This window comes from Metopolophium dirhodum, chromosome 1, assembly GCF_019925205.1.
Source record: "Metopolophium dirhodum isolate CAU chromosome 1, ASM1992520v1, whole genome shotgun sequence".
In the NCBI taxonomy this organism is placed as follows: domain Eukaryota; kingdom Metazoa; phylum Arthropoda; class Insecta; order Hemiptera; family Aphididae; genus Metopolophium; species Metopolophium dirhodum.
In genome coordinates this window covers 23,581,583-23,653,671 of record NC_083560.1, presented here as the reverse complement: position 1 = coordinate 23,653,671, position 72,089 = coordinate 23,581,583, and the positions used below count along the sequence as shown (strand labels likewise).

Sequence of the window (72,089 nt, the reverse complement as noted above, 5' to 3'; positions counted from 1 at the left end):
GTCAAATCCTTGTTTGTGTTTTTAAAATGTCATTCTTCAAATATTGATTAAATTACAACATGCAAATGTATTTGGGTTATTTACTCGTTCATAGATAACTAACTGCCTAACTTATACCATCTAAATAATCTGAAAATATATTTCATTTAGGTACTTAATGTAATAATGTACATTTCAGGGGATTGGAAAATCATTTGGACCAAAAAATTATGATGCTAACTGGTAATTTATATTATTATTTTTTGTCTGGAAAATATGTATGAAGTTATCCTTGCCTGTATATACATATTGCACACTAAGGCTTGGATGTCAGCACACTTTGTTTTCTCTCTTTGACCCACGCACAACATAGCAAATTGTATGTTCACATTACTGATTACAATAATAATAATAATTACTAAAATTAGAGAAAAGTGACCTCTTAGAAAATTAAATGTCATGAGTATTTCAAAATTGTAAATTGTTTGAAATACTTATAACTCGCTTACATCCATTTAAATAAGTATTTAAAAATGAAAATTGTAAGAAGTCAACATTTTATAGTTTGAACTTCAGTTGTACTTAACAATTTGAAGTATATTTTGAAAAGAAAATAGCATTATCCTACATTTGACAATAGTAAAAGTTTTTGTTGGTTAAAGTATATTTCATCGACTTATCATTTAATAGTTAATGGCACACAAATTTTTTATAATTTTTAAAACATCAATATTATACTTGAACAAACTAATGCACAATTCTTATTTTAATACTCTAAAATAATATTTAATATTATATTAAATGTATAGTCAGGCAGGAGCTAATAACAATACATTTCATAAATAAATAATTGTGAAAAAAAATATTTTCTATTTATGTTTAATTTTTTTACCGATTTTTGTTTTTGTATTACTATTTGTGGTTCTTATTTCGATGTATTTATTTACTTGAAAAAGTTTGAGTATTTAAATAATTTTCAAAATATATGGATATATTGTTGATAAAAATTTAGTGTATGATCAGTGTAAGAATTAACACATCACATTTGTAGGAATTGATGTATGTAGTTTTTTACTTTATCCTCTCGTGTAGGAACTTACTATTCCCCTCCATTATATTGGCGTATGGGTCATGGGCCATAATAATTGATAATAATTATACAGGGTGTATCTTATGTCATTGTATGTGGGGTTTTTTTTAACAATTATGGAACAATGATATGAACTTTTGTTAAAACGAAAAGACGTTTCTTTATTTTTAACAGGTCATTTTTTTATAACAATTTCAAAATTTTTAAACACCTAGGCGTACCAATAGCAAAATTAACTTCATTTTTTCAAATGGTAACTAATATATTTTTTAATGGATTCTGGTAAAGATTTTTTTTCTGAAAATGTTGTTAGTCATATCATCAATTTTGGTTTGCTAGTTTATTAACTATGGTCCTCTAAATTTATTAAAATATGCATTTATACTTTTATTTGAAATAATTGGAATAGGTTTAATTTACTAAAACTAAATATTTTTTTCTTATAACTACCTTTATATACACTTAAGTAGTTAAATTGGTTTGTTATCATGTGTTTCAATAGTTTAAATATTAGAATATGAGAGGTACATTTCCCCAGCCCCTTAATTTCGAAATTTTATTTTATTTTTTTCATTTGTTTGTAGCCTGTTTGTATTTGTTTGTAATCTAATTTTTTCGTTTGTAGAGATTTAGTTTTTTTTAAACCAAATTTTTTTTTTGGGGGGGGGAGGTGCTGGGGGAAATGCCCTAATTTGGAATTTTTATCAAATTTAGATTTTTTTATTCAACTAGGCTTTTATTCTATTTAGATTTTTTATTAAAAATGTTTTTAATAAAGATTACAACCTTTATCGAATTAATATTAATAATGAAAGAGAAATTTATTTTATTAATTCCATAAAAAGTTTTAAATAAAAGTCTTTATAAATATAAAACTTAAATTGGATAAAAAAGGCAATTTAATAAACAGCCTTGTTTCAATTTACATCCAAATAACAAAAGTGGATAGAACAAATATATTATACCTGAATGAAAATTTTAATTCCGAAAAAAACGAAATTAATCTAATAAATCTATTGCGGAAAATCGAAGAAGTCGATTTAGGTAACTATTTTTCAAATTCCAGGTTTGGAAAGATACCTCCCCGTCAGCAAAACTTGTTCAAACATTTACAGAGTACACTCTATACGTAGTAGAGACTTCAGAAAAAGAAGATTTTAATCTATTACCAGCACAAAAGAAATTTGAGTTTATAATTTCCCAGCGAACATTAGCGTGGATAAATTTACTAAATAAACCGGAAATAATGGGTTTCTTAGATTTTTATAATATACATAATGACATTTCATTGACAATTAGTAATTTAAGGAATCTTGTAAAATCAGCATTAAAAAGTTTTAGGAACAACGAAGACACTGAGGATAGCTCAAATGAAACAGACTTAACTTTTAAAGAGGATAATTTAATTATATCGGGTGAACAGATCAACACGAATAATAATATTGAAAAAGGTTCAAAAAAAACGTTAAAAAATAAATACATTATAAAAATGGCGTTTAACTATAACCCTCAGGAAAACAAAACGAGGATATAGATAAATTCATAAAAAAATTTGAACTGATAGTTGTCTTGAACGAATGGGAAGACAAAAACAAAGTAATTATTCTACAACTATATCTTTAAGACTCAGCAGATGATTTTTTTGAACAACTAAAATCAAAAAACGAAAATATAACATGGAACAAAGTCAAAAGTGAATTAATAACAGAATTTACATTAGTAAGAAATAAACACTTGCTAATGACAAAATTGTAAAATCTGAAACTAGCAAAAGGAGAAGCATATAAAGAATTTATAATTAAAATAGTAGGAATATGTTATAAAATAAACAAGAATATGACCAAAGAAGAAATATGTGAAAACATTTTAAAAGGAGTACCCTAAGAAACTTTTCAGTTAATAAGGGTAGCAGATAATACATTGATCGCAAGCATTAAAAAACCTCTAGATTTGGTATGTCGTACGTATGTAAGACATAGACGACAAATGTATGGATAGCACCCTCTTAATTGTAATATATTTTAGTATATTAAATATAACAGTAATAATTTGCTGAAAATCTTGAATTTTATTTTTTATTATGTTAAAATATAAAATATAGGTATAATAATATTTTATAAAATTTAAAAATGTTTGTTCTTCCTTCATCTTTTACTACTTTCCAAGAGTTATTGTCGCTATCATCAAATAATTTTAGCTGATTCTAGTTATTCTAATATTTAATACAAAAGTTATAACTAATTTAAGATTACAACTAGGAGATACCTACATAAATAGTTATATACTACAACGTTTAAATTTAATCTATTTTTAATTTTGTGTTCATCTTACATACTAATTCAAAATATAATATGTTGTGAAATCTGTCAGCAATTAATTGTTAAATTAGAAAAATAATTGATATCCAAAAGAAAGTTTCACAATATCATTTACAATTTATTATTCAATATTTTATAACTTAAAAAATAAATATATAAGCAAAAGTTTTTATATGTATGCATTTACTAGTAAAAAAAAAAATTATAATAATCTTGTATTTTAATATGTTGTGTCATATTATATTATAGACAACAAAAAAAGATTCAAGATTAAATACTACACAAATCTTATAAACAAATGTTATTATTAATATTTAAATGTTTGAACTTAAATCTATTTATTTATCTTATTGAATAGGTACTTAAAAATTTAAAAAGTATGTTTAATCGGTAAGCAATTAAATACAAGTAAAATAATTGTTATTATTTACATCTAACCGTTTTAAACCCTGTTTACTAACATTTTACTGTTTGATGTAGTTTTAATATCTAAAACCTTTTTATAATGCAATTCCTCTTCAATCTCAGATGCAATCATACATTTTATTCTTCCATTCTCATTTTCAGGCAACATTTCACTGGATTTTTCACCATCCATTAATGCAGAATGTGATCCTTTTTGAAAATTTTTTACTAAAATTTTGAAAGTAGATTTTTTATTATCTTTATTATTGGATATAATTGTACATTGGGACCCATTATTACCAGACGATTTGATTTCATTTTTAGATACAATCGTATATTTTATCTTACCATTTTCACTATCAGACTCAATATCATAGACTTTTTCACAATTCAATAACATTTCACAATCTGATTCTTTTTCAAAATTGGATACAATTTTGTAAGTAGATAAATTTTTATTAATAAATTGCTTTTCATTATCAAATATAATTATACATGTAGATCCCTGATTACCTAAAGGTTTAATTTCATCATCAGATATATTTTTATATTTTATTGTTCCTTTTTCACTCCAAGATGCGGTTTTATATATGGATCTCTCATTAAGAGATGGATCAATTTCATATATTGCCTTTCTATTTTCACTCTCAGACAGAATCTTAACCATTTCACCATCCAATAATATTTGACTATCTGATCCTTTTTGAACATTAATTTTGTAGGTAGAAAATACTTTATTATTGAATTTCTTGTCATTATCGGATATAATTATACATGTGGATCCCTGATTACTCGAAGGTTTAATTTCATAATCATATATAATTTTATATTTTATTGTTCCTTTCTCACTCCAAGATGCAGTTTCAAAGACTTTATCACCATCCAATAATATTTCATGATCTAATCCTTTTTGAACATTGGATACAATTTTGAAGGTAGATAATTTTTTATTAAACTCTTCAGTAACAGATATATTTATATTGGATTTTCCATCACTATCTGAATCAGATTTAGCATCAAGCACCATTTCAAAATTTGAGTCTTTCACACTATCTAAATTAGTTGTATATTTTTCTAATATATTTTGGTCATTCAATATAATTTTACCATCTATGGATTTTTCACTATCAGATACAAATTTACAATCCATTTTCATATCTTCTTTTTGACTATCTGTTAATATTTCTTCACTGCTAACTTCAGAAAATTTTCCAGAATCTGATGTATCAGAATTAGAACTATATTTATTTTTACAATTGTAAGTCATATTCGAACTACTTTGTGGATTTATACATGAATGATCAGTATTTTTATTCTTGTAGGATTTGGCACTATCATCATCTGTTGAATTTTTTTCATAGAAAATATTATTTTCATTCAGTTTTTGTTTCTTCACATCTTTATTAGAAATTGTATGGCATATAAGATTGCTTTGTTTTCTTTTTATCGAAACAGGGTTAACTATCGCATTAGGTGGTTCTACTTCTGCAATAAATGAATTCATACTATTGTCAGTCTCATTTAAATAAACATGTTTATGAATTGTATTTATTTTGTTCATACATTGATTACCTTCATTTAGATTCATACTATCTTGGGCAACACTACATATTATTATAGGATGAGAATTTATCTTGCTTTGATTATTTTCTATTCCATTGTGTTCACTAATACCTTGACAAGAACCAATAATCTCTGATTCGTTTTCATCAATTTCTACATTGTCAACTTGATATACATTTTGAAGTGATTTATCATATGTCTTAAAATATTTTTCAAGTTTAAAATAATCAAATCCTTCACCTTTTAATTGTAATTTAGGTGTATACGGATTTTGTTGAGCTACATTAGATAATGCAGTGCTTGTTATTGATTTTGTATCATTTTTATTAATTTCTTCTTCATAATTATAATATGCAGTTATCAAAGGATCAGAAAACTTAACTTTTGTCGAACGTACACGTTCATTTTCTTTCTTAGTACTGGGAAAAACAATGGGAGATGCTATATATGTTGATCCTTTACATATTATATTGTACAAGTTCGTCTGCGATTTTCCATATAATTTTAAACAAATTACTTTGCTGAAATTTTATTACGTTTAATATAATGATAAAAAAGAATTAATTTCTATAAAAAAGGCTTACTTTTTAAGGATATATTTCTGTAAACGTGGCAAGTCGATAGTTGGGAAACCAGGAATTGTTTTAGAAATGTGTCCTTTACAAGTTACACATATGAACATACCTGGTTTCAGTATTAAAGGAAGATGATTTTCAATCAATATTAAATTCCATATTTCGTACATTGACCAGTCATCAGTGTTAAATGATGCATTTAGTTTGTCACCACAGATTTGACATGTTAACATTACCAAGATCTAAATAAATAACAATTATACTAAACTATGTTCAAGAACAATATTTAATAAGTAGTTATTAATACATTTTAAGTATATTTACCATATCTCTATGAACTTTACAAAGACGAAAGGGAAATTTCAAAAAGTCTGTAGTTTGTTTTGTAGATTGAACAAAAATTAACTAAAATAATAACAAATAATTATTAGTCTTTTAATTTGTTGTACAATACATTAATATTATTGACTTACATGACAATACTCAAATGTTAAAAATAAGTTTTTAATATTTTCACACTCATTTACAGTCATTTTCTGACAATAATATCGAGAGCATAAATGTATTGAACATCTCCTAGCTTGATTTTGATTTTTTGAAACCTTTTTTTTCGTATAGCGTTCTAACAATCTATACTTTTTTTCTGAATATGTTTCTTCTTTTCTATTATTAGATTTAATGGATTTGTAAGTTTTTTCAAGATCTTTCCAGCATAAATCACAAAGGCATGAATCATCACATAATGAGGGCTCAACTAAAATCATTCAATTATCAAATATTTAAAATTATAATTGTACAAACATAATATGTCTTCCACTAATTTATGGATCCATACCATTTTAAGGGAAGAGTCAGACAGACACTTGATTACAATACAAAATTGGTCATTAGATTCATATATTTAATATTGAAAATTTAGTCATTATACAAAAAGTTTTTTGATTTATTAACATTTAAACTATAAATTATAGTTAAAATTAGTTAAGTGGCAAGCCCATCTCAACAATTTCTGATATACTTTTAATTATGTAACCTTCTGCCAGGTTGCATGAATAATCACTAAACATTTGATTAATCAATAGTGAGCTAATGGTCCCTTAAACATGATTTAGTGGCCTGCGATTGGTAAAATAAACTAGATTAAACCATTAAATGACTAAATTTTTCATGCAGCCCGATATTAATCATTTAACATTTAAATATTCAAGGACTTAAAAATACTTAAATTTGCATGCATAAATGAGCTAAAATATAATAAAATACGAAAGTATAAATTTAATAAGTGATTTAATATTAGTATTATGGAACATAAGACAGTTATTTATTGAGTTATTGAAATATATTTAATGGTTCTTTAAAATGTTTGGAATTGCTTTTGTCTATTTGTCAACTAACATCTATACTATTAATAGTAAATATTATGAAAATAACCGATAGCATCCCTCCTCCTCACTAAATTGCGCCTAAGAGCCGCTGTTGTCTGTAATTACAAAAAATGTATATATAATTGTATCATAACTGTTAAGAAAAATGTATAGTGGAAAATGAAACAGACATTGTATGTATTCAGGAAAACTATTTTTAGATCAAAAATTGTGAAATTATGAGCTACATATAATTATTATATATATAATTTTAAATATCCTAAACTCTTACTTTTTAAAAATTCATTTTTTTTATCAATACTTCGTATCCAATGTATATGTAAAGGACTTTCAAGTACACTAAAAATGTTATTACACTTAAAACAGCATTCAAGGCAAATATGTGGTCCTGATTTTGGTGATAATATTTTCCTGAAAATACCAAAACAACATACTATTTTAAGAATCAAAAGATTATCACAACTATAGTTATTTTGCAAATATAATCTGTAACTTCCAACACATTAATTATGAGACAACAATTAAATTTTAAGGTACTCACATGATTGGCAATGTTGATGACGGAGGACTTGTATGCATATTTACAATTTTACCTAGATAAAAATATAAATACTCATGTATAAACTGCTATAATAAATAATAAAAATACAAATAATACTGTTGATTAATTAAGTATTTACTAACTTTTTAAATTATAAGCAAAGCAATGAATGTATTTATTTTACAAATACATTTATTTTTTTAAAACAAAAATACTATTTATAGACTACAAAAATTATTTCATGTTAAATATTTAGGTCTTCAATATTTTCTGTTATCAAATAGGATCTAATTTGTAATTTGTTGAGATTTTAGAGATATTCAAGATATTGAAAATTCGAAACTCAATTTTTGTTGTATTTATATTATAATCCCAAATATTCAAACAACAATAATAATAATTTTAGTAGAGTGTTTCACACCATACAGACACTGGGGAACTCTAAAGACATTTTGAGCCATCCTAAAAAAAACAATTAAAGTGACAAAATAGGTTGCATAAATTTCTGTAACAGTCCACAAACTACCTTCATTAACAGTATATTGTGGTGCAATGCTTTAAAAAATGTAATGATTAATCTAGAACTTGAAAAAGCTGACGTGCGTCGAAGACGAACAAGTGAAAACATTATTCTCATATTTCATCTTGTTGTTGTTTTTTTTCTTTTATTAACAATATACTTACAATCTATACCGGCAGAATCTTCTGAATTATTTGATTCATCATGATAAAGTGAATATTTTTCTGTTTTGATATAATTTAAAAAATCATCAAACTCATTTAATATATTATAAGAATTTGTTGTTGCATAGGATACATTTTGCTGAAAATGGTTATTTAATAATTCTTCCGAGCTGGCTTGAGTTGTATTACTAATATGCTTATTATCCATTTTTTTTTTATTATTATTCCTTATTTTCGTCTTTAAAAAGAATTTAAATTACTTAAGGAAGGTAATTTATCTATAAAACAAAAATACTCATTAAAATTATGTTTGAAGATTATTTGGTACAAATATAAAATTATAATTAATACAACACATATTTTAATTTTGTATTCTTTGAAATATATTAATATATATGTCATAAAATTGTAGTGGCCCTTATTACTAATTTAATCATTATAATTAATGAATATATTTAAAGTAGCTAGTCAGTACAAGCATGGGGGATGCTCACTATTTTAGGTTAAATAACAAAAATATTTTGGTCAAATTAAAAGAAAATAATATAATTTATAACTTATAAAATAATAAAATATTTTATTTTCTGTTTTAACAAGATATAACTTGTTTTTTTTCTCTGTTTTTAATTAAATTTGATTTGGTTATTCCCGACGATTGTAAAAACTAGGTATTGCAAATTATAAATTTTTACCTATTGAATGCTACCAACTACATTCACTTTCCCAACAGAAAAGATACTGTTGTGGAAAATCACAGTATTATTTTGATTATTATTATTGTGTAAACAGAAACAAAAAAATAATTAAAAAAAACACACACCATTGTGTCTTTGCTCCATTCAGAATCTAAAATTGTGTTTACACTTTTTTTAGATTTTCGTTATTACATGAAATACTTATAATTAATCTCGTTTTAAATTTTAAAACTTAAGTCATAAAAATTGAATATTTGATGCATTTTTAATTGCAAAATAATCATAAAAAGGAAAATCATAACTATGCATTTTTAATATTTTTGAACTGCTGTTATAACAACTTTAGAAGAACCTTGTATAAAATGTTCAAGTCTTAGAACCCAATAAAAAATTGTTTTAAAAAATGTTTTAACATAAATTATTGAAAAAATATCTCGCCCCTGTAATGGCTATTTAATTGACATTAATTATGGAAAAAACAAAAAAAAATTCTAAAATGTCTATAAATGGCTCAAACAGAGTCGAAATTTTTGGAGTGGTAAAATATAAACTTGATGAAAATTGCATGTATCCATGGTTTAATCGTTTTTGAATTACAAGAAAATAAGAAAATAGTTCAATGAAAAATTGACAATTTACGGGTTATCCAATAAATATTAACTTCAAACACTCATAAACAATTAATGTGATTTACAGGATTTAACAAATTTTTGCTTTGTTAAAGGTAAAAAAACTTTTCTCATCTTGTATTAAATTTTACAAATTCTACAAATGAAAAGAAAATTTTTATGAATTTCCAACTGAAAATGCATTGTGAATTAATTATTATTTTTAATTACACTCATAACAACTTATGAAGAACCTTGTATTAAAAAGAGTGCAATAAATTACTCTAATTAAAGTAATTTATTTTACTATTAGTAATATAGTAGTTAGAATTAAATTTTTGCCGAAAACATAGCAATTGAAAATGTCATTGTATGTATATTGGATAAAATATAATAATAATAATATATACTAATGGAAATCCATACACATAAATTAAGATTAAAATGTATTGTTTTATGTATGGTTGATTAATGAAAATTATTATTTATGTTTAATTATTAACTATAGTATTCTTAAATATCCACTCGGTACACTTATTTTATGCATTATATAAATGTAAGTATGTTACAATATTTTTATAATCAAGTTTTACAGGCTAAATATTGTAATACGTATGTAACAGTAAATTTAATTAAATAAGTCATATCTTGGAAGATAATATTTTATTTACATGCAAATAATCATCTTCACTTATAATGTTATAAATACTAATATTTATTTTTTTTGTTATTAGGTACCTAATATGTAAAAATTTAAATTTATCTATTTTATTATTTCGAAAATAACGTTTTATATTTATGTTTATTTGTATCTAGATATTTTTTTTGTTATCTGAGCTCAACTGTCAACACTGTAAATGGTAAATATTATCGTAATTAAAAAGTGCAGTAATATGCATTATACTAAAAGTATGTGAAAAATAAATAAATTATGTAAATCAACAGGAGGCAATTCGTGGCTATGAATATGATATGAATTTGATTTGTGAAAAGATACCATTTTTAGATTTATTTACAGTTTAAAAGTGTAAACTTACTTGTGAAATGGCACAGCGCTTTCTTGAATTTCAATTCTCGAGGCAAAAAAAAAATATTATACTTAGTCCAACAAGTCAGATTGCAATGGCGACTATATTATATCGATAGGTATATAGATTTCGATAAAAAATAACATTTGCACTCATAGTAAGGTCTAAAAATCAATGCACTAATTCCGTAATTCACAATGGATGAATGCAACAAGAATAAACAAGAATCATAAGGTTAGAACTTAGAAGTTACTTACGAGCGAGACTGCCGAATGCCGATAGTCAGTAATTATCATAGATAATACATAATCACAATATATAATACATAATATATTATTATCTATGGTTATCCTGGTAAGAAGTTAACTACACCGGTCACATTTCTCTAAATTCCATGGACTAAGTAGATGGGAGCATGAAGGATAGAGCCATAGAGACAGTGGCGTTAATAGGAAAAAAGTGTTGGGTGGGGGGGCTCAAGCCCCCAAATAGATAATAAAGATATTTTTATCTTCTGTCTTGGAAGATTTAGATCGTGTTATTATCTATGATTGTGTATGATAATTATATTTTATCATGTCATCCCCTCCCACATCTCCCATAAATGGTAGTTTGGCTCATCCGATGGATCGATAGCAATCAAGGTTTATAGATAATAAAGACAGGAGATATTATTTTGCTTACAATAGTGAATATAATAAAATATATTGTTTTCACATGCGATTTTACGAGTTTTGTAATTTGTTACTTATGTTTATCGTTTTCACATTCTTTTTTGCAAGTTGTATGCGTATTGATAATTTAATTTGAATACAATTCATTGGATATCATGTCTACAAATTCAAAAAACCTCTCAGGAGGATCATCTTGTGTTGTAGCGACGTGTAAGCATTATGCTAGCAAGACTAAAGATCAAGGACTCGACATATCATTTCACAGGTAGGTACCTACCTACTTTTACTGTAATTTTCCACAATAGGGTATTATTGTATTAAATATGAATGCTGAAAAATATATTGGTAGTTTATTTCGATGACAACAACACTTTTAAAGTTTTATAGTTAAACGAAAACCATCCAATAATAATCTTGTAATATTTTACATCAAGTAGCTACTTAAAATCAAATAAGCATTTTGAATTAACAGACTATTATATTTAAAATATTTTTGCACCGTATTAAATTATTAACATGTAAAAATAAATCTTGAAATTAATTAACCCAAGTATAAAATGTTTTTACTCAATGAAATATTTTAGGGATCTTTAATAATGTTTTAATATAAATTTAAAAATTATGAACTATGTATAGGTTTCCAATAAAGCATCTTGATATCTGTAATATGTGGGTACATAAATGTCGCCGAAGTGATAAGTGGAATTCTAAGACATCATTGTTTGTTCTAAACATTTTACCCCAGATTTTTTCATCCGAGATTTGAAAGCAGAACTTTTAGGTAATTATTTTTTGTAATTTTTTATTGGTAGTCAAAAATAATATATTTTATATAATATGTTTAATAATAATTTATTTTTTTAAAAACGCTTAGGATACACTCCTAAAGTTTGTATACTTAAACCTGATGCAGTCTCAACTTTACATTTACCACCGGATCATTCACAGAGTGTAACTTCTACTTCAGCGATCAATCGAAATGAGAGAATTGAAGCTAAATCAATGAAACAGGTAAATTTTAAATGTTTAATTTTTGTACAATATTAACAAAATGTAAATATTAATGAATAGACATTTAATTTAATTATAAAAATAGTACATATATTATACATACTATATATTATTAGCTTATTTAATTTCGATATTAGAACACAGTATTTTATGTAAGACCATGGGTTTAACATTTTAAAATTGTATTTATTTTCTATGTAATTCTAGTAGTATATATAATAATTTGCTTTATAGATTAAGTAACACAAAAATATTATTAGGTATATTTAATATATTTTATTTATCAAATTAGATTTGTAGTTGTAAAATATTTTCATCATATACTTGAGGTAGGTATCCAAATAAATAAAAATATTGTTACCTAATAAATATGGCAGCATTTAATATATCATAGTATATTTAATATTGTAAACGATTATAACAATTAATTACCATTAGCAATGGTATAGTTAAAATTATATTAATTTTGAATGTTTGTATATTTTTATTGGTCCATGATGAGTTAATATTATCCAGCATTACTTCTACTTCAGCAGATTCTCTGTCACCGCCAATTGCAATTTCTTCTACAATGAATGCAAACTCGATTCCATTTCCAGATAAATCACCTTTAAATATGGATTGATAAATATAAAATATGAACAATTATACAATGACCTTTTAAAAAAAAACACAATGAATTGAAAGTTGATAATGACAAACATAAGAGATAAGATTGTATAACTAGAAGATCCTCTTGTAAATTATAAAAAAAATGAATGAATGTCTTCGAACTAGTATAAATATACTGCAAAAACAAATAAATTCAACAAATTAAATTTTAAAAACAACTCAAAAAACAATGTCTGAAGAAGTAATAGTTCTCTCTCTGAAAAAAAACAAATTAGTGAAAATGAAGCAAAGAAATTGGTTTCATCAGTTTTTTCTCAGAATCAACTAAATTTAATATTAAAGAAAAAAAAGCGAGTGCATTTGACAAAAAATGAGGTGGCCAAAGTTTATACATGAAGGTACATCAGTAAAAGATCATATTATGTCTATATGAAAAACAAACTACACTATCGTCTACCCGGTAATAAAAATTTTAAACTTATTTTTCACTCATTCATAAGTTATATTTTTTCAGGACTATAATCTCTTCAGCGATGGGCCAAAACGATAGTAATGAGAAATGGTATTCATTTTTACGTGCTGAAAAGTATGAAACTTCATAATTTAAAAGATTATGAGAAACTTACCGTTTTCATGTTTGATGAAGTTAAAATATCAAATACAACAGAGTATGATGTACTGCATAACGAGTTTAGTTTATTGGTCCACATAATCAAATGCAAGTTGTAATGGCTAATATCTATAAATCTTGGAGAGCATTCAGATTCAGCAATCAAGAAAAAGTATAAATTTGAATAGGTATACTAAATAGGAATTCGTGTTTGATTATTAAAGATAATATTTTTGTTAATATATTATTTAATATTATATTTTAGGATAATAAATTCAACTGTAAGTACAACTACGATACCACGAGAAGATCTTCCTCAAGACGCATCGAGTTCAATACAGTCTAAAGAAGATATTAAAGATGGTGATTCTACACAACAAATACATGAAACCTTTCTCAACGCATTTCATCTAAGACAGGGTTTCACTTAACACTTTCTTAAATACACTGGGGACCACTAAATGAAAAAAAAATCTCTTAACAAGAATTCGGATTCGCTGTGGCTGCTATACAAACATGATACCTACATACCTACATACCTAAGTAGAGAACTGATTTTAATCATGGTTTTGGATGTTACTCATTGCACGTATGCCTACGTTTTATACTTAAATAGTTCCTCCTTGATAATGCTATTAAAGCAATGAAATCTGCTGTTAGCGAATTTCAAATATTTGGCCAACATAATATTGCAGTTAAACTTCATAAACTCTCTATAAAAGTAGCACCTGATCTACAAACAAGCATTCAAAAGATGATAACAAGCGCTTGTCTTCAGGTTATGAATAGGTAAAATTTATTTTGACTATGACATATTATCAAATGTAAGATTATTAAATACAAATTGAACTTTCATCATCAGCCAAATAAATAAAATCTAAAACAACAAAAAATGTTAAATTTTGGTAATTATTTCATTAATATTTATATTTCTGTTTTATATTGAGTATATTTAATTCCTTGTAGGGAGTACGCGTTATCAATGTACTGCTCCTTCTGCCTTTAAAGTAGTCAGCAAATGCCACTCTTTTTTTCTTGCTTTAATGCAGTAGTTTTTTTGTGATAATGCTAAGATTATCAATCCATTATTTTCAGATTCATTTTCCACAACTCTAGTAATGGCTGGTATACATGCCTCTTGTATAATCTTTAACACAAATTAATATCAAGTTGTTTTGTCAAATTGTTTGTTGAATTGAAATTTAAAAAGTATAAATTTGAATATACTAAATAGGAACTCATGTTTGATAATTAAATATAATATTTTTATTAATACATTATTAAATATTATAGTTTAGGTTATAAATTCAACTTCAAGTACAAGTACCATATCACGCATGAAGATCTTCCTCAACACACATTGACTTCTAGTTTGGATTTTGATAAATATTTAATTCATTATTTTCACTTTAGTTTTATATTAAGTATAATATTATATTCAAGTCAATAGGCGGTACACTAGTGAGGTACACTTTTTTTATGTGCGTTAACCGATTATACTTAATACATTTAAATATTTGTCTGGATTTCTATCATTACTTATATTATATATGTTGTTAATAATATTTTATAAACATAATTTAATAGTTTTTTTGTTAATAATAAAATATTAAGAGTTTATTATACTTGTTTGCTCTCACAGACCCATGCCCAACATAGATAAAAAGCTTTTGCCTAAAATCTTTTTTTTACATTATTTTTTAGTCATCTTAAAGTGAGATAAAAAATTATAAAGGATAATATTTTTGAAAGTATAACATCGATTTTAAATTTTATTGTCATTATTTTTATATTACTTTTTGTCTGTCAATACAAGGCCAGGGTGTAAATAGCTCAAAACAAGTCAAAAAAATTTTCAAAACTATATGGTGTATTGAATATGAGAATATAATCATTCAGTGGAATTTCCATATACCTATCTACAATCTCATAGACCTATAAACTAACTTAGAGGTCCATGTACTATCTAGATATTATGTATTATCTACACCATCATTATTCTTATACCTTAATAATCGTAATAATTGAGGATGTTAATTACTGACTAGGAAATGTTGAACAAATGAGCAATATTCACTTTCACGAGTCATATACATTATAAACAAATAATGAATATTTATTATTTATTATTTATTATTTATTATAATCAACGCCAGACGGCTTTTACAAAATAACAGACAGGAAGTACATAGATAACAGTATAAAACATATACAATATATATAAGATACATAACTTATACTAACTTAATAATAGAGAGAAGAAAAAGAATTAGTAAGTAATTAAAACAAAAAAAAACAGTGTGGTGTAAGTTAAGTAAAAAAAAATGTGAGCCTTCGTAATACATATGGCTTAATAGTCTATATGATTATTTGCATTATGCATCATTCTTGTAAGTGGGGCATTCCTGGAGAAGTTTGATTTATTGGTGGGTATATAAAAATTACATTGAAGCCTAATGTTACTAGGAATACGAAAGCTAAGTTCTCCAAGTAGTCTTGGGGCATCAACTTGTCCTTCTATCAGACGCTGAATAAAAGTGATATCAAAATTATCACGTCTTACAGAAAGGGGAACTAGTCTCAGAGCTTGACTTAATGGCCCATAATCATGTGGTGGATGAGGAATGTTGAGGCAATAACCGGCGAATCGCATACAATTGTTTTGTACACGATCAATCCGACAAATGTCTACTGTGGTATATGGTGACCAAACAATAGACCCATATTCAATGACCGACCGGACTAAAGCATTATAGAGAGCTAGAAGGCAATTGGCAGAATTAAAATTGGTTGAGTGACGTCATATGAATCCCAAAGCACGAAAGGCTTTGCTGGTCATATAATCAATATGAGGGCTAAAATTAAGAGAAGGTACAAATAAAATGCCTAAATCATGGACCTGGCTAACACATTGAATAGATATACCATCAAGTTTATAGTCAAAAGATATCACTGCATTAGTGCAATAGAAAGTCATAACTTTGCATTTAGAGATGTTAAGAGATAAATTAAACGTACTACACCAATTGGTGAATTTATCAAGGGTGTTTTGGAGAGTGAGGCAATCATTGTTTGAGGTAATCGTGTGAAAAATTTTAGAATCATCAGCAAAAAGTAAGATACGACAAGGGGAAACAACTGAGCACATAGTATTAATGAAAATATTAAATAATAAGGGACCTAAATGGCTACCTTGTGGAACACCGGACGATGCGCGGAAGAGATCAGATGACTTCCCGAAGAGGTTGACAAATTGTCAACGGTCACTAAGGTAAGAACTAAACCATGGTAAAAGTGGCTCACCAACACCAAGTCTGTCGAGGATATAAAGAAGTGCATTGTGGTCTAAGGAGTCAAACGCTTTAGAAAAGTCCGTGTATATCACATCAACTTGATTTCCTAATTCAAACGCCGCGTGAAGGTAAGAAGCAAAAACTACATGACTGAAAAACATGGAAACCAACCAGCGCACCTAACTGAGTAGGTATATACAATTGCTTACCTAAACATTTACTATTCTCTTGTTATTATAGTTATTTACACAGTGTCCTAACTCTAGCTTATTCGCAACTAATTTAATCGGACTTCAGTTTATAGGAACTTTTAATAAACAAATTTTATGAATAAAAAAAATATAAACTTTGTTTTTCTTCAATACACAAAATAAAATAGAAGTAAAAAATACTTGCATAGAGTATCTTAATAATTGAGGATGTTAATTACTGACTAGGTAATGTTGAACAAAACAGCTACCTACATTCACTTTCACGAGTCATATACCTACTTTATAAACAAACAATGAATATTGATAATTTTATAATGTTATCATAAACGTTAAACTGCAGCCAATGACAGCTCACGATCTAAATGTACGCTATGCTTGTATGTTACCGTAGGTAACTTTGTAACCGAAGATTTTCAGTTTGGCGCCATTTCTGTGTTGTACCAAGTTGGCTCCCGAAGTTAATAATTTTATTTTCATACGAATGCCTGATGAGTGGTAAACCGGGTGCCACATGCACTGGCACAACTTGAACGGGAATAGGTTCAAAAATATTTAAATTTATAAATGATTTCAATAATTTAGTTTTTTTTTTTGTAAATGAAAATAATAGTTTTGTAATTTCTAATAAATATGGATATTGACTAACTAACAATTCTAGTCATAAACACATTTTATTTTACTTGTATAATAATAACATATATATTAATTTATAGTTTAATAATAATTTATATCATATTATACGTAAATTATAAAAATAAATTGCGATTCCTAAATATTATTTCTAACAAAATCTATGGGAAAACACCAAATGCCTTTTTTAACAATAGCGATGCGCAAACGTCCCACGTCAAATGATAGTCAGTGTTCGAATTGTGAATTATTTAGTATAGTACTCAACCCAATGACTTAATAACTGCGATTCAAGTGCAAAATGCAAGGCTGGGCATTAACGAGTTAAAAAGTTAAAGTTAAGTTAAAAAGTTGTTTTGTTTTAACTTTTTAACTTACTTAGATACTTTTGGCGTTTCATTAACTTAACAAACAATTAACTTACTAAATTTCTTTTTTAATTAACGTAAAATAAACGTATTAATTTTTTATTTTAAGAATTGAAGGGTCCGGTGCAATAACAAGGTATCTCCACTTTTTTTCGAAATGCATGTTTTAACATATTCTAATAGTGGAAAAATTTGTCTACATTTCGGTGCAATAACGATATATCTCCGACTATTAGATACGCTAATATCATACAAAAGGAGATATCTGGTTTTAAATGTTCTGCGCAAGAACCAGGTATCTCCGGAGATACCTTGTTTATGCTCCGAAAGCTGTCAACACTGTCATTACACATTTACCCATGACAAAGTAACATTTTATCATGCATTTACCCACCAGCAAGACATTGATATTATTTTGCAGTTGTAGTATATTCTATATCCGTGCTAGTAAGGTATAGCTTATCAGTTATCAATTGTATCGGTTTTTATTTTAAATCATAGACTTTATTAATATTACTCCATGTTCTAAAATATTTGTTAATATTGTGTATTTGTGTTATATTTTATATTGACATGTCGTTCAGTCATTGTGAGTCGTGAACCGAAATGTTGTTTATAGTTTTCTACGTTTTTATTTATTATTATTCAACATTTTTATATTGATTCTGTTATAGTTGTTTATCATTTTTAGATATATTTTCTATTTATTTATTATGTGTTCATTAATAGGTACTAATATGCTCATGATTATATTCTAAAATGAAATATCCTACCAAAGTAGTTTTGTTAAGTATTTTTTTAGTCGTAAAGGATATCAAAGCTACATTGATGAATGCATAAACCAATGTTTTACTTATATTTTGGGTCAAAAAACCAGGTATCTCCTTAAAACACATAGTTACTCAATTTAATCATTATAAAAGGTTGTGATCCAACCGATGATTTTGATTATAGGTATAAATTACACATTACAAATATTTTTTGAGATTATTCAATACATATGATGAAAGAATTTCTGAGATAAAAAAAAAACAAAAAACATGGATTTTAATTTTGGGGCAAAAACCCATATATCTCCACTAAATTAAACTTGAGTTAATTAATTAAAATTATTCAAATTTATTTAAAAGTAATAAGGTTTTATGGAATGTTATATATACATCCAAAACATAAAAATAAGTTTTTGAAACAGTAACATGATGAAAGTTGGGTCAGTAAAAACATTTTTTATGTCTCCTGAACAATTTCCAAAAGTGGAGATATCTTGTTATTGCACCGGACCCTTCAATTTAGGTAAATTTATTTATTTTGTTTTTAATTTTATTATATTTCACTAATTCAGTCTATTTCGTTTTCAAGTCAAATAATATTACCGTGAATTGTTTAAAGTTAAAAATGTATATTATTCAAATCTAACTTTATAAACATTAGAGTCTATAGTTTTGGGATGGAAAAATATTAAGTACGCTAGTGTTTTACAAACAAATTAACTTTTTTTTAACTTAATAAAAATTTAACAAAATGTGTATATTAAATTTTAACATAACTCAGTTAACTTATAGTTAAATTAACTTTTAACTTTTAGCTTTTTGTTATTGATGCACATTAACTTAACTTAACTGGGTTAAAAAAAATCATTAACTTGCCCAGCCTTGGTAAAATAATTTGACACACAATCATGGGGATCACACTAATTCCTAAATTTTTAATACAACATTTCAGCTTAGTTATATAATTTTAGCCTCTTTATCTTCCAAATATCATAGAAATATTTAACTATAATATTAGTGAACCTATATAAGTGAATGAGGATTTATAATTACTGTATTTTTCAACATTTTTCCCAATTCTATATCATACATTCTACCACTTAAAAAATACTTTTTTTGATATTATTAGAGTTCCCATTTTGATAGAATAATACATAGGTACAATATGTACATATTTCAGAAGAAATAAAAAAAAATATAATTATAAGTGATGATATCTTAATTCAGACGCATATTATGTCAATTGTCAACACGTTAGTCCAGAGATATTTGATATTTCAATTATACAATAGTTATTTTAAATATCTACGTACCTACTAGGTTAGGTAAAACAAAAGCGTGATATTATAATATATATAAACTATAATACAAATATGAAGATAATATGTTGGCTAAACCATAGAATAAATAGAAAATATTTATGATATTTACGTGTCCCTAGATTATACACAATGACATTTTCGTAATTTTTAGACACATTTTAAGCTATAATATTATTATGTATTTAGGTATACCGTGAACTTATCCACACTGTTATATAGACATGTCTGTGTTGACTTAAAAGTTTAAGTTAAAAGTTTGTCACACCAGCGTGTTTTGTCTCCGTCCTACAAATATACAACATATCAACAACTGTTTAGCGCGGGACAACTTTTATCTTTCTGTGTTTGTAGTAGTGGCTCCAAAATTTCTGAACATAAAGGATGGATCTATGCATCAGCGTGCTCATATTTTAGATAACATAAATACAGTACAAGTTATTTGCTTCTAAGCATTTGGTTTTTTGGTTTTTTTCATTTGTTAAAACAGTTTATGCTATGTCTTTCAGCAGAGACAACAAATGCGGGTGTGACATCCTCTTAAGACAACAACTGGAAATATTAAATTAATAATTAATATTATATGATATATTTTATATTATGCGGGATTTGTTTTGGCAAAAATTAGTTCTAATGACTAATCATAGGCAATAACAATATAAATTAACATTGAGTTTCCGCTTAAAATCATATTTCATCGTTACGTATACAATGATTTTTCAATGAATTCAAATTTAATATAAAAACTTAATTGTAGAATTACCTATAGAACTTTTTTTGATCATAGGTCTTCAAAAGTATACGACATTTATTTCAATATATTTGACGATATCCTATTTTTGCAAAACAATGTTATCGTCATGGATTACCGATATTATGTTTTGTTTTTAAATAACACATTATTAATTTATTATGCGGGCCACAAGCCGTTATAAATAGCACGATAGATAATAATATTATTGTTATAATAAAATATTCCTGTTACAAATTATCTGCCATAATGTACAATTCACGCTACTTTTTACAATGCATGGACAATAGGTCAACGTAAAATTATAGATACTAACATAATAAATAATAGGTAATACGAAATAAAATAAATAATTAATATTATTCCAGTTAGAATTTTTGTATATTTGTGAAAAATCAACAAATTAATTAGCTGTAAGTAATTTAAATTTTAAAATACTATATTTATGTATACCATGGTATATATGCGTGATATTATAATATATATAAACTATAATACAAATATCAAGATAATATGTTGGCTAAACCATAGAATAAATAGAAAATATTTATTATATTTATGCTGTGTACCATATCACATTATTAAACAATTTATTAAATTTAATTGATCAATCGTGGGCCACTAAATCTTGTTTAAGGGACCATTAGCTCACTAATCACTATTGATTATTGAATCATTAAATTTTAAGTTCTGATATGTTGCCGGCATCTGGCATAGTTCGCCACGTAACAAACATTTAATTACGAGCAGAAAAAAAAGATCATCAGCTAAGACTGTTTTTTTTTCTTCTGCAAGTATCAAGATTACTACCAAGATTACAAGATATATTATAGGAGGTTTTTCGAAACATTTGAAGTCTGTCAAACGTCATGATCCCACACATGAACTAACTAGTTGAAGAACTTTCTGTATGTCATGAAGGTGTTAATATAGAAGTTTTGGAACGTGTATTGAGGCCTGTAGACTAATGATGAAGTATGGTCTGTTATTGCTAGTATATGTATCGATACATACCAGGTGAATATAATAATAATTATTGTTTTTAATTAATCTCAAAAAAATTAAGTACGCTAGCGTTGTATAAACAAATTAACTTTTTTTAACTTAATAATAAGTTAACAAAAAGTGTGTATTAACTTTTAACTTAACTGAGTTAACCTATGATTAAATTAACTTATAAGTTTTAACTTTTTGTTATTGGTGCATATTAATTTAACTTAACTGAGTTAAAAAAAATCATTAACTTCCCAGTCTTGGTACCTATGTATGATAATTGAGATAATTTATGAACTACAGCAAAACAATAAATATAAAATAAAATAAAAGTGTTCTGAATAAGTAATCGAAATACATTCAAACTTAATCACAGCATCAAATGCTTTTGGAAAACTGTATTCCAAAACTAGGTAGGTACGTAAATTATAATTGTTTTAGGTATCTACGTGATAATATTATGCCATGATATCTCACATTTGAACTTTTATTTAGTTTGAAAATATACAGTAAATCGACAAAATATCGACAACATTATAGTGAAATACAGTGCAGTGTAACGGACGAACATGAAAAATGAAATAGCTTTTTTTTCTAATATATAAGTATATTTTTTTTTTTATGATTGTAACGTTATATTTGATAAAAAAAACTCTTGAAATTTGTAAACGTAATTAAAACGGAAAGTGATAATCAAAAATAATTTAATACTGCAAAAAAAAAACATAACGATTAACAAAATATATTATGTATCATTAAACAAAACATAACGCAAAACGTTATTTATAGAATATCATTAAACAAAAAATAACGCAAAACGTAATTTATAGAATATCAATGATCAAAAAATAACGCAGAGAGAATTATTTCTAAATCTATGTATTTAAAAGGTCTATTGGTTTTGTAGAAACATTTATTTCATGCAAACAATCTAAGAATTGATTATGTTATATTCCATATCCGGAAATAACTACCCGCATTAGTTATTATTTTTAAATTTAATAGGTATTAACACTATTTTAAATAACGATAAATGCAAAACTTGTATGACATTTTAGTTTTAAATAACGATAAACGCAAAAGTTGAAAAACGTTTTAATTCTAAATAACAATAAACGCAAAAATTGTGTAACGTTTTAATTGCAAATAACATAAAATGGAATTTTTTTTTCAAATACAAGACCTTGCTTGAGAGCAGTACATCTATTGCTTATTTTTTATAATACCAAAGACAAAAAAATGTTAATTCAGTTTTGTTTTTGAAAAAATTCAAAACTACTAATTTTTTCCTATATTTGAACTAGATTATTTTTACAATTTTTTAAAATATCAATATTTTTTTGCAGTACATTAATTTGTTACATAATATTATAATAGTAAAAACTAATAATTAATAACTTTTTCGAAATATTCTTTATAGGAATTTCCTGACACTGAAGTATATTTTATAAATAATTATTTCATAACCAAAAATGTTCATCATTTTTGACATACCTACGTTTAACTTGTATATTTTTTTTTTATTTGTAAGGTCTTTCTATTACACTCTGTATAGTGAAATTGATTTCATAAGATTTACAATAAATTATAATGATCGTAATATCGTAAATTTGCTTAAATGTGTTATTAATTAAAATATATTATATTTTAGTAAAAGTGAAGTATAAATAAGTTTTTAAATTTCATGTCTTTGATTCTGAGTGGAGTTTTTTAGATTATTTATTTAATTACTACTTGTGTTGTTTAAATGCCTACTGTTTAATTCATTGTTTGAAACTGTTTAAAATTTAAACTATTTATTCGTATTAAACTGAAATAAATGTTTTTAACAAAAAAAGTTTTTATTTTCAGAATGAAAAAACACACTACCCTTACTGCAGTTGCAAGGGCCAGAGGTCAAATCATAAAACTATCAATCGTTTTCAAAAATTCCGTGAAAAACGACTTAAAAGTTGAGTAATTTGAATCGATTTTCGTTTTTGGCATAACTCTAAAAAAATTAACGTATACACATACATGAAATATCAAATCTTGTCATATTTGTATTATATTTTTTTATTTAAAAAAATTATTTCTAATTTAGAACATTTTTTTTTGTTTTATTTTTCATTGTAATTCAATTTATTTTTAATTATGCTCAAAATATCTCAAAGTATTTTTTTTTTTGTTAGGTATGTAAATTGTATTAGATTTGTGCCAGTTAAATATAGAATTAGTATGCAGTTTATTTTCAATACATTTTTCTTAATTTATTATCTTACTGGTAGGTACTAATTTACAAAGGCTAAATTTAAATTATACTTAATTTCACAAGATACCAGCAAATAATAGTTTAGCAATACATGTATTACTAACTCTACTACCAAATTAATCATCTATACATATATTCTATAATCTATAATATTATACACATTTATTGTAAAAATTCAAAAATAATATTATAATAAATAAACAATCTGTAGTTTGATAAAAATGTTGTTTTACTCTCGATTACACACTAAGTAATTGTAAATCTAATCTGTGGCGTCTCGTGTGATTCACAGTAACTGGGTTACAATTTAGTATTTACAAATATTTTACCCTATCATAATTCATAATATCTATACTGATAATACAATGTTTGACGTTTGTTGTGCAATGTTCATTTTTCGTTAGTACAATACAACAATATTGTTCTATGTTATAATAACGGATGACCATAAGATGCTCATCAATTTTTGAACCACATCAACACGTAATTCGTGCTAACAATTTTATACACATGCAGTTGATCATGGTACAGTGAGCCAGTGACGGTAGTCTAATCTCTAAATAGGTACCTACCTAAATGAATAATCAATAGATGACAAGTCAGTATAGAATATATTTCCCATGATTGTCAGTTATACAACAGATATTGACAACATTTTATACTTTAATATTTAATTTGAGTTCTTCATATATAATTTTCCTATTCAATATTTTGAGTGGCGAATCGTATGCTTATGTGGCCCTTGCCCCCATACCCAATTTTTAACGTTCTATAAAACAAACCATGTTCGTACCATGAATTTACCTATACTCCGTTCAAGATAAGAAGGAATCTCGGTGGCCGATTTGTGCACGGAGGAGTAGCTTTACCACAAAGATGGTTGGCTTGGTAGGCGGGACAAACTGGTGTTGTCCGACTAAAATTGGATCGCCACCGAAGTTCCTTAACGTGATTAAAGTATAGATTCATGACTATAACTAGAGGTGGGAATTTCACCGTAAAAGTTTTAATACTGTATAATATTTTTGTTGAGTAAATTTAATAGGAACTCATCAACATTTTTATAACTAGGCTAACCATTTAACCAATGTACCGCTGCTAACTACAAGTATTATAATTATATATTTTATAAGTATGCATTGCCGCAAACGGCACCCCAACTTATATTAGTTATATTGAACTAAAAATATTGTTTAAACTAAATCAAAGATGATAGTGATAAGATTATTATCTAGACAACCTCATGAGCTTTTTACTATATTTTAATTTTTAAGTGAGTTCTGGGTACTTTAAAATGTACAAACAATTTACAATTTTAAAATACTCATAGCTTGCTTTAAAATTAAAACATAAGAAAAAGCCCATGAGGTTGTCTAGATAATAGTCTTACCTTTAGATTTTATAAGAGGTCAATCCACTCTAATTTTTAAACTAACGGAGCTACACGTGTTCTGCTTTGCGTAGAGTTTGCTACACATTCGCTTACAATACGCCATATTATAATAAAATTGAAGATTTGAAATGGGAATTCTTGAAAGATATTATTAGTTCTAACTTATCTTTAAAAGTTATAATAAAAAATAAAATAATATGGTGAAAAATACTTTAATGTTTAAAATAAAACAAATTAAGAATGTTTAAGCCCAATATATGAACAAAAAAATAAACTTAAATAAACATATAATTTTTGCGTTTAAGATTAAATGATTCACTATTAAATTTTAATTTAAACAAAAAAATAATAAAAAATTTCAAGATTAATAAGTTAATTATTAACATAAACGGATAATGATAATATGTAATATCATTACATTTTATCAATCTTAATTTAAATTTTATTTAGTAACTAACATCTAAGTATTTTTTAATTGATTAACTGATATTTTTATTTGTAAGGCATAACTGCTACAAAAAATCAAAAAATAAAATAATTGAAAACATTTACTATAAGATTTGATACAAAATAAATGTTATTTTTTGAACACATGTAATCCGTATTCATATTAAAATAGTTAAACACCTTTTATATTTCCAGAGGGCAAACTCCATGTGATATTTTCTTCATAAAACTTGATAATCATTTGAGGCCACATTAAATTAGCCTTTTTAGCTGGGATTAATTCCATTTCTTCTATTCCTCTCCACTTCATCAAAATTTCCAATTGGCCATTTAAATCAGTTGCAGTGATAATTTTTTCCGGAATTTTCATATTTGGTTTGTCAGAAAAATCATTGACGGTATCAATATTGTCAATATCATCCTTTGCAATCATGATTTTTTGATGACAAGCTTCTAGTAAACCACTAGTTGTAACTGTTGATTTTAAAAGTGTACAGTCACCACGCCCAATTTTTTCGTTCTTTTTACTTTTCTTTTCTTCTTGTCTTAGTTTTGTATTGAACTCGTTTATTGAATTCTCGCTTTCTCTCTTTCTGGAACAAAAATACATTAATATGTTAATATTATAATATATCAAAAGATATGTATAATTTATTTTAAATAATTTGGTTACATATGACACCAAAAATCATCATGTCAATTGTTATCCATAGGTCATTAGCAAATAAGCATTAATTCAAATAAACGCTGAAATTATAGGTACTTCAATATTTTTATTTTTTATTTAAGAGGACGCTACACAGACATTTGTTGTCTCCGTCAAGTTTGTAACATACCAAATTTTAAGCTCAGCAGATCACAGTTAGCTCAGTTAGTTTAAAAATTAGAGTGAATAGACCTCTTATATAGTTTAAAGATAAGATTATTATCCAGGGTATCTCAGAGGCTTTTTATTATATTTTAATTTTAAAGCGTGTTATGAGTATTTTAAGATATACAAAAATTTTACAATTTTAAAATACTTATAAATCTCTTTAATATAAATAAAAAAAAGGCTAGGATTTGCCAATTTTGCCTTTAAATTGTATAAGAGATAAATTTTTTAAACTAACAGAGCTAAACTTGATCTGCTAAATGTAAAATTGACTCACTTATAAGACGGAGATAGCAAACATGTCTGAGTAGTGTCCTTTTAAGTGCATTTTGATAGAAAAAACAAAACGATTAAGTACCTATACTCAGGGGCAGATTTGGGAAATATTTTGGTGCGGAAAAATATTGTAAATAGTTCGCCTTTTAACTTCTTGATGGTTAGGAACATTTTTTATAGTAACTGATTTGTCATTGAATCGAACAAACAATGTTTTGAAATGTATTCATCTACTACCTACATACTAATAATTGGTTTATAAAATATATTATACATTGGTAATATTAATAAATAATATAGTACATCAATATCCCTAACGTAAACGCATTTCCATAATATAGTGCTATAATGAATAATTTTTTTTAACTATTATTTTGTTAATATTTAATTTAAATTTAACTGTCAGAAACTTCAAGCAAAGCTTTACTGATATTTGCAATTAAAAATGTTACTGGAGTTATAATAAACTAATATTTAAAATGCGGAAGATTGATGAAAAAAAATCCATGTGTTGGTTAGTAAAATGTAGGTACTAATTGATAAAAATAAATCTTATTTAATGCCTAAGACATAAATACAAAAGAAAACATTTTTTTTTGATAATATTTTAAATAATATTTTTTAATAGTATATTAAAACATACTACTCAAATACTTTTTAAAAGTATTTTTATACAACACTGACACTATTAATAAGCAAACAAATTGTATTAGCATTCACTGTAATTGATTACAAGAAGTTGAAGAAACCGTTTCAGAAGAATCATACAAATAAATATACCTATTCGCATGATTTATCATAGTAAGCTTTGTTAATTGGTTTTTTGGAAAAACAATAGTTTATTATTATGCATTTTATTGTATCATTTAATAGTATATACCTAATGAATATTCAATACCAACCGCAGTTTTAGGATTGGTCTATAATATTTAACTGTTTCAATTTAAATTTCATTTAGGTTTTACTCAACGCATAGGTAATATTTTTATAAGTGTGCTTAAATGTTAATGGTAGAGTACTAGGGTAGTCTAACATAATATAAGACTTATTCAAATTCTTGTTACTTCCAACAATTTGAAATTTGGGGCCTATGTAGTAATATTTTGAATTTGTTTTTATTCACTATTCAAAATTGAGTATTGATATCACACTCTGAACATCAAAAACGCATTAACTAGGTAATGATATGATAATCACATAAAAAAATTATTTAATATTATTATTTATTAACAAATTACTAAAAACAATATTTTAATTGCTTAATATATTTTGTGAGGTATATATTATATCTATTCTGGGGTATTTAGATTACAGTATACACAGTACAGTGCATACTATATATTTCCATCCAAAAATATAGTAAGCACCTCCCTACCTACCCATATAAGTTGCATCCAACCACTAAATAAGCACAAGAAAGGTGTTTTTTTATTTTCTATTTCGTTATCAAAAATTGTATTTAAGTGATAAAACACTTAAAGAAAAATAATTAAAAACAGATTATTGAATAGGGAGCAATCCATCGGGAATTCACGGTGGGCCAATGCACCACTGAGTATTGAGTACTGGGCCACGACGGCCCGTTTGGCGACGTTACATTTATAAGTTATTTTACGTATTATATACTAATTTTGAAACTATACCCAAGCCCCAAATTCTGACTTCACCATCATTTTCAGCGTACTTAACTTCATAAATTTCAAAAAAAAAAAATGCAAAAAAAAGGTTTCTCGTAATCTATAAATATACCCGACAATCGTCTCCTGGATCGCCAACCGTCCGGCGTCCGCACACAACAATATGGGTACCTAATGTATTAATTATTTTTTATTTGTTAGCGGACGTGGACGCGCGCGCGAATAGTTTGGCCGTGACAACATTGGTACGCGTATTCTGAAATGCTCAATATTGTGCTTCTGGCTGAGCACAACTACGCAAGTGTAAAATACAAACATTGGACCATAAACAGTTGAGATTCGCGATCGGAATATCGTTTATCCACCGTATATTCCAAATGGTTTTCGACATATATCAAACGTTATTTCGTAACCAGCATAAAATATTTGAATGATGGCGGCAGAAGGGTGGGGGGCGGCGGCGACGCCATTTTGAACGATGATGTATGGGTAACGTGTATAATTTTTTGATTCGATTTCGAGAAAATGTACACGGGTCAACTTCCGCCTAGCTCTCGCGCGGTCTGTCTCGACGATATGTGAACAGCGAGCGCAAACGATGAAACCCACGGGTAAAAACCGAGTGAACGGGAGGTGGACGGCCGTGCACGCACGTGAATATTAGTTGACACTCACCTTGAAGACATATCGAAGGAATGAATCGACTGGAAATGAATGCTCAGCGTCGGGAAATACCACTCAACCACTCGTCAGGATCCGTGAGTACGAAGGAGCGTGGCCACTGGAATGACGGCGACTGCTTCGGCTGCGATGTAATGTGGTTAGCTGTTTGGACCGGTGAAGAGCGGACAGACGTCAGACGACGAGCGGAGAGCAACAAGTGAAACGACAGCCTCAACAAAGAAACGGCGACGCCTGAATGGAAGAAAATATATCGACGTCAGTAGCGGTATAGTCGCGGTAGTGGTTACGCCTACGGCCCTCGAACTAAGACATTGTATATTATTATACCGGACATGGTAATACGACATCTCGCAGCGATTTGTTTGCATCATGTTATCATTTGATAATAATATGATAAGACATCGTGAGATATGTTGATATTCATTTCTAAAATTTAAATAAATAATTTAAAATCCAAAACTACGACAAGTAAGTTACTTATTGTAAAAAACTAAAAGCGATGTCTAATTTATAGTTTACACTACAGATTAATGATTATAATGTGAACATTCTATATGATCTGTGTTTATACTTTATAATTATAATGACGGTTGGATCAGTACGTCTTGTATTTTACCTATCAATTTATGAATTTTATGGACTACAGTTGTCTTCAAACGTAACTGCACCGCTATTCATCAGTATTTAAAATAATAAATATTCAGTTATCATATATTGATATCTAAACAAATCTCCTCACTAAAGGTTAAATACGGTCTGATTCAGGACCGTGCCGTCCTCAAGTATGTCGTATCTATTCTTTATTAATTATCATCTATAATCTCAAGTCGTGTTTATTACGATGATAAAACTTATCTAACCTTTTTTAATATTTAAAGTCACCACGCCTCGCTTGTCATTAAAAACGTATTGTTAACCCGTTCACTTATCCAAAGTCAGTTATATTAGAAACAACTGTTTCATGTAGACAAATGAGAGGAAGACACACATTTGACAATATTGCTGAATCTATATACAAAGCACTGAACGAATTTAAAATTCAGAATAAAACAACATAAAAAGTCACTGACAATGCAGCAAATTTTGTCAAAAGTTTTAGGTAATTATGATTATGATTATTATTTTATATGCATTTGTTAATAATTACTGAATAAATTAAATTATGAACTCAAATAACAATCTTACAATTATTAGTTATAACTTATAATTCATATTTTAGTTTATAAATCAATTAAAAATGTTGTATATTTTTATTTATGCTATGCTGACTCTTTTATAGATTTTGTTGGAAACAATTTTGTACTTACAGTATTTAAATAATATATTTAATTTTTGTTCAACAACACAGATATGCAATATGTACATTAATACTTAATTATATAGTTATATCACTTTATAGTAGGTAAGTATTTAAAAATGATATTTGTGATTTTTCTTTTTTAATATTAAAATTTTAGCATTTATATTTATTTAATATAATTTTTCTTATGATTCAGAATAATAATTTATAAATTATGAGTTAAGCATTTTCAAAATATATTTTTTTTAAAATATAACTTATAGGTAAATTAATACTTAAATATAATTGATATAAGATAATAAAATAATATAAATACTCAATGATTATTTTGGTTTCAATTGACATTAGCTTAAGAGACAATTGATCCACTTGTCACAAATTAATAGATAGGTAATAATATTTGAGACACTGATAATTTAAAATAAATATAGTATATTAGTATCTATATAATTATTAACTAAATATTTATATAAAGTATAATAATTGTAGGTACTTACATGTATATGCCAACATACAATTTAAATATATTTTTATAAGAATATTTATAAAGTAATTTATAGAGTTGAATAATTTAGAGTTTACCTAGATTATTAAATATTTAAACAATAAACATTTATTTATATAAGAAGCTGCAAATTTTTATTGAGCACTAAATATAGTTATAACCTATAAATTATAAATTAAAACAATAATTTTTCTTAGTATATTTAAGCAAAAAAAATATTTTTATTTTCTAGAGTATACAGTTATGATGATGATTGGTGTAACTGAAGAAAATGAAGTCTCTGTAGAAATAACAAATACTCTTGAAAGTGAACCACCATCTGTTGATAATTTCTTAAGAATATTGTTACCCACTCATCAACACACAACAACAACAACAATGCACACACAATGAATTTAATTGATTCAATTGATATCAAAAATGCTGAAAAATACCTTGTAAATAACACAATCAGTAAGAGAGTATTCAAAAGTGCCAAGCAATTTTTAACAAACAAAATTAGTCTACTTTAAGTGCAGATATCGTAAAATATCATCTTGGTCGTTATCTCATAACGTCTAATCCCACAAGGTATTTTCTAATTATTTTTCTAATATTTTGCCTTAAAAAAAAAATTAATTATTAATAAATAATAATATCATATGTTTTATGTTTAGATGGAATTCATAATATGATGCTATAAAATCCATTGTTGCAACGGTCTACTATTTCAAGACTTCGGGGAGTCTCATTTTTAGAAGAATGCTGCAATGTAAATTTTATGCATAAATACGCATATTTAATAATTATTTTCTAATATGTTTAAAATATATTCTAAAGATTATCTTATATTTTAGGTCATGAAACCTGTATCTAGAGCTTTAGACATATTGCTGGGTGATAAAAATATATTGGGATATTTGCTCCCTACTATTAATTCAATACATAAATCGTTAAACAATATGAAAAATATAGTTTTTTGCAAACCATTGGTAATTTCTTTTAAGAGAGGATTAATTAAAAGGTAATACATTTTTTTGATTTAATTGATAAGTTATTTAAATAGCAAACATTTAAATTTTTAGAACATGAATTACTTGAATTCTAATATGTTTTCATTTTTTGACACTGATTAATAACACATTATACACATATTAATAATATTACTATATCATAAAATGTTAAACTAAAACTTTTAAAGCCTTAATGGTTGATGGTGATATTTATGTTCTATTGATTTGTTAAAGTGTGTTTGGAGATGTAGTAGTGTGTATCTGTTAATAGTGTTATTAGGTGGAGTGAAAATCATTGATATACCTGAATGTTTTTGTAAATTTGATGGTTTAGCTTAAACCCTATAGTTGAATATGTAATTCCAAATGGGTATTAATAATGTTATTAAAAGATAAATTTGTTTTTAAGATCGATATTTGATTTTTTTATTTAATAAGAATTAGGGGTTTCTGTGTCTATGGTTGAGTTATTTGAATCGTATGAATTGAATATGGTTCAAAAAAATTAACTGTTTACAATGATAAAAAAAAGTAACGTTATTTGTAACGCATTACTTTATTACCTAATGAAAAAATAATATAATGTGATAAAAATAATTTTAGGTAACTTAATTGTAATTTAAATATAAATATTTGAAGTAACGAGTAATGTAATTTCATTACTTTTTAAAAGTAATTTACCTTACACTGCATTTACATGTTACAGGGAAACAATACATTTTATAATAAAAGTATGTTGTAATATAAATATTGTATCGTCAGTGATCCAAAAATATGATGATTCGAATAATTCATAGTCGATTGGAACAGTAAAAATTAAATAGTAGTTTGTTCTAATAATATAAATTGTACAATAGTCCGTTCTATTTACTAATGGTTGTTTATTGCCACAAATGTAAACTGTAGACTGTATACTGTAATGTAAATGTAGACATATCTGGTATGTAACCTGTGTCGTATATAGTATTGAAAGTTCTGTTAAGCGTGTAAAGCAGGTGTAATTGGTGAAGGTGTTAATTAATTCTGTTGGCAACTCATGGACCCTCTGCTTTCCTGTTTATTGATTTGTTTAACCTAGTTATAGGAATATTTTATTAAAACAAAATTATAATTATTATATTTTATTGTATTATTATTATTAAATGATAGCTATTTACAGGTTACATCATACAACACATCTAATAAAACATGTATGTCTAACTACCATAGGTATGAAGATGAAAAACTTTACGACAAACGGGTACCAGAAAGAGAATTATGGTTCCTTTCCAGTCCCACCGTCCACTCCTCGTCTATCCACCATTCCGTCATGTATAAATTGTTAAATGATTGTAATTGTTATTTTATTTATGCTCTTTGTTTTGTCTTCTGTGTGCAATCATTTGCTCGTTCGTTGGCCTCGCGATTATCATTGTTTTTGTTTTGTTGTTCGTGATATTTGTATTATTCGGCCAACGCCCTTTTTTTTCTTCGTATTATTATTTTTTACGTAAAAACTATATTTTATTCGTGTCTCGCTAGCGGTGTTTTTCGTCGTCGTTTTTTTTTGTATTATTTAAGTCGCATTGAGCGCATAGTATTTATTAAAATTATTATTATTATTCTGCGATTCATAAGTATTATTATTATTTTGAAATTCATCAATCAAAGAGATTATATTATATACTATTATACACATCCGTGAACGCACAGATTTTATTGTTCACTACATTCAAATAAAGACCGTCTTAACCCAACGCACGTCTTAAGGTACTGTTAAATTTATATTACCTCCTCTCATCTGCTCAACATAGTCAGTGTCTCCCGACTATTGTGTATTGCTGTCCTGGAGTCCACGTCACGATCAATGAGAGTGCCGACGCGTAAGTCCGCCAGCAACAAATACGTTGTGTGAGAGGCCGCCCAGGTCGTCCAGGTCGACACCTACCGAGTGCTCCAGTTCAGCGTCCTCTCAAGCCCTCATTAGGATTAAGTAGTCTTAAGTATTCTCCCTGATTTTGTGAGCTCTGTGGTCATTGCACCAAACCGAATCGATCACAGAGACACCCCCCCCCCCCCATAATTAACTTGCACCATCATCATTCCTCGTTAGATCCCTCCCGCTCCTCGTCGTTGTCGTCGTCGTGCGTAGAATTGCCTATCCACCATAAGATCAGACGAAGGCACGTTTAGTAGCCTACCCAGCGAAATTGCCGGCGTTAGTGATTACTTGGGCCTACTTAATTCGAGAAATTGTGCTCGGGCATCACCGAGTGGTCCTTCGGGTAGCCCCTGCTTTGGGCGTTAACACCCGGCAAAACCGGGACGTATGGCAACCCTACATAGACTATGATACAACTAATGGAAATTTAAAAATTTAACTACATTCATATAAAATGAGGTGATTAGAACCATATTGAAAATATTATTTTCACAATTTAACATTATTTTATTGACTATATTTTTTCAATACAATATTATTTTATTCTTAATTTTACTATACCTTGTATAATATGCATATAACTGATATGTCTTATTTTTATGATTTACCTTTTAAAAGGTTATTTTTTTTTTAATTTCTATTAAAAACTATTTCACATTAGTTTTGAGTAACTGTAGCAAGTTAATAATCATAATTTTAAATATACATAGTGCCTAACCTATAAGTATACATCTAACATATTGTGTTTTTTAAATGCATACTAATTGTACAACTTTTTTTCACTTATATTATTTAATTAAAAACAACTTAATTCAAAATTGCAAATCTCACATATTACCCTATTTTGTATATTTTATAACCACTTAAAAAAATTAAAATAAGGATACAGTTTATGAAATTTTATATAGTTACTTACATTGAAGTATTTTATAATAGAGAATCTGATATTTTCATTTGTAAGGCATAACTGCCACATATAATCAACACATTAAATAATTGATAACATTTACAATAGGATTTGATAAAAAAAAAAAATTTTATTTTTTGAGCACATGTAATCTTTATTCATATTATAATAGTCAAACACCATTTTATATTTCAAGATTCATATTTCAAGTCTTTCTTCATAGAACTGAATAACAATTTGAGGCCACTTTAAATTAGCCTCTTTAGCTGGGATTAAATCGAGTTCTTTTACTCCTCTCCACTTCATTAAAAATATCAATTGGCCACTAGCATCAGTTGCACCCATAATTCTTTCTGGAATTTTCATAATTGGTAATTCGTCATTGTCCGTGTCATAATTGTCAATTACATTGTTCTTTTTATTCCTGATCTTACGATGACCTTCTAATAACCCAATAGTTTTAACCGTTGAAGTTGAAAGTGTACGTTTATAGCTACTGCCACCACGCCCAACTTTTTCCTTTCTTTTTCTTTCAGTTTCTTCGTACTCGTTTATTAAGTCTTTGCAATCAAGATTTTCCAGGGGTTCCCAAGTATTATGATTATGATTGTAGCCATCCCATTTAAGTAAATATTCTATTTGATTGTTTCTTGTACGTTTATCTAAAACTTTTTCCACAGAATATTCCTCTTCTTGATCCTCTTCTGCAGCAGTACCACTAGGTTCTATGTTTGCAACGGCTTCTCTAGTTCTGGAACAAAAATACATTAATATGTTAATGATAATAAATCAAAAGAGATATATAATTTATTTTAAATAACTTGGAAAAATGATGACACCAAAAAACACCACGTAAATTGTTATCCATAGGACATTACTTTAAGTATGTCAGCAAATAAGCATTATTTCAAATAAACACTGAAATTATGGGTATATCATATTTTTTATTTTTTATTGAAGAGGACGCTACACAGACATTTGTTGTCTCCGATCTACAAGCTTGTAACAATCTGAATCTTACGCCCAGCAGATCACAATTAGCTCCGTTAGTTCAAAAATTAAGGTTAATTGACCTCTTATACAGTTTAGAGGTAAGATTATTATCTAGGGCATCTCATAATCCTTTTATCATATTTTAATTTTGAAGCAAGATATGAGTATTTTAAGATAAACAAACAATTTACAGTTTTATAATACTGATAAATCTCTTTAAAATTAAAATATAAAGGTAAAACTGGCTTCTCCTAGGCTTTTTGTTATATTTTAATTTAGGTAAATTCCCTCTAATTTTTAAACTAACGGAGCTAAACTTGATCTGCTAAATGTAAAATTTGCGCACTTTTATGAGACAACAAATTTATTATACATTGTTAATATTAACAAATGATATAGTACAACAAATCCCAAACGTAAACAAGTTTCCATAATATAGTGCTACACCTAATGATGAAGAAAATGAAAGTTAATCATCATACCTATTATTGTATCATTAAATATTATACATCTAATGAATATTCAGTACCTTCCACGGTTTTAAGATTGATTTAAATATTTAAAAGTTTCAATATAGGAACTTAATTAAATTTAAGTCTTACTCAACAAATAGGTTATATTATGTTTAAAGTGTGCTTAAATTTTAGTGATAGAGTACTAGGTTAGTATTACATAATATAAGACTTATTCAAATCCTTGTTTGTTCCAACAATTTAAAATTTGGGGTTGTAATATTTTTTTTTTTTTTTTTTTAACTATTCAAAATTAAGTATTGGTATCACAAAAATATAATTGCGTAGGGGGCAATCCAATGTGAAAACTCCCGAAATCCTGGTGGGCCGATCCACTCTTGAGTATAAACCACGTGCGAAAAAATATGAACCACAGCAATTATTATGTTCAATTACTAACAAAAAATAAATAGCATTCAAAGTTAAATAATACTTTGATTGATTTACATATAATTGTTTGTTATTTAAATAGTTAATAATTTGCAAGTATGCTTGTATTGAAAAAATAAAATAAAAATGAAGTTAAACCTTAAAATGAAAATCATACATTCCAAGTAAAATATTGCTTTTACGACACCATTTTAGTTGCATATGATTGTTTGTTATTTAAATAGTTAATAATAAAAGATTGCAGCACCACACTACTAGTAGGTAACACGAAAACGAATGAAAATACATTCATAATATTGAAAAACCACAATTATTTAATTTATTGTTTAATTGACTTCAACCTTTATTCAAAACAATCGTCTTTTGGATCACCGACAGTCCGCACACAAAATTATATGTAATGTATTTATTTTTTATTTGTAAGCGAACGCGGATGCGTGCGCGCGAACAGTTTGACGGCGGTAACGTACGCGTATTCTCATATTCTCAATATTGTTTTTCGGGCTGTGCGCAAACTACGTAGGTGTAAGATACAAACATTAGACCATAAACAGTTGATATCCACCGTATATTCCAACTGGTTTTCGTAATTTTTCAAATGTTATTCCGTAACCAGCATATGATATTTGGACGATGGCGGCGGCGTCAGTTGCTTTTGTGGTGAAGGGGAAGGGTGAGGTGTATCTGAGCGTTTGTGTATGGGTCACGTTTTTAATGTTTTCATTAGATTTCGCGAAAATGTACTCTCGATGATATGGAAACAGTGAGTGCAAACGATGAAATCCGCTTTTAAAAACCGAGTGAACGCGAGGTGTACGGCCGTGTACGCGCGTGAATTTTTAGTTGACACTTACCTTGAAAACATGTCGAAGGAATGGAATCGACCGGAAACGAATGCTCAGCGTCGGGAAAATACCACTCTACCACTCGGCGGGATCCGTAAGGACAGAGGTGTGTAGCCACAGGAACGACGGCGACTGCTTCGGCTGCGTTTTAATGTGGTTAGCTGTTTGGTACTGTTGAGGAGTGGTGATGAGCGGACAGACAACAGACGACGAGCGAGGAGCAATAAGTGAAACGACAGACCCAACAATGGAACAGCGACGCCCGAATGGAAGAAAATAAATCGACATCAGTCGTCATGGTCGACATGATAGCGGTAGTGGTTACGTTTACGAACTAAGACGTTGTATATTATACCGGACATGGTAATACGGTGTCTTGGGGCGATTTGTTTACATCATGTTATCATGTTATCAAAGTAAAAAATATTTTAAATTTCCAACTCAAAATAACTTGCACATTTTCGTGAACTTTACGTATTTTGACAATATCTGAAGTTTAAATACTTATAAAAAAATTGTGATTATGGATTTTAAATACTTTTCAAATAATATCATTGTAACAATATATTGAGAGCCTTGTATTAAATTTTCAGCCATTTTACCAAACAAATAAAATTTTATTGACATTCACAGAAAAAAGAAAGCTATTGAACAATTTTATTTTTGTGTTTTTTTAATATATTTAGATTTCTTTAAGTATAACTTTAATCCAAAGTTATTAAAATTGAAAACCATTGCTAAACATCTATTATTTTACATGCCTTTGGGAATTTGTCATAATTATATATAAAAAACAGCTAAATATTCAAAAATATCAAAAGCTTATAAAGTTCAATTAATAGGTAATCGATTTTGTAATCGTGATTGGAAACTCAGAAATCACACCGCCAAACCGATTTGACTTCGCTACCTACTCTTCCAACCTATAGCCGCTATTGGTGTAACATTTTTGTTATTGTTTATATTTTTAATTTAATATATTGATTTTAGAGATGGTGCGGACTAATTTATTTGAAGAACGTGTATGCTTTCATAGTGATTTCTCACATATTTTACGCCATTGTTTTTAGGCCCTTGAAGTGATGTAAACGGTCGCTTGCCTTTGTTATTAACAGGAATCTCAGGTGAGAAATAATCTCCATGTAGGTACGTACTTAAATTATAATATTATGCACTGAATATATTATTTTGTACCATCGCTTCAAATATAAGGTCTGGTTATATCTAACTATACAGTAGTAGAATACAGTGTATTTTTTACGATGCCAAGTCTGTCTCCAAAAATGTTTTTGCTGTGAGTGGTGGCTATGGAGCATTGTTTATGGCTGCATCATGGTAAATAGTTGATATCACCGATTGCAAATCAAGAGCTTTCTCAGGCAATGAAATCAAAAATATATTATTTATTTATTTGAATTAAATAAGTTCAATAACCAAATAACGACTAATTCGTATTAAATTCACTGAATCACCGTGTTTCAAGTATGATTGATTACATTGTATACAGGACTACCTATAGGTGTAATTATTATTTTTTTTTTTGTTTGGCAGTAGGCTATAATTATTTACCGAAGGTACACTTGCCCACTTTAGGGACTTTGACTCATGTCCCTTGTATTCACTTTTATTATTACATACTTTACAATATAACAAATACAATATACAAATTAAACTTCATTGAAATAATATTTAAATAAACATGATATGCCATGTTGAGTTGGTTTATTTAAATATTGAACTCAATCTTAATTATAATATTATTTTCTGTACATATTGATACTAATTATTAGTCAACGTCATGTTTGTGCACTGACTATCGAGTTGGCTACAAAACCCCATTCTTAAATATAAATATATTTTTTTTTTATTATTATTCAACTGTTAGTTTAGGTTAGTCGTGTGGTATGCATTTGTCAGTTTTGGCTCAATTCTTGGATTTGTACTGAGTATACTGTATAATGAGTTCAATTTTGTATAGTAAATCTACTACTTATTCTTTTTGCCTATCATCTTTTGTTTCCATTGTTGGACTTCTTTAAACGTATATTTTTTTAAAGGAAACAATTGTCATCAAAAAAATATACATTTTGTCTTGTATTAAAATAATTTTTATAATTTTTAATAATAATTACACGAACGTATCATAATGTGGCTAGGTTATAATGTCGCTATTTTTATGTTAAATTTAAATATTGAATAAGAATTAATTAATTTAAAAGATAACATATTTAAATGTTAATACGTATTTTAAATTGTATAAGTTTTAATATTTAACATTTATTTAACTTAATAAGATAAATACTTATTAAAGTTTGAAAATCAAATATTAACTTGATCTTTATATTAATTGTTTAATTTTAACTTTGTATTCATTGAAAATTAAATGTTAATATTCAATTTAAATTAAATATTAATAGTTAATATTGATTTATCATGTATAGGTAGTTAAATATTGAATTTATTTGATGTACAAGGGCACACTCAGGATTTTGATTTTTTTTCTTGGGTAGACTCACATTTTCCTATACTTTCCTAACATACAAAACGTAATCAATTAGAACTAATTTTTAATAATAATTTTTTTAAATTTAATTGTTACAAAATAGTTATTTTCGGAATAACTGAATAAGTGTTTATTATATTAAGAATAAGTAAGAAACTAATTTAATTTAGATTTTAAACTAATAATTAAATTTGAACATGCATATGTAATAAACACAACATAAACATTTAATAAACTGTGAACTGTCTAAATTATAAAACATATTCATACCACAGACAGTCTCGAAAGTCATAATATTATTATTGTTCAGTTATCGAACAAAGGCGATGACTACGCCTTTATATACCGCCTATACATCTATGAAAATGACTTTTAACAAAAAAAATTAATCGTCAATTATTGCCACAAACTTTATCATGTAGGTACAATTGTTAATGTGTACCATATATATGTATATTTCTAATCATACTCTATGAAATCGAAAATTATAATTTTGGAACATTTTCACTTAGTGGTTTTACAATGGTGTTTATTTTATTTTTTTATCCTGTACCTATACAAAATTTCTACCAGAAAGAGTGCTTCAATTTCAACATAAAGAACCTTATCTTTTAGATAATTGGATCAAGACGGTACTTTAAAGAGGTATTTTGTTTAAATTAAATTTTGTACCCTTGAATCCCTCCGAAATATGTTATCCCAGCACTCGGATCAGTTATTTTTCACAAAATTCAATTTTTAACCGTACAGTATTATGTAATTTATTTTGTACAATTATCAAACGGCAGCCCATTGTTTCATAGAAGGTGGAGCACAAAATTCAAATATTTTATCCTACTCTATTTTCATAATTTACCACCTATAACACTTCTATTGGTTCTTAATTTAACTCAAGTCTTGTATTATGTACTAAATTATTATAAACTAGAATCTAGAACATAAATGATAATACGTTTTTAAAATTTTTTTTTCTTTATACCTATATTCATTATTTGACTATCATTCTCTATCTAAGCACAGAATTGTTTTTTTTTTTATTTTTTCTTTTTGATTATTCTTCTTTAGATAGCCAACTTTTTCTCAACTTCCATTTAATGCCATCATGCAACTGTCAAATTTTGGTCTAGTTCTGTTTTTTTTTTATATCGAATTTATGTGCTATAATGTTTTAATAGTAGGTAATAAACTTATAAAAAAATAAATAAAATTTATCAAAAACTTTACATAGTGTATATTAAAAATTCTGCATTTTGTTTATTTCCATGGGGATTTGTAGCTATATCTTTGAGGTCGTCATGCACTTCCCACTGATTTTTATCTCACCATACTATTGACTATTCTTTGGTATTTCTTCGTATTATTAATATTTTTGGAATTTCCTCCAAGTTCCAAAAAACTATTTTTGCATAATTTTGTTGAACATTACAGATTTCAGTAATGTCTCTAGAACTTGTAGATGCTTCAAGTTCTACAAAATACAAGTTAATAAATCAATCTATTTTTAAGAATTTTAGTAATTTATAATAATTGTAGTATGAAGATAATTTATTTTACCTTTTGGAAGTGACAAAAGCTCAATCAATACATGAGATTTTGCATTGACTATGTGTTTTCTTCTTGATGAACATTCAATACAGTCTGTTTCTTCAAAAAAAAAAATATTTATCAATTTCTTCTATTCAATTTCCATCAAAAGCACCAAAAGATAGGACTGGATATTTTTGTACAGTCATGTAACTTTCCGCAAACATTCACTTTTGTATATGATGGAAAATTGTTGAATAGTACAAAATGTTGTTGTTGGATCTGGGTCGGTTGTTTTGTAATTGGTAGCAATTACTTCTTATGGAAAGTAATTAAACACTATTGCAGATTTTAAAATTATTTAAAATTATCCTGTATACTTACCAAATATAACGACTAAATTAAGAGTTAACAACACTGCAGATAGTATAGTTATGGATCTTAAGTTGCCACATCATTGTTTTGTAACAGTTTTCCAAATATATTTTACCAGTTTCATATTGAAAATGTTTGTATTCGCACCCTGTATAAAAATAAAGAATTAAAGTTAGAAAAGATTTATAGCAAATAATAACAATTTAAGGTAAGGCAGGTCACAAGATTTCTTCTCGTGTTTTAAAAATACTTAACCAACATTTATAACTGTTTGGGAGTGCATAAAACTTTTGGTGTATTTTATCACATTTTATACCACAATAACATTTTCAAACACAATGTTTTTGGTAAAAATGAATCAAATCTAATTTATTACTAATAGCAATATAAAAATATACTTATTAGTATAAGCTCTTGGCTCATAGACTGTCTTCGCTTAGAATCGTTTTTTAATATGCAATGATTTATCATATAAATTACAGTGACTAACTGACACATTGACAAGGTAGGCACAATAACTGCCTTACAGTAGAGTGGTTACTTATTTCCCCCCATTTTTTGAAGTATTTTTCTTGTTTTTTAAGAGGTTTAAGTTCCTGCCATAATCATAATATTTAATGTAATTATAAATTCTTGTAATACAACATATATGTAGCATAAATTTATTTCAAATAATTGATTTAAATTATATAATATAATAGGAAAAACAATGTATTAAAAAAAAATTCTATAAACTAATTCACTTTGTCTTCTTTTTTTCTTTCTTTTTATCTTCTTTATACTCATCGTAGGTTAAGTTATTCTTAACTTTCTAACTTTCTTTACTTTTTGCCATTTGAGTGGATTACGAGCATAAATAGGCCAAGGTGGAATTGTCAGCTGAAATTTTTTTTGAAGAAATTAAGTATTTATAGTTTTTAGTTATTGTTATAAAAGTGGTTCACTATATTTTTAATTATTAATTATTTTTTTACAATTGTAAATAAAAAATTTAAAAATGATAGTATGTCATTAGTTTCAAACCAAATAACACCAACACCACCATCTGACAGACACTGTATAAATTATTAAATATTACATTATTTGATAATTTGATATGCATGATAACCATTTATCATGTATATAATATAAAATATGAAATTTTAAGGTTGAATAACTAAATACAGTTAAACAAGAGGTTTGGGTCACCAATACTAAAACTATAATATTACTGTGACGATCGACTGTTGTTATTATTATTATTATTATTATTATTATTATTATTATTATGTATGCAATTGGGTCTAGCCAGTTTAAAACTTAAATAAATAAATAAATATACTTCACTTTCATAAATTTTTTTACTGAATTATTGGTTTTTCAATTGTTATCATCATATATTAATAATATGTATCAATTAATTCACTTACTAAAGCAGAAACAAAACTTCCAATTAATGTTAGACCAATTGTGATTGAAAATTGCTCTTTAAAATATCCCAAAATAAAACCAACAATCTGTCAAATATACAAACAAATAAAATATTAATATTCATAACATTTTAATTTGTAAGTATAATAAAAACTTACCCCACACATAGTAATAATAGTTCTATACAAATATTCCGCATGTTTTTGTCCTACCAAGTCCTAAAAAAAATATATTCATCACTAAACAGTTATATTTAACTTGAATTCAAGAATTTAATACAGGTAGGTACCTAACAAAAAGTTGATTTATATTTATAATTTCACAGTGCACAAATGCCAGGAATATAAAATCTATTAAGTACTTAACGAATACTTCATCACAAAATATATGTATTTGAAAATAATCTTGGTTTCAATAAAATATTAGAAGAATCTTTAGAAAAATCAGGGCTTACTTTAATATGCTTGAACATATTTTGCGTTGCTGTAATTTATAAATTTGGTGGGAGGGATTGTGATCACTATTGTGGGTAGAGATGGTGCATCAAATCAAATATATGCGCACTTCTAAAAAATCTTTAAAATATGCCATGATCCTAATACTAAACAATTTTAGAATCTTGATTCTTACCATATGCCATTTCCAAATTGATAAATTATCGAACATTATGGGAACTCACAAATAAAATAATATACTTTAATATATTACAATTCTCAGTTCTCAAGAAAATATTTTGATAACCCACAAACAGTTCTTGTTAATATATTATAATCATAGAAATGTTAATAATTTTACTCTAAATAAATTGTTAAATAATAACTTACAATCAGTAATCTGTGTATCAAGTAATTCAGATAAGCATTTTTTTTTCAATTTCAGTACAAGTGCGCGATGCCTTGATTCAGTTTTACCAACCAAAGTTGGGCCATATTCAGCTGGGCCGTAGTGCGAGTGGGCCGTCGTCGCGCGCTCTAGTTCTTGGTAGTTGTTAATCGCGCCCCAAAGACCTAAAATCTAATGGACAGCGCTTCCCGCACTGCGTCACTGCCTTTCCCTTCGTAATCCAGACGACATAACTGAGAAAGAAAACAAAAAAGATGAGCATATGAGAGAGAAAAAACATGTTTTGGACTATATGTGATGGCACACTGTAACAGCTGAAACCTATCCTTTCTCTCTCAACTAACCCGTCTCGCAATTTCTCTCTCTATGCGCTGTCCATTAGTTTATAAGTCGCGCAAGCACTGACAGTACCGTCATGTGGCCCGTCATTGGAGGGCCACATTGGGAATTTTGAAAATTTTCGGGGGTCATCAAAATCCAAAGTTATTCTTAACATAATATTATATTATAATTGAAAAATAACATAGTGACCTAGTGGAAATAAAATAATAATTTACTAATTAAATTAATTAAATTAATTAAAATAAAATAAAATACAAATTTATAATAATTATAATATAAATAAAATTGCTCTCAACTAATTGCATGAAATTTGGTGTATGATTCGTGCACTTAATATTATACATGCAGGTTCTCAATTTTTGATTTATGAAGTTCACAAATTACTGGACATTTTTCGGCAATTGATTTATGTGAAGTCTCATAATAACGTTTAATATTGAAAACTTAATAAACAGATACTGTCTGGTGGCAAATCAAATAAATAACTATGTACTTTGTTATCGGTTTTTACTTTTTGTTCGTTATCTGCGGCCCGGATAAAATTTGTCCAAGGGCCGTATTCGGCTCACGGACCGCAATTTGGTGACCGCTGGTATAGAGCAAACATCAAATGTTCGCCGACAGAGAGCGCCATCGGTTCCGAATTGGACTAAATAAAATGCATACAATAAAACCCGTAAGCCGACGTTGAAGATCGCACGTTCTCTTGATTTTGAAAAAAAATACTCTCGTCTACCCTCTTATATACATAAAATACAGGTTGTAACAACCGACAAATGAAATAACTTTTGTTCTAATCAATATTTTTTTAATTTTTTGTTTTTTAACACACTTTACAGAGGCTTACGCTACAACACGTGTATATAGTATAACATTTTTTATTCTACTTTTAAGTTCATCGTTCGAACTGACATATTATCGAGTATATAACTCCGAATAAGATGCAATGATAGTGTCACAACCTTAGATATATATACATATATAAAAATGGATATTTTTAACACCACCTCAGGTAGGTCACATGGTATCCACCGTATTACCACTTATATTTTCCTCCATGTAGTTTCGGGACAAGTGTGCGATGTCCGGCATACATATTCATAATTTTTTACAAATAAATAACTGAAACATCATGGTGGTCACAGATAATAACCAGTCCCATGTGCAGCGAGCTGCCGTCGCGGAAGAATTCGGCGACGTCGAAGGACAATACGGCGACGTCCTACCGGCTTCCGATGACATCCAAGTTCCAATCCACTTTCAGTGACGTCGGAACCTCTTCTGGTGATGTCCGACCAGATTTCGGTGACGTCGGACTCACTTCAGGTGACTCCCGTCCCGCTTCCGGTGACTCGCTCGACTCCAACTTGACCGCCACTGATGGCACGGTCTACATTCCATATTATGTTTGATTAACCGTTATTATTATGTTACATAATATTTGTTTTTGTACTTGTTTCGTAATATATCTATACTTGGTTATTAGAAAACTAAATGTGTTTTACAATTTTATTTATTATTTAATACTGTAATACATATGTTAGTGTCATGCAGGGTTCTCTCCAACTGTTTAGATCACTTACCACTAATTCAATATTTTTCCTTAAAACAAAGTTTTATCGGATAAACACGCTCGTTGAATTAATCCACGAAATCTACTGCTGGAGCCGACGCGCACGCTTTTCATAAAACTGGAACGATATAGATGCGACCATTCGCCGCGACATCGATGTCGAAACGCATAAACTATATTGTCTGTGAGTTATATTATAATATTACACAAACAGTCTGACGGTTGTGATGTGATCTTTTTAAAGGGCCACAAACCGACGAGTTTAAACCAGTTTTTCTTAAACTGTGTTCCGTGAACAAAAAATGTTAATTGCCGATTATCGCTATCTATGTTTTGTGTAGATAATTTTCTTTAGGGTTCCGCATAAAAAAATATTATTGTTTGGTGTTCCGAGGTCTAAAAATGTTTAAGAAACACTGATTTAAATGACGAAATTATTGCACTTTTTAGAATATTTTCTTCGAGCCCGCTGGTAAATCATCGCTGTATCTGCGCGCAGTTCATTAATAATATTAAATTAAATATTATATATATTATGGTCTCAAGATCACAGCATAATGTTTAATCAGTTATGGTATAATGAAAAATTAAATATTTACTTGTATGGGTCGCTAATTTCTTATCTTATCCGGTGCTAAGCACCCTAGATGGCTATAGGTGAGTTGCGGCCCGACATATCATTTACGTGTTGAAGATCGGTGAATTGCGGCCCGGTCATATTTTATCAATAAGTTAATTGCGGCCCGGGAAATTTATTTATTTTCAATTTTGTGCCGGCAGTATCGGCAGTATCTTATCTAAAGTAGATACCATAACGTCAATAGTTCAAACGAAAAATATTACTGTGTACATATTAGTCTGTTCACCACTTGAGTGTGTTATACAGTTTATTATAAGTGCGTTATGGAGTTCGTAAATAGTGAAAAATCAAAACCAATTATTCTCTACGAAGGCTACAAATTTCGTTTCCACAAAACACTAAAACACGATGTACAGAGGTGGCCTTGCAGTGTCAAAAGTTGTAAGTGCTTTTTAAAATTATCTCCTTTAAATAAAATAGTTGACAGTAATACTAATCATAACCACAATAAAAACGACGAAAAAGTCCTGAATAGGCAAATATTAAGTAATTCTCTGAAAAGAAAAGCCATAGAAGACATTTCTTGCAAACCTTCAAAATTAATTCGTTCATAATATTGAAGAAAGGCGATATATCGACTTTGACAACGAATGATTTATCATTAATTAGACACAATGTTCATCGTGCCCGTTCATTTGTACACCCCCCTCTGCCAAAATGCATTAAAGAATTACATGCTGCTTTAGAGTCTATGAATATCAAAACTAATATAGGTGAGCCATTTTTGTTTATCAACGACAAAGAAAATTGTATAATTGGTTTTTCTACTATACAAAACATAAAAGTGCTGTGCGATGTAAATAAATTTTACGTAGATGGAACTTTCAAAAGCTGCCCTAAACACTTTTATCAACTTTTTACCATCCATGGCCTAAAAAATGATGTATATTTACCTCTAGTGTTTTTTTTACTACCCGACAAGTGTAATACCACGTACAAGTGTGCATTTCAACATTTAATTTGCCATTCCATGTCCATTGGTCTAACGTGCTCTCCTACTGAAGTTGTTATAGATTTTGAACAAGCTATCCACAGTGCTGTAGCGGAAGTCTTCCCTAATGCTAAAATAAGTGGATGTCGATTTCACCTAGGGCAAAGTTGGTGGAGGAAAATTCAAAGTTTAGGACTCACGAAAATGTATAACACAAATACAGATGAAAGTTATTTTTTAAAATTTTTTTTTGGTTTGCCATTTTTGGACTCTGACAACGTCATTGATTGTTTCACGGATGACTTTTTAGCAATACTGCCCGCTAAAGATGATCGGGTTGTACAATTTACCGACTATGTTTTCGAAAACTATATATCCCCGGATGCTATGTTTCCCCCAAATATTTGGGCACAGTTCTCTGCTAGCTGTAACCGTACCACTAACGGCTGTGAAAGTTTTCATTCACACCTAAATTCATCGTTCTACTCTAGTCATCCTAACATCTATAATTTTATTGATGTGTTAGTAGAAATTCAATCAGAAACGTATATCAAATGTAGAAGCAATGGAATAAAAACGAAGAAAATATGTGAAAAAGAAGCATTTATAAGACAACAGATGACAAAGCTAGCACAAAAAGAAATAGAGCAGTTTGATTTCGTCAAATCATTAAGTTTTAAGTTTTTGCCCAACCAATAAATATTTTTTACATTTTTACATATTTTACATAAATATTAAAACTAATTTTACCATAAATTACCATACATTTTGCCATTTTTGCCATTTTTACAAAAAAAAACAAATTTAAATAAAATGTAAAATGTGGCCGCAACTCATACGTCTGTTTTATAAACATGGGCCGCAACTCGCACGTCTGTTTCATAAACACGGGCCGCAATTCGTACGTTATTTAGGGATCGGGCCGCAACTCACCAACACCGCCCTAGATGTGCACCGTCGCGGCGCCAACCCGCGCCGCCGCCCTAATTGTGTGAGTTCGGCCAATTTATTATAATAATTTTACTATCCACATCCGCTGTTTCCGCTATAATTTCAACTCTTGCCGTATATAATATACTACATTCCACAAAATATTATAGTGATCAATATAATATAATATGAAATTAACAGCTCCCACACTCACAAAATCGATTTTGGTTTTTGGTGTAACTCTAAAACAAATGAACGTACCTATATGCATGACATTTTCACTGGTTGTTAATATTTGCATTTTCTATACACGATAACATTTTCAAAATAATTTGATTTGTTTTGAACTGTTAAGGAACATTTTTAGTTTCCAACTTTAATACTCTTTTTTTCTATGAATGTCATAAACTTTATTTGTTGAGTAAAAATATTGTGTTAACTTGTAAATTATGTTAACTTGTTATAAGCGGTTTACGGACATAATCAATTTTTAGTTCTATAAAAATCAATAAAATTTTATTTGTTGGGTAAAAGAACGTGAAAATTTAATGCAATGCTCCTTGTATATTATTATAATATCAGTTGGAAAATACATAGGCACAATTTTTTTTTTATAAACATTTAAAGTTTGAATTTTGAGAAATTTGACGAAACTTAAAATTTAATTATTATTTTGTAGTTAAAACTTATATAGCTAAGGATTGAAAATTTAAAACAAGGTTCCACGTTAATAGGTTATATATAAATTACTTTATTCACAATAATATCATTTAATATATTTAGTAATATCATAGACTGACTGACCTATTAGCTCAGAATCGTATTTCGTATACAATAATATCATTGAATTCAAATTTAAGGGGATTCGATACCATGATTTTCTGTTTTTGTCGAACACACGCGCGACATAGTATTTTAGACGCGTTTTTTGCAAACATTCCAATTGATCTATTGAAGCGATAAGAATTCTGAAAACAGATTTAAATTCGTCGTCAAGTCTACTTAAAATCGACTTTCTACATAAAAAACGTGGAATCAGCTACGAAATATTTAATTATTATCTTGTCTTCTTGGTTCTGAACTACTTAATTAATTTATTTACACACTAGGTACTACAGTCAACAATACGTCAATACACCTCCAGAAAGCATATTATATAACTCAATAACTGTGTACTGTAGAGCGTTTTAAATTATGACACTTCTAACCACAACTCTAATTGAATATTAATTTTATGAGTTGAATCGTGTGAAGAAATAATTAGTGTTAAAATGATTGGTATACAGTATACTTGATTGCAATTTGTTTTATAGCTTAATTAGCTATATGATATGTTGAACTAGTTCTTTTCAAAACCAAATCGTACCTATAAATAAATTATGAATATAATATAAAGTTAGTTCATAAATTATATTCTTAGCATTATTCACTTATAATCTATTTTATAAGTATCCGGCCCCCATACCATTTTTCATTAACCCGTGCTAAATTTCAATTTAATTTATAAAAATATAAAATTTTAAGATTTTTCTGTATTTTATTTTAATATACTTATAAAATTATTAAAATTGATATAATGTTTAATGTAAAACGTAGAAATAAATTCTTATCTAGTACCAATTGAACTATTAAATGTAAATAATATTATATTATAATAGTTAACATTAGGTAGTTTTAATATTATATAGGGTATAGTTAACATTAAGTAGTTTTTTTTGCTTTCTATGTTCTCTGTCCCGTTAGATTTTTGCAAATTTAAAATTGGCCCTTTAGTAACATTGAGTTGCCCATCCCTGATCTACAAGTATATACTGGCGTACCGTAGGTCAGTATGAATAGGTATAAGAATAAGACATATTACGTATAGCTATTAAAATTAATATAAAATTTGTTTTTAAATATTGTCATTAGATACGTCGGTATAGCAATAATAATATTAAAACCGCCAAATAAATGATAATTTTTTTGTTGTCATTTTTTAGTATGAATGCGGTGATAGACGAGCCCTGGTACTTTTGGAAGAAAAAAACAGTCTTAGCCGATGATCTTGTTATTTCTTCTCGTAATTAAGTAATTGTTACGTGGTGGACTATGCCAGATGCCTGCAACATATTAGAACTCTGACCGGTGGTCCACCGCTGGTAGCAGTTGGCTGTTTGTACAAATAATATTTAAAAGCATGCCTACATGTCGCATGGCAAAATGGAGCTCTACTATTTTTATTGATTTTTTTTGGTATACTTCAACTATTTTTTTTTATCTGGACGGGGGACAGCAAAAACTAAATAATTGTGGAGTGGATTTATAATGTTGTGAATGATTAATTGTACCTAGTGAATTTTCAATGTTTTACCCGGGTTGCACTAAACATTTAATGATTCAATAGTGAGTTAATGGTCACTTAAACAAAATTTAGTAGCCCACGATTGATCGATTAAATTTAATAAATTGTTCAATAATTTGTTATGCAACACAACATAAATATTTTTCTATTATTTCTATGGACTAACGTGTTGACAATTTATTGACATAATATGCGTCTGAATTAAGATATTATCACTTATATTTATAATTTGTTTTATTTCCTACTGAAATATGTACTTATTGTACCTATGTATTATTTTATAAAAATGGGAATTATAATAATATCAAAAAAAGTATTTTTTAAGTGCTAGAACGAATGATATTAAATTGGGGACAATTTGGAAAAATATAAAAATCCTCATTCACTTATATAGTTAAATATTACAATGATATTTGGAAGATAATAAGGCTAAAATTATATAACTAATCTGAAATGTTGTATTCGAAATTTAGGAACTCATCCCCACCGTTTCGGGGCCTCACTGTTCTGTCTCAAATCATTTTGCACTTGGGATGCAGTTATTAAATCGTTGGGTGGAGGTCCTATACTTAATAATTCCTAATTCGAGCACTGGCTATTATTTGACGTGGTAAGTTTGTACATCGCCAGGGACGGATTGGAATTTCGGACCAGCCCGGGAAAATACTTTTTTACCGGTCCACTATTTGTTGGGAGATTGGAGGCAACTGGCAAGTGTACCTTACTGAAGATCCTCTTCCTTTACTTTCGTGGGTTTTACGGCTCTTCTGTATTACGGTATCCAAGTGATCTTTCATTTGAAAATCAAATTTCGCTAAAAACAATATGATTTCTAAAAAATTTCTTTACAAGTTTAAATATGTTTGAACCTATTCCTTTTTTAGTTGTGCCAGTGAATCTGGCGCCCGATTTACCACTCAGCAGGCATTCGTATAAAAATTATCGACTTGGTACAACACAGAAATGGTGGCAAACTGAAAATCGCCGGTTACAAACTTACCTACGGTAGCATATAAGCTGCAGTATTACGTTTGTGATAACATTATACAATTATCAATAGTTGTTTATAATGTATATGACTCGTGAAAGTGAATATTGCTCATTTGTTCAACATTACCTAGTCAGTAATTAACATTTTCAATTATTACGATTTTAAACGTGTATTTTATTTTTTGTATTGAAGAGAAAAATGTGTAGGTACCTACAAGAAACAAGAACTTGATCAAGTGATGGAATGTCGCTTCTATATTGTTCTGTGCTATTAGTCTATAGCAAAACAAACCTTTGTTGTTGATATACTAATATAATAGTATCATACTTACACCTAAATTTTTTTTTAAACAATTTTATTAAAATGTTATGAATATAACTGTATGTTTAAAATTAAAATATAACAAGATTACTTATGTATGAAAATTGAAAATAAATACATAAAGTGTATAAATAAGCAACTATATTAAAAATATAAATAACTTATCTAATGTACCTACCTAATATTATGTTTTTTTTTATATTATTATTTAATGAGATTTGAACAATAAATATTATATTTAATATGTTATGTTAATAATACCAACATTGTATACAATTTAAACTGTCATAATAATGGTAAGGCCAATAACAATATGATGTAAATAAAACAAAGACCTAACTATTAATTCAATAAATTGGTTATATTCTTAAGTTTATTATTTTTGAAAGTAATTTTTTTAAATTATATTTTACAATTATCCCATATACACAACTGCTTTCTACAAACCATATCAATAATATGCATAATTTATTTTCTTATGCCAAATTTAGTTTTAATTAAATATACATTAGGTATCTATGTAGGTTACTTTTTTTAATACTAAAATTTACTTATTTATACATTTATAATATTAAAAAAGGTGGATAAGTGGATGTCGCTCTGCTGTACAGTAGGTTACAAGTGGGTCACTGTAATGGATGGTGTTAAATTTGAATTCAATGATATAATATCATTGTATAAGAAAAACGATTCTGAGCGGAAACGGTCAGTCAGCCTATGATATTACCAAGTATATTTGATGATATTATTGTGAATAAAGTAATTTATATATAACCTATTTACGTGGAACCTTGTTTTAAATTTTCAATCCTTAGCCATAAAAATTAAACATTTTATACAATTTTAACTACAAAATAATTAATAAATTATAAATTTGATAAATGTTGTCAAAATTTGAACTTTAAATGCTTATAAAAAAAAATTGTGCATATGTATTTTTAGTATTTTTCAACTGTTATTAGAACGATATATAAGGAGCCTTATATTAAATTTTCACGCATTTTTACCCAACAAATAAAATTTTATTGATATTTATAGAAAAAAAAACTAAAAAAATTGAAAACTGACAATGTCTGTAAACAGCTCAAAAAGAGTCAAAATATTTTCAAAATTTTATGGTGTATAGAAAATGCTAATATAAACATTCAGTCAAAATTTCATATCCCTACGATCATTTGTTTTAGAGTTACAGCGAAAACCAAAATCGATTTTCTTGAAAACAGATTTTGCGTAAAAATTCCCATTTTTCCTTAATTTTTCTTTTGATTTTCATATCGCTAACTACTGGGAAATTTTTACTTTTGACCCCCCAAAGTTTCAACTAGATTCACTTTCCTATCAGAAAAGTTACTGTTGAAGAAAATCCAAGCACTTTTACTGTCCTAAAAGGTGAAAAAATAAAAAATAAAAAAAAAACACACATCATTGTAAAATCAATAAATTCATCGCTTCGCTCAGAATCTAAAAGTAATGAATTATCATTTTTAATTTTTAAAGAACTAATAGATCTGAACGAATACATGTTATATTCTCAATACAACCTCACACCATAAGACAAAGAATCTAGGTAAATATGTTGAAATAGATTTTATTTGCTTGTAAAATAAATATTAATAACATATTAATTATATAATTTTTGTTTTTAGAAATTCATACTTTATTGGATTGGCAACTGAGTGTGAATCAATATTATAAGGACCGGAAAAATAATGGTCACCAATGAAAATGTACAGATATCAATAATTATTTAAATTTTTATAGACTTTTATCAAAATTATTTAAATTAATTATTATTACCATCTGCAAATGGTTTACAGTTGGACTATCTAAGTGGTATATGTGCAGAGATTTTACTAACACAAATGGATACTTAATATTATCTTTCTATAAAATCGTTTGCCAACTTACATTATGGTACGGAGATCTCTTAAGTTCTGAAGCACTCATCAATAAACAGTTTTTGTATGATATATAGTATAGAACTTAATTATTTACATACCTATTGATATATATAATTAATAATGATTAATATTTTCAGAGAAATGGTTAAAGGTGATGATTTCTTATCATTATAATGTGAAAAATGTGTTGAGATTATTTCCTATAATGACCTTCCTGCTCGATTTGAGGAAAAAGTAAGCTAACAAAATAAGAATTAAGTTGTTGAAGTACTTGTATTTTATTGTTGTAAGGATAATCAACTCTCCTAGCATGTACATTAATTCATATAATATAATTTTATATGTACAGTTGCAACTTAAAGTGACTATACTGGAATTGTGTGTTTTATAAAATAACATAAATATGTGGATATGGGTGTAATGGGGATCATTATAGATATTACACAGTTGGCGGAAACTAGGCTTTACAGATATAGCTATAACAGTTAATGTTAATCATTAAGTTTTAAGTATTAAATCTTTTATTAATTACAAAGCCACCATGGTACCTATAAAAAAATTTATATTTCAAACAATTAGCAATAAAATCAATCCTGTGTAGATATGAATAACAAATAGTAAGTTAAATAAAATTTAACTAAAGTGTACCTGTCTATAACAAATATAATTATCAATAAATAAATACTTATGTAACTAGTACAGTATATTATCAAAATATTGAAACTATACAATTTGATTCAGATTCTCTTCAAATATGTAGATCTACATATGAAAAATCCAAACCTACAATGGAACGTGATTCCATATTTTTAGTAGGGTTTCTCAAACAATTGATTCAATTAGGTATATTTTATTATATTTTATTTTAATTATATTTATTTCTTGTTGTAGGCCTTTGAATGTGTTATTAAATGGGTAAAACATGTTTTGGATTGTAGAAAAATGTATTAATGGAACATATGTACTAGCCAGTATTAGCATCAACACCTTGATGTTTAGTAAATAACTTAGTTCAAGTACCACTTCTGAAAAATAATCCTATATGTAAATGTTATTTTTATAAATATTCATTCATTACGAACTCATATATTTTTTGATATTATTTATAATTTAGTTAATGATTTTGTATTAGAAGCTTTTCAATTTCTTTTACAGAAGTCAGTTCAGCATTTTGCCATTCCAAATACCATTCGGTGTAGAGGTTTTTGATGTTAGTGTTCAAAAATGGGTAGCTAGTATTACTACAAAGTGATTTGCGGTGGTTATACTCAATAATCGTTTGTATAAAGTTAATATTTTAAATCATTTAATTTTATGATCCCACACATGAACTTCCCAGTTGAAGAACTTTCTGTATGTTATGAAGGTGTTAATATTATAGAATTTTTGGAATGTGTTATGTATGCTATCAGTGTTAGCGATGGATCAACATTTCTTAACAACATTGAGGCCTGTAGACAAATGATGGAGTATGGTCTGTTATTGCTAATATATTTCTCGATACATACCTTGTGAATAAAATAATATTCATTCTTTTAAATTATTAATCTCTGTAAAAAAATATTGAATTTGAATAATATTTTTATTTAGGAGTAGTCGAATCAGATGGTTTATTGTATGTGATTGATGGAGAAACAAATAAATCTGAAGAATTAACGAAGTACTATAGAATTGTACAGCCTAACACCAATATCTTGTCCATGGAAACATTGTCAAGAAGTAACATTGACTTCTGTGTGTTTAGTTGAGTAATCGTTAATAGGCCACCACATTTAATATCTAATTAGCATTAACCCATCAGCGCCGAGAATTCTTATTTTTTTATTTTTGTACTTTTTTCGCCATAAGTAGGTACATATATCATACATTAATGTAAGAAAACAAAAAAAAATTTTACATACGCCAAGTTTGAGATTTTGCGTGTCACCATATGGGTACACTCGGCTATTACCCAATTTTTTTTTTTCATTAAAATATTGTTTTGAAATAATAACTATTTTATTTTTTTCACCAAATTTTTTTTAATTTTAATAAAAACAATATCTTATATATATATGCATAGCGCAATAAAATATTAAAATAAAACATTAATCATCAATTATAATACTATTTACTATGATATGAAGCAAAGCACATTACACATAATCCAATATTGCATTTTAAACACTGTGTACGTCCTTTGGACGTACAATTGTCGGCCCCACATCTTCTCCTCATACCATTGGCAACTGGTATTATTAAATGATCTCTCCCATTATACCGTGCAGCATCAGGGATTTTAGCTGAAGGTCCTGGTCGTTTTGGCAAATTTCTGTAGGTAATCAAATATGTTTTCACGATATCACGTCTGAATTCAAGTTGAGATAGATTGCCACCAGATTTTTTGTGAAGGATCCAAGCATTTTGTATTGATACATCGATAAGCCAAGTAAACAAACACCACCACCATTTCTTTCCACGTAAACCAATTCTATATCTGTTTACATTCTCGTCCATTAAATCAGTACCACCCATAAATTGATTATATTGACCAATACAAAGAGGTCGCTGAACAATTATGGTTTTTTTTTCTTTTCTGGAAAATCGTTTGACTCCTGATGTAGGTATACTTCCAAAACACGTAGAAGCTACTGTTATGACATAATTGTCTAACCATCTTGAATAATGAATGCCATTATTTTTGTCCAATATATATTCAAAAGTTCCTCTATCTTTTTTTTTTCCAAGCTGTTTTTTCTGTAAGTTTTATATTTTTTGGTAATCGATTAATACGTATCGTCCCCGTACCATTGTAACCATTTGCCGACAAAAAACGTAAAAGTGTTTGGTTAGTAAATAAATTATCAAAAAAAAATGTATATGGTAAATTCATTTTTTCGGTTGGAAATTCTTTCAGCATTTCGTAAAACGGAGCAGTGCATTTGCCAAAGTATAATTGAATTTCAGGGGTTGTATTCGGATTATTACCCTGATAAAAATCAAAATTAACAAGGTAACCTGAAGCTGTATTTATACACCATGCTTTAAATCCAAACCGTATTGGCTTTCCTCTAATGAACTGCTTACAAGAATGCCGTCCAAAATATATAATCATGCTCTCGTCATAATTTAGTTCTTGTTCAGTAACAAAGTGTTTTAAAAAACGATTTTTTAAAAGATTTTTTAAAGGCTTTAACTTATAATATTTATCAGAGTTTATATTAGAGTTATCTGCACAATGCAGTATACGACAAATTTCTTCAAATCTATCGCGGCGCATACAATCCCGTACAATTATATTTTGCATATCAGGAGAACTATCCCAATAAAAGCGACGTCCAGGCAATGTATTATAGCCAGACAAAATCAATATACCAATAAAACATTTTATTTCGTCTGTAGACAAATTAGTATTTGTAAAACCTTTATAAACTGCATAGTTCAATGATTCAGTTATGAGCAACTTAATTACTTCGTCATCAAAAAATAGCTCAAAAATATGAGTGGGTGACATTCCAGAATAAAACGAATAATTAGGTTTTGGAAAAGTACCATTGAATTATAGATTACCTCGAGTCCATTGTGGCTGTTCAATAGTTGGAAATGTAAATTCTTGATGTGTGAACTGAGGGTCAGCAATAGATTCTTCATCATTTATTAGAAAATCGCCCACTCGTTGTCCATTTGTAAGCTCGATTTCCACAGATGCTTGTAATTGCCGGCCACATAAAATATCAACAAATCCTCCATCTTCGTCACCAGAATCTTCATCGGTTATTTCATTTGGGTCAGGAGGTTCAATGTATATATTTGCTGCATCCAAATCGTCAAAATCATCTAAAATATTCAAAGCATCTTCGACTGTAAGACCGTCTCTGGAAAAATAATATATAATACGTCAATTGCATAGTCATAACTAGGGCTCGGATGTTGTTGCACTAAAAATGTTATAAAATTGATTGCATTATTGCTGTGAAAAAAACCCAAAATTGCACTTAAAAATTGCAATAAAAAAATATTTTGTTCCAAAAAAATTTAAAAAATATATTAAAAAATTATTTTATGAAATGGATTAAGTCATTTTATTAAGTAATATTAAAAAGTTTTATTAGGTAGGTTTTAAACGAGTAGATAATAAAAAGATTCAAATTCAAACTCTCGTCAGTTGTCATTAAAAATCTGGTAAATTGTCCGGTCTTCTTATTTTTTCAGGGACCTATAAATAATTTTATCAAAATTTAAAACTTTTTATTTAAACTATTTTTATTTTTTTTTTAAAAAAACTTTACCTTACCTTAAAAATTATTGCACTGTACTATAAACGACTTCTTCAGGTTCTCAAACTCGAAAGACCTTCGATTAGAAGACAACAAATTCTTGTAGATTGAAAAACTGCGCTCGACGTCGACCGAGGTTATTGGTGCATATTTAAAATAAATGAAGTCTTGAATAGATAATTCTTCTGGTAATCCTTCTATTACAGTTGTTTCATCGATCAATATATTAGATATTTGTTGAATAAATTCAAAACCTTTATTTTTCGCCAGGACGTTTTTAAACTTTTCATTAATTAACATGCCGGTGTTTCCTGATACTGAATTTAATTTTTCACTAACATTTCTGACTATTTCAATGCTTGTTGCTAATGGAAGTCCTTGATTTTCCAATTTTTCTATTGTGTCAGGTAAATATCCAAAGTTTGTATGAATATATACTAAATCCGTTTCCAACGACGGATTATTCAATATTTTTTGAGCTTCTTTAATTGAAATAGCATCGTTTTGATTGAGCTCTAGTACGATATTTTTTATTTCTTGAAAATAGGTACAGTAATAAGAGGCAGCTCTTAGCCATGTACCCCAACGAGTAATAATAGGCTCAGGAGGTAATGGTACATTCGGGGCTCTATTTTTAAAAAAAAATACACGAGCCGGGCATTTCAAAAATATTTGTTTTACCTTAGAAATTAATTTGTCAACTTTGGTAAATCGTCCTCTTATTTCTTCAGCAACTCTATGTACACCATGTGCTAGGCATGTAACATGGACCATTTTAGAATAAAGCGCGCCAATTGTTTTTCCTGCTTTGACCATGTACGGCGCCGCATCACTAAGGAATAACAATACATCATCATGGCGTATACCATCAGGCCAAAGAAGAAACATGGATTGATCAAAGACTTTTGTGATTGTCGAATAATTTGTCTTCTCGAGCATTTCTGAGTTTAAAAGATAAACTTGACCAGGTTTGTTGACTTCCAATGTACCTATAATGACGTTGGCTATGTATCTACCTTGAACGTCGGTTGTTTCATCCACTGAAACCCATATTTTGTGTCCGACAATATTAGATCTGATTTTGTTCATAGTTTCTACATAAATATCATTCACGTAATTTTTACGCAAAGTGCTTTCATCGGGAATTTCTTTGTTGGTATATTTTTCCATAAACAAACAGAAATCCTTGTTGTTAACTTTATTTAAAGGAATATTTGCAGATAACAATGCCTTGCAAAGATCTTTCGAAAATGTACATTTTTTTGAGTATAACGTTACTTGTTGCTGTATTTTTGAGGTTGTTGCGTTTTGATGACGATTTACGGAACGGGTGTGTTTATTGGTTTTTAAGTGTTGTGTAACTATGTATCTTCTTTCAGCAGATACTCGAGTTTCACATAACTTGCAAAATAAAACTGAACCGTCACTCGAAAATATGTTTTCCCCAAACTCATCGACATATTTGTTTAATACGTTCTTCATCGATGGCTTACTTTTCGGCATTTTGACGAACAAATTAGAAAAAAAAATACAAAATAGTGTGTACTGTGCGGTGTTAGCGAAATACAGTGCGATACTGAACTATTATAAATTGAAACATGCATTTGTCCCAACATTTTATCATTGTATAACAGTCAAGTCGTTATTCTTATCTTGTTATTGACTGCAAGCCTAAAAATACTTCCCGTAGTCATGTTATAGCGTAAGACCGCGCTATCTACTAATTAAATGGTTTTTCCAGTTACCGCCGACGACGACGGTCAAATAAGCCGTCACGAGTCACAACCAACAAAGCCCGACATAACCATAGATTAAACCTGTATAATCTAACAAAAAAAAGTGAAAACACAAAAAATACATAAAATTGTATTGAAAATGTATTGAAAATGACGACAATCAACAAAATTGCAATAAAATTGAAAAAATATCAAAAATTGCAAAAAGTTGCACTTAAATTTTTTTTATATTAATTGGTACTCGTTTGAAACAAATTTATAACCTACTTAGCAACGAATCCGAACATTAGAAAAAAAGTTGCAAATGCAACAACATCCGAGCCCTAGTCATAACATATAAGACGAATGGGCCCATATGGTGACACCATACTAAACAAATGATAACTCATAGTAGAAATAACAAATCGGAAAAAAATGATCAGAAAAATGTTTCTAAGAATATATTAGATGCAAATAATGTATCACCCATGCATTAATTATAATAGTTTATACTTAATGTAGCCGAATACCGGAAAAATCAAAAAAATCGCTCATTTTAAAACTGTGGTTGAAGTAATACACCGTCAATAAACACTGTTTACAAATAAACTGTTAAACATAATACCAAAAATGAAGTGCAGATAACATGAAATCTGATGCAATAATAATACATGAAATATATCTATACGGATTTCCCCAATCATGTTGTAAAAATAGCAATACGGGTGTACCCATATGGTGACGCTCGGCGCTAATAGTCTTATTAGTGGTTGTAATAATACACACATATGACTAACTTTTGATAAAACATATATTTATTACAACAATTTTCGTTTTTTTTTTTTGTGAATGTTCAATAAAAAGTGTCTGGTATAATTTAAATCAACTATTGCTCAAGTTAAATAAATACAGATTATATTCAGTAGGTTTATTCGTAACACCAAATAATAGTTTTTTTCTCTACAATATTTTGCTCTATATTTCAATACGTATTTTTATATAGAAGTGCACAATAAAATGAAGAAGAGTCAGTAAACTGTATATCAAGAAAAAACTATGGTCTACATTATCACAACACATAGGCACCTTCATTCAATATCATAAGCATTAAGTTTAAATTTTTATAGTGAATAATAGGTACATGGATATTATAAAATAACAAACTTTAATAACAAAATAACCTTTTATTGCATATTGCCTATGCTATATAATTACGTTGGAAAAATTAAATATTTTAACTAATTTTTAAGCAATATACCAATTATTACTAAGAAGTTAGATCCTACATTATATCGCACTTGAATAAATTAAATTTTTTTTTACTTAGCTAATTGTTTACACTAAGTTTACGAATTAAATATACGAATTGAAGAAACTAAATAATATTGTATGATTCACCTCGGTTTAGTACATGAGGCACGAGTTAAATATTTTAAAACCAATTAAAAAAAATGTGGGTAAGTGGATGTTGCTCTGCTGTACATTAGGTTACAAGTGGGTCACTGTAATGGATGGTGTTAAATTTGAATTCAATGATATAATATCGTTGTATAATAAAAGCGATTTTGAGCGAAAACGGTCGGTCAGCCTATGATATTACCATGTATATTTAATGATATTATTGTGAATAAAGTAATTTATATATAACCTATTTACGTGAAGCTTTTTTTCAATGTTCAATCCTTAGCTATAAAAGTTGAACATTTTATAAATTTTTAACTACAAAATAATCATTAAATTATAAATTTGATAAGTTTTGTCAAAATTTTAACTTTAAACAGTTTAAACGCTTATAAAAAAAATTTCGCGTATGTATTTTTAATATTTTTCAACTGCTATTGTACCAATATATTATCAGGAGCATTGCATTCAATTTTAACGCTTTTAACCGCTTTTAACGAACAAATACAATTTTATTGATATGTATAGAAAAAAAAACTAAAAAAATTGAAAACTGACAATGTCCGTAAACAGCTCAAAAAGAGTCAAATCATTTTCAACATTTTTCGTATATAGAAAATGCTAATACAAACATTTACTTTTGACCCCCCAAAGTACCAACTAGATTCACTTTCCTATCAGAAAAGTTACTGTTGAAGAAAACCCAAGCACTTTTATTGTCCGAAAAAGTGATGACAGACACAAAAAAAAATAAAAAATAAAAAAACACACATTGTAAAATCAATACATTCATCGCTTCGCTCAGAATCTAAAAATGATTTTTGTTTTTACTTTTTAGTAATCTATTTTATTCATTCATCTATTTTTAATTTAAGTATTTTCTTTAATATTAAGTATGTAATTATTAAACTACACATACTATGAAAATATAATTATAGATATAATAAATTATAAAATATTCTCAGCCAGACAAGTGATGATCTAGCAGAGTTCTGCAGATGTTTTAAACATCTAAATTAATTAATTAAGGTTAAATATGATTTAAACAACACAAAAAATATTCAGTTTTATAGTAAATTATTTTAATCATGACTTTAATACATAAAGAATTTATATCTGTACCTATAACTTATAAGTACCTGTCAGTAACTCGTATTTATTATTATTTTTTTTGTGACAAACTATAATAGCAAAATAATTTTTTATTGCATATTACCTATATTATATAATTACGTTGGAAAAAATGAAATATGTTAACTCTCATAGCTCCCCTTTATGTTTACATCTGTTAATAATATATAATAAAATTACTATTTATAACCAACGAATAAATAATAGAATATTTATTGTGTACATACCTACAATTATTTACCAAATTTTTTTTTATTATAATACACCAACGAATAGTAGCAAGATTGTCATTGATTGTAGTCACATTTATATGGAATATTATAGCCTACAGATAATTAACTATATAGGTAGTAGTTGTGCCGTGCATCAGATAATATAAAGTACATTAACATTTTTTAGACCTTATCTAATTTTCAAAATAATTTTGATATTTTATATTCTGAGCGGAGCAATAAATGTATTGTTATTACAATGATGTGTTTTTTTTTGTATTGATTATCACCTTTTGAAACAGAAAAAATTCTTCAATTTTCTTCAACAGTGTCTTTTCTGGCAAAAAAGTTAATCTAGTTCATAGTTTGTGGGGTCAAAAGTTCCCAATAGTTTTCAAAAGCGTCAGGAAAAACGAACAAAAATTAAGGAAAAGCTACAAACCCAATTTTTGAAAAAATTGATTTTGTTTTAATGTAACTAAAAAAATTACCGAGTATAAATGACTTTTTTATTGAATGTTTATACTAGCAATTTCTATGCACCATAACATTTTCAAAATATTACGACACTTTTTGAGCTATATTTATCTACGCATAAGAATATTTTGAGTTTTAATAGTTTTTTTAAACTATTGTCGTTACAAACTTTTTTGGTTGGTCAAAAAACTTGAATATGTAATACAACGTTCCTCATAAGTTTATGTTAGTGGAAATTTAAAAAAAAGTTGAAAGTCAAAACACAATAATTTTTTTATCGGCACCTGAATTTAAAATGTTGACAAAATTCATGAAAATCACTAATTGACTAATTTTATTGTTTTGAGTGAGGAATCCATAAAAATGTATCTATTTATATATAAGCTTTGAAAATTTAATTCAAAATCTCAATTAAGTTTTCCTACATTTAACAAAAAAATAAACATTTACCGGAAAGATAAATTAATTTTTTTACGAGATTTTGGAGCTAGGCATTATTAAAATCTAATAATCTTTGATACTTGCAATTCTCATCAAAATATGTTTATTTTATCATTTTATATACACGATAAATTTTTCAAAATATTTAAAGTCGTTTTGAGTTATTTATAGACATTTTAAATTATCAATTTTTTAGTTTTTTATTCTATAAATGTCAATAAAAATATGTTATTCGTAGTGTCAAAAAGCTTAAAAATTCAACACAAGGTTCCTCATAAGTACCTAGTTGTAATAGTAGTTGAGAAATATTAAATATAGGTTTGTTTTTTTTTTGTATGAATACCTATTTAAAGTTCAAATTTTGACAACATTTATCAAAAGCTCGAAGATTTTCAAATTATTTTGTATTAATAACAAAATCGATAGGAAGACTTTTTTTCTATGTTAAATGTAGGAAAACGTTAGGGGAATCTTGTATAACATTTTCAATATGAATTAATGAAACTTATGAATTTCTAATTTGAAATAATTAAACAATTTTCGTGATTTTAATGAATTATGTAAATTAAATTATGTAAACATTATGTTCAACTTTTTTTTTAATTTCCACTTACAACAACTTATGAGAAACGCTATATTACATTTTCAAGTTTTTTGACCGAGCATAAGATATTTTTTCGACAATACCTAATTGAAAACAACTAATAAAACTGGAATATTTCTTATGAATATATATGATAGCTCAAAAAGAGTCGCAAAACTTCGAACATTTTATGGCATATAGAAATCGCTAATATATACATTCAGTGAACATTTCATGTATCTACGGGAGTCAAAAACTGATTTTGTGTAAAAATTCCCGTTTATCCCTAATTCTTTATTCCAGGTGCTTTTGAATACGACTGAGCGCTTTTGAGCTGCCCAATGCACCAACTGGTTTCACTTTCCCAGCAGAAAGATACAGAAGTTGAAAATTGAAGCATTATTTTGAATACTTATCTTTTTTACTGATACAAACCTATGTTTGTAAGATCAAAATATTCATCGCTCTGCTCAGAATCGAATAGCATTAGCATAGACAAATCTTTACTAGAGGCTATTTGGTTCTAAAGCCGTCGACTCTGCGGATATGCCAAAGATATTCTATATAATAATATTTAAATATATATCTGATATCAACCACAATATAGTAAATTGTTCATAAAATGTTGAACGTCCTTGTTCCTACCTACCGTAAAATGTGATGATTTCGGTTATGTGGGGTGACTTATTTGGTATTCCTATCCCAATTCGGACTAGAAATAATGTATTAATAAACTTATATTTGACCCAATTGCTTATCTCTCCCCCCTTAATAAGTTTATAAAATTATAATTAACTGTAAATATGAATCAAAATATCAAATAACACAACTATAAAAAATGTTTTATTTTTAAAATAAATTGTGTATAAATAATAATGGAGTTTGAATGTTATTATGTTATATTTATCAATTTAATACATTATTTACGTACTGAGCATATAAGGAATTTTGTAGTTCTAATTTATTTTGTATTATTAAATCTAAGAATTTAAAATGAAAATTTTTTAGGAATTTCTAACTTAAAATAATTTGCAAATTTTCGTGATTTTTACGCCTCTTGTAAAAATTTAAACTTTAAATGATTATAAAAAAAAATGTGTCTATATATTTTTAATATTTTTCAACTACTAGTGTAACAATATATCATTTACTTTGTATTATATTTTCAAGCTTTTTGTTAAAACAAATAAAATTTAATTGATATTTATAGAAAAAAAACTCCGTAAACAATGTCCGTAAACAGTTCATAACAAATGAATATGTTATCGTGTATTGAAAATGCTAATATAAACGACCATTCATTACCATCTGTGTGACGGGGAGTTATAAGACCATTCCCTCGGGGGTTGTTACACCTTTAGCCATTTATCGCGAGGGCGGCTCCTTCACGCCTATGTGACACGGGCACGTCCCTCCGGCGGGTTAGACCAGGGCGCCCTGGCGACAGACTGGTTGTCCCCCGTCGGCTACTCTCTTACAGTGTAGATCGGTGGGTTTCGTTTGAACCGTGTCGGCGAGTGCTGGATTCGACCCAGTCAAATAGCTCCACTTCTACTAAGGTGTTACTCCCACAGCCCCCGCGAGGCCATCCACATAAGTCGCGAACGCGCGGCCGGCGAGCGCGAGCACGCGGGGTACACGCGCGCGTCAGCCGGACGCACGCCACAAAGCTCGACGGGCACTGATACCGTTCGGGCGTTAGCAATGTCGGGTTTTCAGTGGGGCTGTCCTCGTCGCCCGCGAGATGAGATTTAAGAATCCAGAGTACTCACAACGACTCTTTTCCCACTAGCATCGGCATCGGAACAGTTCTTACGCTGCCGCGGTGCTACCTATTTTTGAGTGGTACGGTTTTCTTTTTCCGGGTGCCGTGTCCGTACCGAATGTTTGGATTTCAGTGCTTGTCGGTGGGTGTCCCCCAGCCGGACTTCCATCTTGCACGTATTCGCACACGAGTTGGTCGGGCCTGTGTGCTCTCAGTCAGGTTCGTGCAAGAAGCGCCAGCGCGCCCGCAGAGGTCCGCGCATGCTTCACCCGCCGCGAGCTGGCGCCTCTCGCCCAAGCCCACTGGTTTGTCGCAGGTGGTATGGTACCCCCCACTCGGGTAGTTTGTTCCCGTGTGGAAAGGAAGGTGCCCTCCATCACCTCGGTCATCCTTATTCGGGGACCCACGTCGAGGTCTTTTGACCTGATCATGAGGACCTGCGCTTGGCAAGCTGCCCATCTCTGGGGTATACTGTTGGAGTAGCTGGTCTGCTGAAAACTGCCTAGCCAGTCCTCTTTTCCTTCATTGATGACCCTTCGCCCGTCGCCACCGGTAAGTCTCTGAGACCACTTCTAGGTGATTCCTATTACCCCGGGAAGCTCTGTTTGGAGATGCGCCCTCCACTGGTGTTGAGATCGGAACGGTGTCCTCAGGTGGCCCGGGGGTGCGAAGATGCCTTCCGGCCTTTCGTCATCCGCCCAGTCCTGTACCCAGGCAGGACCTCGTCAGCCGCGGTCTCAATCCCGCGGCTCTTTTTTGCTCCGCACGATTCTGCACAATCATGAGTGAGCTTTTCGTGAGGGCGCTCGAGGGTATAGCCTTGTTCGGGCACCCCCCCGCCTTCCTACCCATTTCAGACCTTTTGTGACTTAGCGTTGTTGTGAACCCCTGTCTGTATGCTATACACAGTATGATATATAGTAATAGTATAATATAGAATAGTGTGTAAGCATATTAATATGTGAACAGGCAGAGTCACACGGGCTAAGGGAATTCGCTGTGTGGACAGTTTTGAACCCGAGCGAGCCCCTACCGTGTCTCACTGTCTGTATAAGAGTCAGTGTAGTACTGTCAGACCATCGAGCAGAACCTCTGTTAATCTTTTAAGTCTAATTATTTAAATCTACGTATTCTGTACAACTGATTATATTAATAAAGTATTAGTGATAACTCCTACACCACGTATTTCTTATTAGCGAACAAACCGGTTTTGGAGACGTCCATAACATTTTTGGTGGCAGCGGTGGGATCCGTAGATTCCAGTTCGTTAAACAATAAGTTAGTAAATGTCGTGTGATTTCGAGTTAAAGTAAATCTATGCTTTTAATATAATTAAGTGAAGAAGAAAATCTGAAGAAGAAAATCTAAAGAAGAAAATCTGAAGAAGAAAATCCGAAGTGTCCAGAAAATCCAAAACATCGAGGTTTACAGGAACTCAGTGTACAAGACAAGGAGAGGGAACACGCAGTAGCGCCGCCCGAACGAATGGTTAGTAGCACACGCACGCACGCGAACGCGAACCCGTAATACGAGCATCAACGCGGCCGCGTCCGTTGTACGTGTTACCGCTGAAACCGAAGGTCAATTTATTGACACACACAAAAACGACTTATAATATATCATAATACACGCGCCGCCGCCGCCGTGTCGATAGTGCCGCCGAAGCAGACGACACTCACTTACGCACGCACGCATCCGCCGTGCGTACTAACGAAACCGAACGTCTGTGCCGCCACCGTGTGTATAAATACATATATATTATAATATAGTGCTGGCAGAATATAGTCGCCGTAATGTCGTGTTTGTAAACAAATACTGCCGTCTAGTAGTATCAAGCAGTGTGGGCCGCCGCCGTCGTATTACGTATATATAATATATATATATCGTATTATCATATACGTTAATATTACGCGCGCTCTCAGTTTTCGTAAATATTTCGCACGGGTCGTCGCTATAGTAGTATATATTATTTATATAAATATACTACACGAGTGCGCCGTGTTCATTGACACGTGAAATAAAATTATACTATACTAGTATTATCATAGAAACCCACTACAGGGTGTAGTGGTCCCCGCGCCAGCAGTTTCGGGGCTAGCGAACTTCGATTCCACAAGCGCAGTCGAAGAGGAAAGTCGTCGTTAACAGTCAAGGAATTCGATTCAAGCCAAGCCGAACACCCGTGCAGACCATCCAGAGCATCCCGTAGAAGAAAAAAAAAATCAGTAAATATAAAAAAAAAATAAACCATGGCAAGGATCATTGTAACTGCGATACTGTGAGTAAAAATAAACAAATTTATATTTAAAAAGAAAAAAAAAAACTGTAACCGTATCTTGATTAAGTGATAGGTCCTCAGTACTGCACTCCGTACTAACTGATAAGTACGTTTTCTTTTTTTTTAAATGTATGATTCAGAATCATAAATCCGCAGTATTGTATTAATATAATATTAATATCGTAGTTAACCTTAGCAGTGTTGTATAATTGCATGTAAATACACACACTTATGCATGTCAATTTAGCAATTTATTAAGTATCAGTCAAGTAGCTAAGTAGTTAATGAGTGGAAAATCGGAAAACGATTCGGATAGGTCAACCCCAAATTCAGATAACGAATCAAGTAATCCAATAGTACCGCCTAGTCCTACCCCTCGTGTAAGTTTACCAATACGATTCTCAAATCCAGAAAATCCGACATCCGAACGTTCTATTGGGAATATCAGTACTGATAACATCTTCATCAGAACTGGCGTACTGTTAGACCATAATTCAGTGTTAATTCATAACGTCTCAGTAACTTTGGGGGAAGTAGATACCGTTTTGGGGGAAACAGAATATCGACTCAACCTTAATATCCTAGACCAATACATTGAAGAAAATCTTTTAGATCAGAATATAACCTCCCCTCCTCTTAACTATAGTGACCAAACCATGAATCCAGGTACTCAGGAAACAGCTCAAACACAGGGTGGTACCAGTAATAACCAGCAAAGCGGCATGGTAAATTCTGAAGGACCATCAAATGCAGACACTCAAACGATAACAAATCCTCAAGTAATCGAAGAAAATCAAGATCCATCCGGTGTACGACATTCATTCGGATCAAGAGGAGAGACAATAGGACTGGAGGCCGCTCTAAAACTCTTGCCAGGCTCGTTCAGTGGAGACAAGCAGGAGGAATTGGAGATATTCTTGGAAACATGCGAGTTTGCGTTAGCATGCGCACATGACCATGTACAGGCTGGACTTCTCCAAGGTATCCAAGTTGGACTGACAGGGAAAGCCCGTCAGGCAGTCAAGTTTAAGGAAATAAGACATTGGACTGAACTAAAGGAAGCGTTGAAATCTGCATTGGAACCGCAGAGGACGACCACTTATCTATTCTCAGAATTGTATTCAACCAGACAGAAAATCGGAGAAGACGTAACTAACTACGCAAATAGGATTGAGCAACTCCAAACACTTATCATAGAGCAAGAGACGAGTGGGCACAGTTAGGAGGTAGCTCAAGCGCTAGGAGCAAGTATCAAGAGGCAAAGCATTCAAGTATTCGTAGAGGGACTAGGACCTCTAAAAGACTTCATCAAGGCCAGGAATCCGTTAACTTTAGACAAGGCCATACAAGCAGCAAGGGAAGAAGAACGGGTCAGAAACTCACAAGAAGCGACAAAGAAGCTATATGGAGCGCCAAACCAACCCACGAGAAACCCACATGTTTCCACTATAGTAAAGTTGGTCATATGGCAAAGGATTGCAGAAGCAAACTGACAACGACAAACTCAAGACCTTCTTCCACAACGGCACAAATTAGAAGCATTGAATGCAATTATTGTAAAAAGCCAGGACACCTGTTGAAAGATTGTCGTAAAAGGAATTATATAAACTCCAAAAAGGAAGGCAACCAGCAGGAAAACCAGCAGCAACCGGCCGCAAGCGGTGGGCGCACGGTGAGCGAGTTAATAAACACCGGCAACGCCAAATCCTCTACTTCAAAGCAGAATTAGATCAAGATCATCTAACCTGCTATATCGAACAGACCATCAGCAAAAAATCAAAGCTACTTCTAGACTCTGGGAGTGAGCTTAATCTAATAAAAATATCTTCTCTCGCGGATCAGACAATCGTGTATGAAGACGTCATATATCACCTGAAGGGCATTAATGACCAGATAGTACACACACTGGGACAAACACAACTTGAACTATATATCGAGGATAAAATTATAGTTGCAATGTTTCAAGTAATCCATTCTGCATTCCCGATCCTCAATGATGGTATCCTTGGACGTCCATTTATGGTGGAAAACAAAATCATTCTGAATTATCAGACAAATGAAGTTATCATTCCTGACGGGGCTGAAATAGTGCTCCAACCCCGCACTGAAACCCTTGTAGGAATAGAAGCAGGGAATCGCGCAGAAGACGAAATCATCATGATCGAATGTCAAGAAATCACGAAATCAGTCACTTGCAGCAACGCCGTAACCAAAGTACAAAACAAAAGGGTGTTAGCCACATTCATCAAACCTACTGAAGAAGCGATTAGGCTAAAGACGCCAAATTTAAAGGAACTGGTCCATGAGCAGTTCAGGGAAGCTTTGATACATTCGGTACAAGTCACGGATCGACAGGAAGAACCTCATGCAAGCAGTAGTCGACTGAAACAACTGGAAGGAGCACTTAGAACCGATCATCTAAACTCTGAAGAAAAGGAATCATAAGTGGCCATCTGTCAAGACTACTCAGACATATTCTTTTTAGAAGGAGATCGAGTATCAGCAACTACAGCGGTGACGCACAGGATCAAAACCTCAGAAGCGGTTTCACCAATTCACGTGAAGCCCTACTGGTTACCACAAAGGCATAGACAGGAAATTACGGACCAGATGGAGGCCCTCGGACGGGAAGGTGTGATTACAGCTAGTGAATCACCTTGGAACGCTCCACTCTTAGTAGTCCCGAAGAAACCCGACGTCAATGGCCAGGTTAAATACCGTGTCTGTGTGGATTTTCGCCAACTGAATGAGGTCACGATAGGAGATGCTTTCCCACTTCCAAATATTGTGGATATTTTGGACCAACTAGGCAGGTCAAAATATTACAGTACCTTGGATTTAGCCCATGGGTACCGACAAATTTTGATGGATCCCTCCGACCGTCGCAAAACGGCGTTCTCTACAGGCAGTGACAGTAACATGCTCACAAAACTCTAGCAGAATTCTACTAACAGGTACAGGAAAAATTCAAATTTCCGACAATTGCGTTATATATACAGAAAATCTGATCTTAACACCATCGAGAACCCTATCATCAGAAATTCATAAAGATTTCGTTCCAGAAAATCCAAATCTGCACGCAATGTTAAAAATACCAAAATTAATTAACAGTCATGTCCCCCGAGCAAATAGATACAAATAAATATTTTAAAAATTTTAAT

At 29.0% G+C, this 72,089-nt stretch overlaps 6 protein-coding genes, 1 long non-coding RNA gene and 3 pseudogenes across 7 annotated transcripts; 4 read left to right on the top strand and 6 right to left on the bottom strand.

Annotated features, from left to right (window-relative positions):
* Positions 1-3,829: 3,829 nt before the first annotated feature.
* LOC132934570 (uncharacterized) lies at positions 3,830-7,894 on the bottom strand. The gene is made up of 8 exons (XM_061000892.1): positions 7,857-7,894; positions 7,587-7,726; positions 6,404-6,684; positions 6,255-6,335; positions 5,940-6,172; positions 4,270-5,876; positions 4,141-4,206; positions 3,830-4,020 (listed from the first exon to the last, which is right to left on the bottom strand). Exons 1-8 carry the CDS (start codon positions 7,892-7,894, stop codon positions 3,830-3,832), a joined length of 2,637 nt encoding a protein of 878 aa, XP_060856875.1.
* A 3,806-nt stretch (positions 7,895-11,700) lies between these two features.
* LOC132934560 (peroxynitrite isomerase THAP4-like) lies at positions 11,701-13,318 on the top strand (annotated as a pseudogene).
* Positions 13,319-13,734: 416 nt separating this feature from the next.
* LOC132937492 (uncharacterized) lies at positions 13,735-15,299 on the top strand. Its single transcript, XR_009663683.1, has 3 exons — positions 13,735-13,966; positions 14,044-14,567; positions 15,072-15,299. It is a non-coding gene; the product is annotated as an uncharacterized LOC132937492 (long non-coding RNA).
* Positions 15,300-26,293: 10,994 nt separating this feature from the next.
* LOC132934985 (uncharacterized) lies at positions 26,294-29,957 on the bottom strand. The gene is made up of 2 exons (XM_061001420.1): positions 29,668-29,957; positions 26,294-26,798 (listed from the first exon to the last, which is right to left on the bottom strand). The coding sequence occupies exons 1-2, from the start codon at positions 29,676-29,678 to the stop codon at positions 26,378-26,380; spliced, it is 432 nt and encodes a 143-aa protein (XP_060857403.1). The 5' UTR covers positions 29,679-29,957; the 3' UTR covers positions 26,294-26,377.
* Positions 29,958-30,090: 133 nt separating this feature from the next.
* LOC132934550 (uncharacterized) lies at positions 30,091-32,150 on the top strand (annotated as a pseudogene).
* A 3,295-nt stretch (positions 32,151-35,445) lies between these two features.
* LOC132934984 (chromobox protein homolog 5-like) lies at positions 35,446-38,291 on the bottom strand. Its single transcript, XM_061001419.1, has 2 exons — positions 38,051-38,291; positions 35,446-36,052 (listed from the first exon to the last, which is right to left on the bottom strand). The coding sequence occupies exons 1-2, from the start codon at positions 38,059-38,061 to the stop codon at positions 35,500-35,502; spliced, it is 564 nt and encodes a 187-aa protein (XP_060857402.1). The 5' UTR covers positions 38,062-38,291; the 3' UTR covers positions 35,446-35,499.
* A 3,473-nt stretch (positions 38,292-41,764) lies between these two features.
* LOC132934544 (uncharacterized) lies at positions 41,765-42,941 on the bottom strand (annotated as a pseudogene).
* A 241-nt stretch (positions 42,942-43,182) lies between these two features.
* LOC132933578 (signal peptidase complex subunit 1-like) lies at positions 43,183-44,519 on the bottom strand. Its single transcript, XM_060999846.1, is given in 5 exon segments — positions 43,183-43,256; positions 43,259-43,322; positions 43,853-43,939; positions 44,012-44,071; positions 44,484-44,519. Coding segments are annotated over 5 exon segments (321 nt in total).
* Positions 44,520-48,221: 3,702 nt separating this feature from the next.
* Positions 48,222-55,921, top strand: LOC132934535 (uncharacterized). The gene is made up of 2 exons (XM_061000853.1): positions 48,222-48,832; positions 55,825-55,921. The coding sequence occupies exons 1-2, from the start codon at positions 48,222-48,224 to the stop codon at positions 55,919-55,921; spliced, it is 708 nt and encodes a 235-aa protein (XP_060856836.1).
* Positions 55,922-58,810: 2,889 nt separating this feature from the next.
* On the bottom strand, positions 58,811-59,706 carry LOC132940494 (uncharacterized). The gene is made up of 2 exons (XM_061008142.1): positions 58,943-59,706; positions 58,811-58,864 (listed from the first exon to the last, which is right to left on the bottom strand). Exon 1 carries the CDS (start codon positions 59,697-59,699, stop codon positions 58,944-58,946), a length of 756 nt encoding a protein of 251 aa, XP_060864125.1. The 5' UTR covers positions 59,700-59,706; the 3' UTR covers positions 58,811-58,864; position 58,943.
* Positions 59,707-72,089: the final 12,383 nt, after the last annotated feature.

Bases quoted from the DNA above. Each gene is read 5' to 3' on its own strand.
- LOC132934570 (XM_061000892.1), bottom strand. From the start codon at position 7,894: ATGCATACAAGTCCTCCGTCATCAACATTGCCAATCAT. The intron at 6,173-6,254 runs GTAAATATACTT...TTATTTATTTAG, and splicing joins GTAAAGTTCATAGAGATATG to ATCTTGGTAATGTTAACATG. The intron at 4,021-4,140 runs GTAAGATAAAAT...TCAAAATTTTAG, and splicing joins TGAGTCTGATAGTGAAAATG to TAAAAAATTTTCAAAAAGGA.
- LOC132934535 (XM_061000853.1), top strand. From the start codon at position 48,222: ATGTCCATTGGTCTAACGTGCTCTCCTACTGAAGTTGTTATAGATTTT. The intron at 48,833-55,824 runs GTTTGATTTCGT...TTTCTTTTACAG, and splicing joins GCACAAAAAGAAATAGAGCA to AAGTCAGTTCAGCATTTTGC.
- LOC132940494 (XM_061008142.1), bottom strand. From the start codon at position 59,699: ATGGTCCATGTTACATGCCTAGCACATGGTGTACATAGAGTTGCTGAA.